Source organism: Malus sylvestris, chromosome 14 (assembly GCF_916048215.2).
Source record: "Malus sylvestris chromosome 14, drMalSylv7.2, whole genome shotgun sequence".
In the NCBI taxonomy this organism is placed as follows: domain Eukaryota; kingdom Viridiplantae; phylum Streptophyta; class Magnoliopsida; order Rosales; family Rosaceae; genus Malus; species Malus sylvestris.
Window position 1 is genome coordinate 22903160 of NC_062273.1, and position 71475 is coordinate 22974634.

General features: G+C 40.8%; 5 protein-coding genes, 1 long non-coding RNA gene and 1 pseudogene across 7 annotated transcripts; 3 read left to right on the plus strand and 4 right to left on the minus strand.

Moving 5' to 3' along the window:
- The first annotated feature begins 5088 nt into the window (after positions 1-5088).
- On the plus strand, positions 5089-5616 carry LOC126599123 (calcium-binding protein CP1-like; annotated as a pseudogene).
- A 753-nt stretch (positions 5617-6369) lies between these two features.
- On the minus strand, positions 6370-6896 carry LOC126599403 (uncharacterized). Its single transcript, XM_050265782.1, has one exon. It carries the CDS (start codon positions 6859-6861, stop codon positions 6508-6510), a length of 354 nt encoding a protein of 117 aa, XP_050121739.1. The 5' UTR covers positions 6862-6896; the 3' UTR covers positions 6370-6507.
- Positions 6897-19684: 12788 nt separating this feature from the next.
- On the minus strand, positions 19685-21200 carry LOC126599404 (uncharacterized). The gene is made up of 5 exons (XR_007615106.1): positions 20890-21200; positions 20709-20806; positions 20528-20625; positions 19794-20352; positions 19685-19751 (listed from the first exon to the last, which is right to left on the minus strand). It is a non-coding gene; the product is annotated as an uncharacterized LOC126599404 (long non-coding RNA).
- Positions 21201-25506: 4306 nt separating this feature from the next.
- Positions 25507-30119, plus strand: LOC126599401 (CBS domain-containing protein CBSCBSPB1-like). 2 transcript variants are annotated; one of them, XM_050265778.1, is made up of 15 exons: positions 25507-25886; positions 26106-26287; positions 26636-26804; positions 26929-27061; positions 27151-27321; positions 27493-27577; positions 27666-27779; positions 27926-27992; positions 28193-28298; positions 28389-28447; positions 28649-28758; positions 28860-28993; positions 29072-29157; positions 29264-29353; positions 29601-30119. In XM_050265778.1, exons 2-15 carry the CDS (start codon positions 26151-26153, stop codon positions 29784-29786), a joined length of 1647 nt encoding a protein of 548 aa, XP_050121735.1. In that variant the 5' UTR covers positions 25507-25886; positions 26106-26150; the 3' UTR covers positions 29787-30119. The 2 variants fall into 2 exon arrangements, with proteins under 2 accessions (XP_050121735.1, XP_050121736.1); XM_050265779.1 differs by having other exon boundaries at positions 25508-25886; positions 27499-27577.
- Positions 30120-30595: 476 nt separating this feature from the next.
- LOC126599124 (tabersonine-19-hydroxy-O-acetyltransferase-like) lies at positions 30596-31777 on the minus strand. Its single transcript, XM_050265463.1, has one exon. It carries the CDS (start codon positions 31775-31777, stop codon positions 30596-30598), a length of 1182 nt encoding a protein of 393 aa, XP_050121420.1.
- Positions 31778-47519: 15742 nt separating this feature from the next.
- LOC126599125 (uncharacterized) lies at positions 47520-48607 on the minus strand. Its single transcript, XM_050265464.1, has 3 exons — positions 48506-48607; positions 48014-48327; positions 47520-47919 (listed from the first exon to the last, which is right to left on the minus strand). The coding sequence occupies exons 1-3, from the start codon at positions 48605-48607 to the stop codon at positions 47577-47579; spliced, it is 759 nt and encodes a 252-aa protein (XP_050121421.1). The 3' UTR covers positions 47520-47576.
- A 12861-nt stretch (positions 48608-61468) lies between these two features.
- On the plus strand, positions 61469-64158 carry LOC126598542 (non-specific phospholipase C6-like). Its single transcript, XM_050264911.1, is given in 4 exon segments — positions 61469-62438; positions 62441-62584; positions 63259-63435; positions 63682-64158. Coding segments are annotated over 4 exon segments (1212 nt in total). The 5' UTR covers positions 61469-61849; the 3' UTR covers positions 63984-64158.
- The last annotated feature ends 7317 nt before the right edge of the window (positions 64159-71475 follow it).

Consider the following 71475-nt stretch of genomic DNA (forward strand, 5'->3'; position numbering starts at 1 on the left):
CGGCGGCAACTCCTTTTCTCTTTGCCGCTGAAAAAGTTATCTTCCTTTCTTTTTCTTCTCCTTTGTATGTTCCTCTCTATCCTTTTCTTTCTCCCTTCTACCAGATATGAATTTAAGATTCATATCTATATTTATTATCGAATTCCAATTTAGAATTAAGGGTTGAAAAGTAGGGAGAAAAGAAGAGGAAGAATTTTTGGGGGGGGGGGGGGGGTGAGTGGGGGTAGGGGACGAAAGAGAGAGAAGATGGAGGGGGACTAAAGAGTTGGAAAGAGCTAGGTGAATTAGAGACAAAATAGGAAGGTTTGATTCGTTTCTCATATTTAATTTTTTTCTTTGACCACAAAGAATATATAAGATGATTAATTTTTAACGGAGTTTTTAAAGTCTTCTTACATAATGTTAAATTTGATATTATAATTTTCATTAAAAAGTGAGAGGAAAAATAAGACTATGGAGTGAGGATACCAGCACTCTTTTTTATTTACATTTAGAGGTAAAATGTATACTTTTCATGTTTATTTTTTAGCCGTAGTATGTAGGGTGAAGGTTTTATAAATCATTTCCTTACGAGTCTCATGCAACTTTACACCAATTCTAACTTGCAAGGGCCCAAGGGATTGCAAACGGACCAACGCAGTCTGAAACAACTCAATAGCGACTGACCCAAATTCTTGTATCCCATGAATAATTTTCCACCCGGCACGCGTTAGACAACATTTACCTTTGGGTTTGACCAAAGGAATAAGATTCTATGTCCTCTTATTCTTCTTCTCTCCTCTCCTCTCCTCACACATTTTTCGTTTTGTGTCTCTCTTTATTAAAAAAAATTAATATAAGATGTTAAGGTGGTTTAATCGTGACCGTTCAAATAGAAAGAACGGAGAGAGGAAAAAAAAAGGAGACATAATCCTACTCCTTGCCGAAATGTTGTTTTACCCCCACCTGTCATGCGATTGTCAATTTGCCAATATGTGATAGTTTAGAGATAAAACGACAATTTGCTGTTCACATAACGTTACCTCCGAATTGTCACACGATTGTCAGTTTACCCTGCACTTATTTAGGGAGTGCACTTTTGCTCACCACCTTTAAGTGGTGATATTGCTCATCATCCTACTTATTACCATTATATAAATTTAAATTTTAAGATTTATGTCTATTCACCACACATATTTCGAAATTTAAACTCATCTAACGATGATAATAGAATGATGAGCATCACCGTCACTTGAGCGTGGTGAGCAAAAATATTCCCCTTATTTAGGTCTCGGACTGTACCAAAATATCCCACATGTGATGGGTCAGAGGTAAAATGACAATTTACACTTAGACTTATGTAAAATTCAAATTACTATCATAACATGATGTAAATGCGAACTAATATGTTGAAATAGACTAAGGATTTTCTTATGAACCCCAATAAAATGAAACTCTACAAGGAGCATTTTTGCTCATCACCTTCAATTGTGATGTACGCTCACCATACATCTCATTATTCACCATGTATCATTTCACCTAATCATGATTAACTTTCATATTACACGTTCCATTTTAAATTTTGAAAGAAAAAAAAAATCATAATTAGATAAAAAGATACGTGACGAATAATGAAGCGTATAATGAACATACATCAAAGTTATCGCAAGTGTCCCGTGTTATAAAATTACCCCAACAATCCACGGTATGTTTTCTTAGTCGCGTCAACGGTTATAACGAGAGTACCTCTCCAGATCCAGTGTGTATTGAACTCTCTCACAAATGTGGGTAAAGCCCCCCAAGTAAACGTCACTAGCAATTTATTAGAATTTAGAAGCATGAACATATCAAAATGCATCAAGTATCCAACCATTTCAACCCCGACAATGCTGCTAAGTTCTACTTCTATTTTCATCGACATTCGAACTTGAAACCTCTTTCAAACATTTCTTTTAGCAAACCCTCACTCAAAATATTTTGAAAGAGAAATTCCGCTAGACTAAGAGCCAGTTGGTTCAAAATGCGTATAAAACACACAAAGCTTCATGATTAAATATGTTGATGCACAAAACCGGGGTGGTCTTGGAACAACGTAAATCCGACCGTGAATCTGCACAAACGCTCAAGAACACGAAGAACACAAAGAACACAAGGATTTTATCGTGGTTCACCCCAATGTTTGGGCTACGTCCACACTGATTATGTATTTATTTGAGGGAATAGAGAGGGAGAGGGTGAGAGCTTCTGAGAGTTTCCGAGGGTGAGAGAGGGGATCTCAGGCCTATGAATTGGCCTCCGAGAGTGAGAGTGAGGCCTCTCCAATTGTGAGGGTGAGGGGTCCTTTTATAGAATAAGGACTCCTCACTTATTACATATTTGCCCCTTCCTTTATCCCATAATTACATTGAAGTCCCCTGAGTATTTGTACGAAATCTAAATACGAGGCCCTAAATATGGTATAAACAGTAGTCCCCCAAGTCTTCAGTCAAGAGAGTCTTTTGGCTGGAGACTTGAAATTCAGTCCATGTGTGGGCCGAAGTAACTGATGCTCGATATGAGGCGGTGCCCAATCTGAAATGATGCTCAACTAGAAGTAGCACATGTTGCGAGGCCGCTCTGCTTGTAGCTTATGTTGCCTTTGTTGGCTCGGCTTGTGGCGTTTGAAGGTGAGGGAGTCCCTTTTATAGAATAAGGGCTCACTCCTCAATACATGGATGATGGGCTAGAGTTGATGCTCTATAATAGTGGTGAGGGGAGTCCCTTTTGTAGAATAAGGGTTTGCTCCTTAATACATAAATAATGGGCTAGGTTCCCCAAGTATTTTTCATGAGGCCCAATATATGGTACATAATGTAGTCCCCCAAGTCTTCGGTCAATAGAGTCTGTTGGCTGGAGACTTCAAATTGAATCCATGTATGGGCCGAAGTGGCGGTTGTTCGGAGGCGGTATTTGTATACCCTGCACTGAAGCTTTGTAGGTGAAGCTTTGCAAGTGAAGCTTTGAAGCTAGAGCTCTGGAAATGAAGCTTTCGAAACTGGAGCTTTTGTAAATGAAGCTTTTGAAGCTGATTGACATGAGTGATGCTCATGAATGTTTATGTTGATTGACATGAGTGATGCTCATGGATGTTGTCATGAGTGATGCTCATGAATGTTAACATGAGTTATGCTCATGAATGTTGACATGAATGATGATCATGAATGTTTATGCATGATTGTCATGAGTGATGCTCATGAATGTTTATGTATGAATGACATGAGTAGTGCTCATGTATAATTTGGAGTACTAGGCGTACTTTTGATCACCTGGTTGGTGGTAATAACGGCGGGTTGCCGAATAATTGTGGATGACCTGGGAGTAATTTTGATCACCTGGTTGGTGCTATTTCAGGCTTATGGGCCTTCGCCCTCCACAACATGCCAGCCCATTTGTTTTGGGCTTTTCCTTTTTTTTTTTTTTTTTTTTTTTTTTGACCCTCTGATGGGGTTTATATATATTACCCTCTGATGGGGTTTATACAGATGTCTCCGAAAGATAAAAATAAATTACATCATTCGGATGGGGTGTTTATTCCTTACTTTTGCAGTGTTTTTCTGCTGCCCTCTCTCTGTATCTTCACCTGGTAAGAAATCATAATAATAGAAAAATCTTTTGCTTTTCTCTTTTGCTTTTGTTTTTTTTTTTTGCTTTCTCTTTTCTGCTTTGTTCCCCACTGCTTTTCTGTTTTTCTCTGCTTTCCCATTGCTTTGATTTTCGCTTTCTTTTTCTTTTTCTGCGTAGGCGCAACAATGTATTTTGATCTAAATCTGCCAATAGTATTGCTTTTGTCAGTGCTTTTGCTTTTCTTCTTTGTGAGCACAGGACCCCTCCATAACTGCACCACTTTTTTCTTTTTCTTTTGCATTGTCTCCCATGTGCTCTCGAGGAGGGCCTCCATTTTCTTTTTCTTTTTCTTTTGCACCTCCTGCATCTCTGTCTCTTGGCGAAACTAGAGGGCTACCTCTCCTTGCTTTTCTTGGACAGCAAGGTCGTGCCCATCACTTTTATTTTTTCTTTTTCTCCACTCCATTTCTTTGCCCATCCATGTTCCTCATCCCTGTCTGATGGGATCCTTTAGGCGCAATTTTTTGATAATCTTCAAATCCCTAAAGTAAAATCATCACTGCAGGTAATCATTTTGTTTGCCAAACCACTTGCTTTTCTTGGACAGGTTGTGCCCATCCATTCCCACTCCTCGTGCCCATCAACAAAGAAAAACTGAGTAAAGGGAACTTTTCCAGGTCTTTGGTACTACCACCTTTTGACTTGAGACTTTTTCTCTTCCTAACCTGGTAGACATAGAGAATCACCAATCATAGTGCAGCTATTTCGGCCAACGCATGACGTTGAGAAATTGGAGGCCCTCGAGGCCGGAGACCAACTGATCTGGCAGGTCGCCGGAGATCACCTTGCTGGAGAGACAGAGGACCTGAAGTTCTACGTATTGAAGGTCGCCAACCCAGATGGTCTGATCTCATCGTTGGGCCCCTGTTTTTGTGACGGCGGCTGCTGCTGCTGCAGCTGCTTCGGCGGTTGTTGATGATGAAAGTTGGTGGGCATCTTCTGCATTGTCATCGTGCCAAGTTGATTCCGAGCTTGGGCTGCTGTGCATTAGTGGGTAGCCATGCTTTCTGCTTTTTTTTTTTTCTTTTTGCTTTCGCTTTGTTTCTTGCATCTTCTTTTCTGTTTTTGCTTTTGCTCTTTTCTTTTTCTCTTTTTCGAGCAGACTTCATCACCCTAACCTGTAAGGGCACAGAAGAAACCCTTCAACTGCAAAGAGAAACAAACTAAAGGAAGCTAGCGAGCTCGTCTAGCTAATAGAGATCAGAACTTCTTGATGAAGTCGTAGACATGCTGACTGACTTCGTCTAGCTTTTCCTGGTTAATGAAGTGAGCCGCATCTTCCATCACAACCACCTCCTGCAGAAACGGCACATCTCTCTTGAACCCACCTTTATGTATGTAGTTCTGGATACCTGGAATATGATAGGTGATGTCCAGGTCCCCCACCATAAACTTAACCGGCACCTTTATCCGTAGGCCCGCCCATGGTCTAGTAAGCTCCCAGGTATGGTCCAGTAAGCTCTCAGGTTAAGTTCAAAGCTCGATAGTAGTTCAATCCTCCGGTAAAGGTCGACGACGGCGGCAAGGTGGGTGCCGAGGCTGGTGTCGACGAACACCGTGGCCTCCACTGCATCGGATGCCGACCACGACGGCAAGATCAGCAAAGACGACCTCCGGGCCTTCTACGCCGGCTTCTCCAGCTCCGTCGCGGACTAAAACCTCATCAGATCGATGATGTCTGCCGCTGATTCCGACAACGACGGGTTCGTCCAGTATGAGGAGTTCGAGCGCGTCTTGGCTTGCGGCGACAGGGCAAAAAGCTCGGGAGTGATGGATGACGTGTTTAAGGTGATGGACAAGGACGACGACGGGAAACTCAGCCACGAGGACATGAAGAATTACATGAGCAGCGCCGGCTTCGTCGTCACCGATGAAGATATCAAGGCCATGATTAAACTAGGCGGCGGCGATGAGAACCAAGGCGTGACGTATGCTGGCTTGCTTAAGATCCTGGCCGTCAGCGAAGCGTCCTGAGCCCTTGACCACCTTGCTCACCTCCTACAAAAACATGTTCACCTCCTCCATTCACTGTCTGCCATCTGCTAGCCAAATATTTTATTTTTTTATTTTTTTATTTCCCAAATCAGAAGGAACTTGGTTTTTTAAAGAAACCAAAGACGAAGAGAGGAATAAGAGATGAAACCAGAGACTGGTTTGGCTCAGATTTTAGAGTGCAGAAGCAAAAGAGAGAGTGGTGTTCTTGGTTTTTTGTGGGTTTTGCAGAATCACTGCGGAGGTGAAAAAAATGAAAAAGAACCGACACAACTTTTCGTATCGATTCCCACAGACGGCGCCAAATGTTGATGCACAAAACCGGGGTGGTCTTGGAACAACGTAAATCCGACCGTGAATCTGCACAAACGCTCAAGAACACGAAGAACACAAAGAACACAAGGATTTTATCGTGGTTCACCCCAATGTTTGGGCTACGTCCACACTGATTATGTATTTATTTGAGGGAATAGAGAGGGAGAGGGTGAGAGCTTCTGAGAGTTTCTGAGGGTGAGAGAGGGGATCTCAGGCCTATGAATTGGCCTCCGAGAGTGAGAGTGAGGCCTCTCCAATTGTGAGGGTGAGGGGTCCTTTTATAGAATAAGGACTCCTCACTTATTACATATTTGCCCCTTCCTTTATCCCATAATTACATTTAAGTCCCCTGAGTATTTGTACGAAATCTAAATACGAGGCCCTAAATATGGTATAAACAAAATATAAAGAAACAAGATCAATACCAAATCAACAATACATTATAATAGACAAGCTAATTACACAATTAATACAAGATTAAAATTTTAATTGAGTGCACACACTTTATTAATCTAATCACTCACTCATACAAATAAATAAATTAAAAAAAAAAACAGCTTAATCAGCATCTGTATAGATGTGAACTCCGATGGCAATAAGGAAGATGGTGATGAGGCCAAAGTAGATGACGGAGTGTACCAGAATGGAAGCGCCGCTGGTCTCCATGTTCCCGAACTCCACCAACCTCCCATGGCCGGGTATCTGAAACAGAAGCCCGGGTGTCAATAGCACAAACAGCATCACCGCTATCACCACCGGACCCCAGTCTGCCATTTTTGCCCCCTGCTCTCCTCTGCAAAACCAGAACAAAGACGAGGAGAAGAAGGAGAAAGTAAAAGATGGGTTTCGAAGATCAGAGAGGAAGGTGGGTGGGTTTTGGAAGTTTTCGAAGAAATTTGAGGTTGGGAACATAAATGCATTGGCACCATGTGTTTTTCTCGTGAAAATGGACGAGTCAGGATCTTGACTGTTGGATTTCGACGGCTGTGATCGTCTTGAGGAGGATGAGGATGAAAAAAGTTGGGGACCTTTTTGGTGGGACTAATAATTTGTTCTACCAAATTCACCCAAACACTTAATTCGTGTTCTTAAAATTTGATTAAGCAGCTAAAATTATTATAACTTTTAAAGGGATTCTCTGTTTGTAGCCGTTGGATTAAACTTTAAGAGTTCGAATTTATTAATTGGGTAAATTTAATAGAAGAGATCGGAAGATGATTCATTTCCTAATTTGTGCGTTTAAATTTTACAAAGTAAATTGCTTTTTCAGAATTTGTCGTCACACGGCATATTGGTACACATTTCTGGACAAAAGAAATTAATGTCAATCAATTTTAGGAGTGGGCATGTCCCCCAATTTTTGGGGAGGGGAGATTTTTTTTTATATTTTCGGTACATAAAGAAGTACGTTATATGTTATTATACAAGTAAATATAAGTATTTTTTTAAATATCTTTTCATTTATATAATAATATATAATGTATGTGTCTATGTACCGCACACACTAAAAGATATCTCGAGGTTTAGATCATAAAAAGTGTTTTTTAGTTTAAAAATTGGGTTAACCAAAGTAAAAGACTGTCCTGTTATTATTTTTGGATGTAAACAGAATTGTCCAATACAAAAACTTGAATCAAAATTGAAAATCTTTCATTTTTTCTAATTTAGCAAATTTATCGTTTGACCAACAAACACACACACAAAAAAAAAAAAAAAAACATATGCCGCAGTAGACTCGTATGTTCGGATTTACCCCTTGTTAGAAAAAAAAAACAAAAAAGTGTTTCGTTTTTGTTAAATTTACTTTTGAAATTGGGTATTTAGGCCTGCCTTGAAGTGTGGATACAAGTTGGGCCTTGACCTAATAACGGTTTATGATCCAACGATAGTTCTACTTTATGTTTAAAAATAAATAAATAAAACTTCTCATTCCTCTTCACTTTATGTTTAAAAATAAATAAATAAAACTTCTCATTCCTCTTCACTTGCAAATCAGAGATCTTAGGTTAGAATATCGTGAATAACGAATTTGATATCAAATTAGGTTGCCCATTGTATGGCTTAGTCTAATTCCCCATCTCCTTAATGTAAAATATATCGTTGTACTGAAAAAAATAAAAAATAAAAAAAATGTGCCCATTTGAAAGATTCTACTACAAAATCAATTAGCAATATCAAGAGTAACTCAACTACTTATAAATTCATGCACAGTCTCTTCTCTTATCGATGTGAGATGCATTCTCATCAGAGCATCACCATTGACTAAATAAAAATTCTATCATTTAGTAGAAAAATAAAGATTAATTAAGACTGGCCATTTTTCTATCACAAGAAGCTCACATAAAAATATTTACAATCTAATAATATTCTTCTACTCGTTTACTCCTTAGTCTAAAGGTCTAAATGTATCACCATATACAAATATATAACTTTGTTTTCTGCCTCATTTTCTTACCAATATTTCTTCTTAACTAATGGTGCTCTATGGAAAATCTAAGTTTATAACTTAATTTGAGCATTTGTGTCACATCCCAATCTCGATTCCGCCGTAGCACGATATTGTTTCTTTGGGACCAGACTACGTCGTCACAGTTTTGCTTTTGGGAACTCAGACGAGAACTTCCTAGTGTATCATCCATCCTAGGATTGCTCTCGCCCGAACTCGCTTAACTTGGGAGTTCCGATAGAACCCGAAGCCAGTGAATTCCCAAAAAGCCTCGTGCTATAGGGAGGGGAGCATGTACATATAAGGCACATCACCCCCTCTCCGTTGGTCGATGTGGGATGTTACAATCCACCCCCTTTAGGGGCCCGACGTCCTTGTCGGCACACTCGCACCACACGGCATAGTGGCTCTGATATCATTTTGTCACATCCCAGTCTCGACTCCGTCGTAACATGATATTGTCCGCTTTGGGCCTTGGCCATGCCCTCACGATTTTGTTTATAGGAACTCAAACGAGAACTTCTCAGTGGGTCACTCATCCTCGGATTGCTCTTGCCTAACTTCGGAGTTCCGATGGAACCCAAAGCCAGTGAGTTTCCAAAAGGCCTTGTGCTATAGGGATAGGAGCATGTACATATAAGGCAAATCACCCCCTCTACATTGGTCGATGTGGGATGTTACAATTTGCATCTCAAATATTGGCTTAAAATGCATAGTAAAAGAAAGGAAACAAAGGCTAACCAGTTCAACTCCAATCAGGACATGAAAAAGAAATTCCAAATCAAGAGAAAGTAAAATTTTGAAGATACACATTTACTGAGGAGGAAAAATGAAAGAAAAATATAACATGAAATGCTCTTGTTGATTTTGCATTAAAACTCAAAGCCAGCAGTTCTTGAGCTCAACTAGCACCCGGTTGAATCAGCCTGTGTGGATTTGGACTCCCACTGCCAAAATGAGGATGGTGAAGATGCCAAAGAAAATAAGAGTGTGAACCAAAATTGCTTTGCCATTTGTGGTGAAGCTTCCAAACTCTACATGCCTGGAATTTCCTGGTATCTGGAACAAGAGGCCTGGGGAGAGCAGTATGAACAACAACCACCCCATTAAAATTGGTGCCCAATCTAACATTTTTGTTACGTGCTTGTTGAAATAATTGGTAAAATGAAATTTGAATACTCTAATCCACAAGGAACATGAGTTTTATACAACACGTTTTAAAGAAAAGTGGATTCCTATGAACTATTTTAAGCTCCAATCATGCTAGCTTTAACCCTTTAATTCTCTTTTATTTTTTGTTGGAATTTCATTCATAAATGCTATCTATTCTCGACACTTTAAAATAAGCGCAACTATCCTGATTTGGCTTTTCAAGCCAACCATTTAAAGATGCCATTTTGTACTTTATATGTGTAAAAATACAAAACAAAACTTTTATAAGAATCAGTGCAGAGTGACATTTTTCAGGTGCGATAACATCCACTAATCCACGTAAATTTCGCTATTTCTTTTTGTAATGTTTGATTTGGTTTCCAGACCATGACAGGTTGCAGGATAGTATATAGCATGTCCAAATAACTCCAAAGCCTCCAGAGGTAACTAATTAGGGCAACTTTTGCTTTTATACATTTCAGTTTCTGAATTATAAATCCAACACCACTACATTCTTGTAGAGAAGTTATATATAGAATCTTGAATATTAAGGGCAAAATTCGCACGCAATGGGCCTTTTCTTTTCTACAAAGAAATGCATCGTTGATGCTTTGCACAAACCTTACTATTAGAATTTAGAATCTGAGTATCAAATCATAATTTGTTAATAGTTGTGCTATCCATACATCTATTTTAAATCTTTGAGACATTTCTCTTTCTTCGATCGATGAATTGAAAATGATCAAAGGACAAATATTAACAGGAGATGTGTGGATAGCATCATCATTCGCTAAAAGTCCTAACTTGTTTTTAGTCAATACAAAATTGCCTTCATAATCTAGTAAATAATGTCTTCAACTAACCACAATCACAAATAGCCAATATAAATCTTTTGCGTAAAATCAATAGACTTAGTTAAGAACATTATCGATGCAAATTTCCACCGTCTCTTGCTTTGACGAAAATGCACTTGCAAAATAATCAACACTTTCGATCAAAGACCTAAGCCTTACATGCCCACAATGTGGGGGATTCGGCCAATGGATCTTTGATGCCTAAGGTAGTTTCTCTAAAAAGAGTATTGTTTAGAGCTTTTATGAGTAGCAAAAGCTTACCGAAATTTGGTAGAATTTGAGATATATATATATAGGGGGAGAAAGCCGGCCATGGTGTTAGGGTTTTACCCTAGACATGGCGGCATCCTATTGCCCAATGTTTATGGAAATAATATTCTCAAGATATTAAATAGGAAATCATATTTTGAGATAATGATGTAAATATTCTCTAATATCTTGAGATATTGGCCGATGTTTATGGAGAGAATATTCTCAAGATATTAAATAGGAAAGAATATCTTGAGATAATCGTGTAATTATCTCTAATTGATTTAAATAGGGATTACTTACTTGAATGGAGTCAATCTTCTATTGGGAATGTATTACATATAGAATTTGGGTAATTAATTCTTATCTTTAATGTTTTTATTTTTAATTTTCCTTGCCATGGGCAGGTGAGCTGTGGGCAGTCGTATTTAGGGGTGGGTTCGGTACGGTTACCGTACCAAAATCCTTGTACCAATTACCGTACCAAACTTTCGGTTTGGTAAAATTTATTACCATTACCGTACCAAACTTTCGGTATACCGAAGTTCGGTATTGCCAAAAGTTTGGTTGGCATGGTATGGCAATGGTAATTGCCATTTTGTTTTGGGACAAAATATGTTTTTGTTTTTTTAACCCAATTCAAGGGCAAAACTTTTTTTTTGTACCTTTATCTCATACCTTATAGATTAAATTCATCTATTATTCATCATTCACAATTCACACACATAATAATTCAAATGAAGCATCAAGATTCATCATGAAAATTAATCTTACAATCCAAATAAAAGTTACGAACCAAAACAAATAGAAGTTAACAATCCAAATAGAAATTAAAGTTTCAAGCCAAATGAAAATTGGAAGTAAACTTCAAAAAGGAGAATTCATTGATCAGTTATTCAAGCTTGAGATGTCGAAACTTTTGGAGGAGGCATTGAACTTGTAGAAGATTGAGTTTGTGTCAAGCTTACATTACAAACAAAGAAAACATATTAATTAGTAGCAAAAAGAATTAAAGTTGAAAACCATTTAATAACAAATTTACTAAAAAAATTAAAGCATATCTTTCTTGTTTTCTCTTCTTCTATTTCCTTGTAAAATTGAAGCATATCTTCCGTTGGTCCTTGTAGAAGTTTATTTCACCTGCCCTAAGCCAATCACTAGTACACACTAGTGCCTCAATTATTTTAGGAGTCAAGGATACCCTAAAAGGGTTCACAACCCTCCTCCCTAGACTAAATGCATTTTCACTAGCAACAGTAGAAGTGGGGGTTACAAAGATATTTTGGCTATTTGTGAAAGAATTAGGAACTCTTTTGTGTTTGATTTCCACAATTTTAAGAGATCAAAGTCACCAACAACAATGCTAATATAAGTAGGGTTTTATTTTCAAATTATTGGAATATTATAAATATGTGTTATATAATTATGTATTATATAAATTATAAATTATAAATTATATTGTATTTTCGGTATGGTACGGTAATACCGTGGTAATGGTATCCATTACCAATACCGTACCATGAAATTTCGGTACGGTACAATACCGTACCATTACCGATTGGTACAAAAAATTTGGCACAAAATCGGTATGGCACGGTTGGCATGGCAATTTGGCAAAAAAATCCACCCTTCAGCTACTTGGATCTTCAGGGGTGCTAAGCTGTGGGCAGAGTATTTGAGAAGCTTGCCCATTTAATGAGGGCAATCGTGTCTTTTTTGAGTAAAAGTTCACGTGTCGCCTCTAGGATTTTTGAGATTATTTTAGACTCCACAAACATGCTTTATTGCTGAAGGAAGAGCAGCAAGTTATGATAAAAAAAAAAACTAATTAAAAATGGACACGTGTCCATTTGTTTTTAGTGATATTGATTTGAGTTTTCAATTTTTTACTTGTTTGACCATGTATTCATTTGTAATCGACGACTTGTATATTTCAGCACAATTTGCTGTTCTTCTTTCAACAACCAAACATTAGTCCTTTGTTAAACTAAACACCACAAACAAAAAAATAATGACTTGAAACAACAAACTCTCGGTGTAAAGGCATGACAAGGTGGCCTTGATCCCAAGCCTCAAGCGCGCATGTTTTCAATTCTTCTTAAACTTACAATAATTCATGTTTAATAGATTAGAAGATTTAAAAAAACGAGTTTAATGGCCCCCAATATTTTGCATCCCAACTTGTGTAACATATCCTATAAGATTATTAAGTATGACATGGTATTTAGTAAAAATGTAGGATCCATGTCATAGTTGAACATAACCCAACATACCAAGTAGTTAAGGGCGTGTTTATTCACTTTTTAGGCATGAGAATGATGCTTTGTTGTTTAGGTATGAGATAAACAACCATCTTAATATTGATACTTGGTTAAAATTAAGTACGACACATTAATTTTATGTGAGATCCACTTACATTTTCATTCCTTAATCCTTAGGCATTAATAAATTCATAATACGTCAAGATTGGGATGAAAACACATACTTCACGAGCCTAAACCGGAGGCTCGTAACTAAAGTACAAGTGCTTTCTAAATAACACAAGGTTTTTTTCATTACAAATAATATGACTATTCTATGCTACCAGACCACATTTAAACTTGACACTCAGTTAAAAAAGGCTTAATTGGATTAATAGTTCCTGTAGTGATATGATAATTGGAAGATAGCCCATGTGGTAAAAATAAAGAAAGACTAGGATTTAAGTCTCTGTCGTGAAGTCTGTCAGGATTTATGCCAAAAATTAAAAATTTCGTCAACTCTTTGTTAATTGTTAGCAAACAATGCTCACATATGAGACTAAAAAGATAAAGTTAACCTCACATGTAAGCCTCACGTGCTAACAATTAACGGAGAGTTCCGTTTTAGCCTAATATGTGTGGCTTACGTGCTAACAATCAACGGAAAGTTGAAGGAATTTTCAATTTTGAGCCTAAATCCTAACAGACTTCACCACAAAGCTTAAATTCTAGGTTTTTTTTTACCACATAGGTTACTTTCCAACTATCATATCACGATAGGAATAATAATCCAATTAGACCGTTAAAGAAACATAATCTGTGTGGTTAGATTGTAAGAGATTGGACAGATAACTAATTAACCAAATCTGGATTTTATAGTATGAACATTGTTTGTACCATACTTGACCAATCCCGAAACTACCGAGCACCGGCCAACGCTATACTGTCAAGGACCCAGAAGAGTTCCCCTCCGACCAGGAGGCCAATCACTACTCGACACGTGTCAAGATTAGAAGCCAATCAGAGCGCAGCACGTGTCAACATCAAGAACCAATCATAACATGACACATGTCAATGTGACAAAGCTACAAGTTTTTCTATAAATAGGGGTCATCCCCCCACAATATTGCCGAATGCCATTTTGTGTTAAATCATTCACAAGAACTCACTAAATTGAGAGCTTGATCCTTTGTATTTGTGTAAGCCATTCACTACTAATAAGAACTCCTCTACTCCGTGGACGTAGCCAATCTGGGTGAACCACGTACATCCTGTGTTTGCTTCTCTGTCTCTATTCATTTACGTACTTATCCTCACTAGTGACTGAAGCAACCAAGCAACCAAGCGAAGGTCACAAAACCTGACACTTTCTGTTGTACCAAAGTCTTCGCTGATTTTGTGCATCAACATTTGGCGCCGTCTGTGGGAAACGACACTTATTCCTACTCTCTTCAGCTGTGTCAAGCTGGTTTCTATCATTCGTACACTTTCTTTTGATCAGGCATCCCTCTCCAACATGGGAAGCGAAGGAAGCCACAGCACACAGAATGACACCCCCTTGCACATAGTGCGAAACAACGAAAGAAGGAAGGAAAACGAGTTCTTCTTCAAGCTAAAGTCGATGAGTTGGAAGCTCAGAACAACAAGATAGCAATGAGGAATGAGGTCCTCCAGGAGCAATATGAGAAGCTCTTCGAGACACTCCACGAAGCTAGGCAAGCTCAGACACGCGAGCTTGTTGCCCCCGTGGAAGTCAACCATCAACTGGGTGCCCTCCAACATGGAGGGTCACATGCATTCGACATAGATATCCCTGATAGGGAACAGATTACCCCTCGACTTGATAATCAACATGAGGCTTCTCTTAACCCAGTTGCTTCGACCCGAACCATGAGAAGTGGAGGGAGACACCTCTTTGCTGAAGGGGCAGAAGGATCGAAAGCCGTCTTTCGCGATTGTCGGGATTTCCTGAAGCAACGTCGAGAGAATTCCATCCATATAAGCTCAAAGATTAATGACCCAAGGATTTCTGAGAGACTCGGTCTCCTGCCACGGCCCAAGCCGGCCACCAATTTGGGGAAGGGGCAACAAGTCCTAGAGAGACATGAGGGTACAGGGGACTCAGAGGTGTTCCGACAGACATACCCTGGAAGCCAGTACAGCGAGTCCAGGGAAAAATCACATGCCCTTGATCAAACCTTCCTAATTCCAAGAGGAGATGGAGATTTACGAAAGAAAGCTCCAGTGGCACATAACTCCGCTCAGGACCCCCTTGTCCTACAACTTCTTGAGGAAGTAAACAAGTTGAAGGCTGAACGTCAGGCTGAAATACCTGACTGGAACCAACCCAGGCCTGGCCCTCTTACAAGGAGGATCCTCAACACCCCCCTTCAAGCAAAGACAAAGCAAAAGCTTGGCTTGCAACTTTATACTGGAAAAGAGGACCCGATTGAGCACCTTAACCTCTTTGAATCCACCATGGCATACCGGATGCACACCGACGAAGAGCGATGTCTTCTCTTCCCCTCCACCCTCTCTAGTGGAGCTCTAAATTGGTATTGTCGTCTTACACCTGATACGGTAGACTCATTTGAGGAATTGAGGAAACTATTTGTTTCCCAACACATTTTCCAAACCGATCGCTTGCACTCTGCAGATGACTTGTACACTATCCGCCAGAAGCCAGACGAGTCATTACGTATGTATGTTGGCCGCTTCAGCCATGAATACTCCCGGTGTGCCGAGGCAGACGACAAGACTGCCCTCAAAGCCTTCACGGCAGGCCTACGTGATTGTTTCTTTAAATACATGATCAATGCCAATACTTGGAAGACTTACTCTGAGGTGATGGCGCAGGCTTATAACCATGCCTCCGCCGAGGCAAAGACATATCAGGAGAAACCCCCTACAACCATCCTTTATCAACAAGTGGGAGGTGGAAGCCAGACTCACCTAAATGAGAAGACCTCGACTTTCCAAATAGCAGTGGCACCTCCCCATGCCTTGCATAATGCTTCACCGAATCAACAGACATATCAATTTCAGGGCAAGAGGAAGGATTTCCATCCTCACCACTCTCCTTTCAGTAAAAAGAGTAAGGGACACTATCCCGATAACCAAGGGTATCGCCACAATAGCGCTCGCCCCCAGGCAGTCAATGCAGTGGGTCAAACCCGCGTCAAGGGTATCGCCACAATAGCGAGGTTTTAGCCTGCCATACTTAAGGTGTCTTACGCCTGCCGAGGCGGAAATCGTCCTTCGGGAAATACATGAGGGAGTCTGTGGAGATCATGCTGGATCTCGGTCCCTAGCACACAAGACTTGTCGCCAAGGATATTACTGGCCAACACTCCACCAGGATGCCATCAAAGTATCCCGCTCATGTGACAAATGTCAACGATATGCAACTATTCCTCATTCCCCTCCAGAGCCTCTTACTCCTATGATCAGCCCTTGGCCCTTCGCCCAGTGGGGACTTGATTTGATCGGCCCAATGCCGGCAGGGAAGGGCAAAGTCTGTTACGCAGTCGTTGCAGTGGACTACTTCACAAAGTGGGCCGAAGTAGAACCCTTGGCAACCATTACTGAGGCAAAGATAGAAGACTTCGTGTGGAAGAACATCCTTTGTAGATTCGGCATTCCTAATGCGATAGTCACTGACAATGGGCGACAGTTTGACAACAAGAAGTTCAGGTTGTTCTGCTCTAAGTTCAACATCAACTTATGCTTTGCCTCTCCAGCTCATCCCCAGTCTAATGGACAAGTTGAGGCCATCAACAAAATAATCAAGCGCACTTTGAAAACCAGCTTGGACAAAGCTAAAGGCTGTTGGCCAGAATTTGTACCCCAAGTTCTTTGGTCATATCGCACTTCATATCGGACTTCAACAGGAGAAACTCCATTCTCACTTGCCTTTGGCACAGAGGCGGTTGTCCCTGTTGAGCTCGAGCAAGCAACATTCCGAGTCCAGAACTACATTCAAAGTGAAAATGACAAACAACTCACCCTCAACTTGGATTTAGTCGAGGAACACAGAAACCAAGCTCACTTGAGGAATGTCGCCTACAAGCAGCGCATCTCCAACTATTATGACTCTAGGGTCAAGCCTCGTTCTTTCAAAATAGGAGACTGGGTCTTAAAGAAAAGATTACTCTGCGACAGAGTCCCGAGTGAAGGCACACTTAGTCCAAACTGGGATGGACCGTATGAAGTCATTAGCATCAGTCGCCTGATAGGAGCATATTTATGCGCCTTAGTTAGCTAGTTCTTATGCATCTTTGTTATGTTTTCTTCGTTAAAGTAGTCTTTTAAGCTACTTTCTTGTGTTTTCAGGTTTAGCGGACGTATTACATGAAATGATGCAATTTGGAGCTTTTGGAGCAAAAAGTGAGCTTGAATTGAAAAGGACATGCTTGGAACGCAAGGTTGGGATGGAATTGAAGAGTTGATGATTTGAGGTTTCCTACTTGAAGTAGGAAAGCTAAGCCTAAAAGTTTCCATTTTGGGTCGATCTTTCCTAAATCGGAATTGGCAACCAAAGTTTCTAAAAGTTGGAAGTTTCTATTCTTGGAGGTTTCCATTTTCGAGAGTTTCTATTCTTGGCGTTGGGCTTTTAGATGACCTAAACCCAGATTTCCTTGTGGACCTTCAACCCATGCCGAACCCTAGGGCCTAATCATCTAAAATCTGCCATGTTAAACCCTAGTCCATTTCTCCTAAACCCAAGCCGCACCTAACCCTAGCCCATTGTTAAAAATCTGATTTCATTAGGGTTTCTAAGTGCCTATATATACCCCCCTTACGCCCTAGCCGCACACTCTCTCCCTCTCCATATTCAGAAATTCGTCAAAACCCTATTCCCCACTTTGCCGCAGCCTTCATCCATTCCAGCCACCATTCTCCACCTCTATACACCATCCTACACCTCCATACACCACACACACACCTTGCCGCACCCCCATACCATCCTAATTCCCTTCCTACATCAAAAATCACATCCAAAAACCCCCAAAACCATCTCTGCCGCAGCAAGGAGAAGAAGAAAGAGGAGCTTTCTGTGCAGATTTCAAAGTGGACTTCTTTGGCATTTTAGGTGTAATCTTTCTTATGTCTTCGATGTTTCAATTCAATAAACTTTGTGTTGTGAGTATGAGGAACTAAACCCCCTTAGTTGGGGGGTGATTCGAAACCATGTACATGCTTTCAATTTGATTCGATTACATTCAGTTGTTATTTCATGAGTTATGGATTCAATTCATTCATCTATTTGATTGATAACGTATTTGTGTATGTTGATTGAGAGTGCACGCTTAATTCTCATGCATGAATATGATGCTAGATTATGAGGGAGTTTCACCTAATAGTTACAATCTTATAATCACAAGTAGTGAAGATCGCTTGAAAACGATCGCGTTGAATGAATTCTTAGCATAAGTTTCATGCAATTCATAGTAACAAATGCTTCGTCAATGCTTATGTTTTTCATAAAACGTAATGATTCTTGCTTGTATCTCTATTATGCAATTCATGTAGGGAACTTGTAGGGAATGTTTTAAGTTGTCGTATGCAATCATCCAACTTGATAAATTCTGGAAAAACTGAGGGTTAATTAGTGCAATTCACGGTTAATTCGGGGCATTGAGTCTTTATAATTTATTGGAAGAACAACTGAAAATCGTTTTGTTTGCAAGTGTGACATGTGTGGAGAAGAACCTCCTAACTAGCCTTTTATCCATCTATTTCACCAAAATCGTTTTTACAATCTGTTTAGTTCAAGTTTCTGTTTTGTGTTAAATTTTCGTCCAAAACAAATCCCCCTTTAATTTGAAGTCTTAGATTAGTTAGAAAGCGTTTTGATTTGTGTTTCTAAGTATTTTGATTCGAGTTTTCATCAAATTTCGTCCAAATTAGTGTAGGTGCTCAAAACTGCCCAGAAAGTGGTTTTTAGGCAGTTTTGAGCCTTCTAGTTGCTGTTTTGAGTTTTAGGTTTGTTTAAGTGTTTTAACCTTTACTTTTGCATTCGTTGAGTCTAAGTTAGTGTTTTTAAACTTTGTTTTTGAGTTTTAAGTCAGTTTCCAAGTGTTTAGCAATCCCTCCTAATCCCCGGTTTAGAACGATCCCTACTTACATCTTTGCTACAATTTGACAAAAAGAGGGTTTAATTTGTGTGCTTATCTATTTCGCATCATCGCCCTGGCTCTTACACACTTAGAAGCTCCGATGGCAAGACCCTTGGCCATCCATGGAACGCTGATCACTTGAAGTACTACTACAAATAGACTCACGATGTACAAGTGTTGAGCTATAGCCGTTCGGCATCCTATGTAATGAAGGCCATTTGGCAATGAATTCAATAAAGAGGTAATTTAGCCAACTCAGCCCTCACTCTTTTACATTCATAGCAAGCGATGCCGGAACCCTTCTCAATCAGAAAGCAATCCGTCTTCCACAGTACTACAAAACAAGCAAATGAAGACCGTGTCAAGCGCCAAAAAAAAAAAAAAAAAAAAAAAAAGCTTCACCCACAAAGCTTCACCTAAAAAGCTTCACCCAAAAAGCTTCACCCGAAAAGCTTCACCTCCAAAGCTTCACCCACAAAGCTTCACCTAAAAAGCTTCACCCACAAAGCTTCACCCAAAAAAAACTTCACCCGAAAAGCTTCACTTAAAAAAGCTTCACCTACAAAGCTTCACCTAAAAAATCTTCACCTATAAAGCTCCCTCTACATACTTTCATCTACAAAGCTTCACCATCACAGCTTCACCTCGAAAGCTTCATCTACAAAGCTTCACCATCAAAGCTTCACCTAGAAAGCTTCATCTACATACTTTCATCTACAAAGCTTCACCATCAAAGCTTCACCTCGAAAGCTTCATCTACAAAGCTTCATCTACAAAGCTTCACCATCAAAGCTTCAACACCAAAGCTTCACCTACAAAGCTTCAACACAAAACCTTGCTCCAAATAAACAAATTTTGTTCACAAAACCCAAGATGCCCTTGAACTTGTACAAAAACACTTGGGTAAACATAAACATTTTTTGTTTTACACCCACAAGGGCCCAAAATTTTCCTTCTTATTTATTCACTTATATATGTTCCCAAACATATTATAATAGATCCAACAACAAGCCAAAGTCCCAAGTTTCATAATGGACAAAAGTACAAGCAATTCATCAATAATGAAGGTGCTACAAAAATTGGAATCTGCCCCAAAATAGAAATCCAACCCAAGAGACTTTTTCTCTCTCTCCCTCTTCCGCCTCCTTTCATCTATCAAATTTCTGCAACCTCTGCTCTTCTCCAATGGAGCTGAATTTTGGACACCCTATAGTTCTTGAGCATATGAACAACTTTCAAGAAGGAACCATTTCTGTTTGAGCGACGGAAATTAAAGTGTTGAAGCTCCAAACATGACAGTCGGATTCTTGCAGATTTCGAAGCTGCTGTGATGTTTCGAAGATCTGGAAATATTTAACCATTAGTTCATTCTGAATTTTTGATATGTTATGAAAGAGACGATGAGGAACAACTTCAATGAAGAAAGCATGCCGATCTGAACAATAGAAAATGGAGTTTCGAAGCTCACAACAAATCTGACGGGTTGACAGAAAAATAATAACCAGTCATTCATCATACCTGGATTTCTGGAGTTATACTGCTCCGAGGGATCTCAAATTTGGATATGTTGTAGTTCACGAGCTGAGGAACAACTTCAATGAAGAAAGCATGCCGATCTGAACAATATAAAATGGAGTTTCGAAGCTCACAACAAATCTGACGGGTTGACAGAAAAATAATAACCAGTCATTCATCATACCTGGATTTCTGGAGTTATACTGCTCCGAGGGATCTCAAATTTGGATATGTTGTAGTTCACGAGCTGAGGAACAACTTCAATGAAGAAAGCATACCAATCTGAACAAGAGAAAATGGAGTTTCGAAGCTCACAAAAAATCTGACGGGTTGACAGAAAAATAATAACCAGTCATTCATCATACCTGGATTTCTGGAGTTATACTGCTCCGAGGGATCTCAAATTTGGATATGTTGTAGTTCACAAGCTGAGGAACAACTTCGATGAAGAAAGTATGTTGATCTGAACAAGAGAAAATGGAGTTTCGAAGCTCACAACCAGTCTGACGGATTAACAGAACATTGATGAACAGTTACTCATCATACTTGAATTTCTGAAGTTGTACTACTCCGATGGATCTCAAATTTGGATATGTTGTAGTTCACAAGATAAGGAAAAACTTTCATGAAGACGACTTTGCAATCTGAGCTATAGAGAAAGGTGTTATCTTGCATCCACTCAGGCTGATTAGTGGAAACGAAAAGCAATTCCACCAAAGAAAAGATGAAAAAGAGAGAAAAGCTACTAATTGCACTTGATCTTGTCTAGTCAATAGCATGCAGCATCAAACACACAAAAGTTGGAAATATTTTTAGATAAAGCATATACGAATGTGTGACATCGAAACAAGGATTCGTTACTTTGACAAATTAGTAACACGCGAGACACCTCATTCGGCAACTCTCTTCGCCTGAAGACTTGGGGGACTCCCACCATATGCTACTGCACCTTGATACTCGGCAGTCTCACAACCACTCAGTGACTTGGATTTTTCAAGTCTCCAACCGAGAAGTTTTCCTCACTCGGGAAATTAAGGGAACACTACCTCAAACTACATGCTTCACTCACAAAGCTTCAACAATACAGGTTTCAACAAAAGCAAAAATTCAAAGAACTTTATGAAGAAGGCTTTGGTGTATTTAACACAATATGTTGAAATGAAGCAAAGCTTATTTATTAATATTTTCGATAAGCCACAAATATGTACATATACATGAGTCAAAATAAACAAACAAAAAGGAGCCTTCACAAAGGTTGCTTAGGGGAAGTCTCAGCAGTCGGTAGAGCCCCAGAAAGAGAAAGCACCGGAGGGTGGTTATCCGGAGCCTCAGTACTTGACAAAACCCCAGAAGGAGGAGGCATTGGAGGTTCATCATTTGAAGCTTCATTACCAGGTACAGCCCCAGAGGACGAAGGCAATAAATGCCTTTGGAACAAACCCACAAACCGCTGATGATCAAGTAAAACCTTACCATCAGATTCCTTCATCTGGTCAAGCTTCCTCTTCATGTTTGTAGCATAGTCATGGGCGAGCCGGTGCAACTGCTTATTCTCATGCTTGAGCCCTCTAATCTCCTGTTTGAGACTCATCACTTCAGCAGCCAATGATTCAACTTGGCGGGTTCTAGCAAATAGGCGTTGGGCCATATTAGACACAGAACCTGCACACTGAACACTAAGAGCCAGAGAGTCCTTAACAGCCAACTCATCAGACCGTTTGGAAAGTAATCTATTATCTTTGGGAGTGAGAAGGTTCCTGGCCACCACTGCAGCGGTCATATCATTCTTCATCACAGAATCCCCAACGGTAAGAGGACCAGTAAGGGATATAAAGGATGGGCGCCATATGTTGTCTGGAGAAGGCGTGGCTGTCTCTTCTCCAAGGTTCAAGTCAAAACGACGGTCGGAGGGTCCAGACATTTTCAAATGTGTTGAAGAAGGAAGAGGTCAGACAAATCAAGATCTTAGAAGTGCAAGAAATGAGCTTCTACTGGTAGAGATTCAAGTGTGCTGTGGAACTTAATGCCAGCCTCTATAAAAATCTGCACTCGACGGAGCTTCAGAAATCGAAGAGGCGTTTGCTTTCTCAAAAGCTGGGCTGCTCAGAGACCACGAGGGCCGATCTCAGAAATCGAAGAGGCGTTTGCTTTCTCAAAAGCTGGGCTGCTTAGAGACCACGAGGGCCGATCTCAGAAATCGAAGAGGCGTTTGCTTTCTCAAAAGCTGGGCTTCTCAGAGACCACGAGGGCCGATCTCAGAAATCGAAGAAGCACCTGCTTTTTCAGCCTCGTCAGCACCTGTCACATGCACACTCAGCTTTGCGGAAATTACGGGCAATCTGTCGAAGATTTCTGGTGAAGTAGAAAGCACGTGAATCTTACTGTTCAATCACCGCTCTCCATATGCACCATCAACTCCTCGGGTACCACATATAACTTTGTCAAAGATCTCTGACAAAGTTTAGGCACGAGAATTTCGAAGTTCCAGCTACCCTACTATTACCCATAAGGGTAAAGGAACAGCACCACTGCTTGACAACTGGAAAGTCCCTATGTGTGTCGACCTCCGGGTTTTGCGGCAAGACAGGTTGGCAAGAACGTCCAACCTTTACTCACATTCGAGAAAAGACTCCCAACATAATTACTTTCTAAAAAACCGGAGTAGCACCGCTTTCCGAATCTCGAGAGTCAGATCCTCGACGGGATTGCTTGTTCGAAAACCGAAGAGGCACAACTCTCAGAACTTCGAGAGCCAAATTTCCTTAGATAAAGCTTGTCTGTAATCTTCACACGTAACATCAGCTTTCCAGATACCACATACCACTTTTTCAAAGTGCTCTGACAAAATTAAAACACGTGAAGCTGGCAGCTCCCACTACATTGCTGTGACCAAGAAGGGTAAAGGAATAGCATTACTACTTGTTATTGGGAAATCCCTATATACATTGACCTCCATCCTCAACGGACAGAAAAACCTGCAAAAATGCTCAACCCTTTCTCGCATTCGAAAAGGCACCCTCAACATAACCTCTCGAAATACTCAGCTTTATTTCCCCCCGATAATACCTCAGCAAATAAGCCACACCAAGAACAAGAGTATCTCATATCATCAGGGTCGAAAGCAAGAGTATCCCATATCATGCTTTCTCCCTGTCTTTGTCTTTGTCCTTGTCCACACCTGCAGGACAAGGAGAAAGAGAGCAGTCAGTCGGAACCTGAAATCAAACCTCCAATTTGGAACTGACTGCCTGGAGCCTTTGCCTGGTTGCTTACTTAGCATTGCTCTCGAGTACTCATCCTCAACTGCTGTCAAGGTCACGAATTCCACCGGCAAATACCTCATGACAGTTGATCAGATATTGGCTCTTTACACTGAAGCTGCCAAGCGTGGATGAGTCACTATGAAGGAATGTTCTGAAGGACCATTTAAATGCAAAGGTTGCACACCACTTCTGCCATGCAAAAGATTGAAGCAGAAGGTTCAACGGTGAGCTGAAACAGATCACTACAGCACGACACCTTTCCATACCACATTCATTATTCCATCAACAGCAAAAGTATCCCATATCATCAAGGTCGAACGTACTCTAGATTTGATGGACTTGTTTTGACCCTCAAATTTTTGAGTCGGCCTTATACTCTGAAGGGCACCAGAAAACCCTCCAGCACAGTTCAAGAATAAGCCTGTGGAAAGTTACTTCTTCAAAAGCAAAAGTATCTCATATCATCTCTTATCCATTTGCTTCTCCTTATCCTCGCAGTTGAATGAGAGACAAGGAGAATGAGAACAATCAACCGGAAGCCGAAGTCAAACCTCTGATCCTGGGTTGCTTACTTGGAAGTTTGACTGCTTACCTTGTCTGTCACCTCTTTCGGCAGATCTCCTAGCTCGGCGACTTGGGGGACTCCTACTATAGGGTTTGTATCACACTTGACTAAGCCCGAAACTACAACTAAGCTTCAAGTGAAATTGATACATTACCTTGTGCGTCAACATCAGCTAAATACACCATTCCCGGATGGAGGAAAGGTACTTCCAGAGAAGGGCAGATGAAGATCAGACCACACTTCGGTACTTAGAAGTTTCGTGATTACTCAAGGGATTGGATCTTGCAAGTCCCCAACCGAGGAGTTTCCCTCACTCGGGAACTTAGGGGAGCACTGTTTGTACCATACTTGACCAATCCCGAAACTACCGAGCACCGGCCAACGCTATACTGTCAAGGACCCAGAAGAGTTCCCCTCCGACCAGGAGGCCAATCACTACTCGACACGTGTCAAGATTAGAAGCCAATCAGAGCGCAGCACGTGTCAACATCAAGAACCAATCATAACATGACACATGTCAATGTGACAAAGCTACAAGTTTTTCTATAAATAGGGGTCATCCCCCCACAATATTGCCGAATGCCATTTTGTGTTAAATCATTCACAAGAACTCACTAAATTGAGAGCTTGATCCTTTGTATTTGTGTAAGCCATTCACTACTAATAAGAACTCCTCTACTCCGTGGACGTAGCCAATCTGGGTGAACCACGTACATCCTGTGTTTGCTTCTCTGTCTCTATTCATTTACGTACTTATCCTCACTAGTGACTGAAGCAACCAAGCAACCAAGCGAAGGTCACAAAACCTGACACTTTCTGTTGTACCAAAGTCTTCGCTGATTTTGTACATCAACAAACATAAAATCGTTGCCATTTTTGGTCAACAAAAGATTTCCTCTATTAGTACAAGTAAGACCAACATTATTATAAGACCAAGAGTTGACTGTTTTTCATATGAAATACACATTTTGTCACATTTTGCCCAACCTCTTGATAAAAAGACTGGAAAGCCCTCCCACTACAGCGGCGGCAAAGGATACACTTCCTCAAGTTCGAAGGCCAAATCCGTAAATCAACATCAAACGAATTTCGAAGGGCCTGAAAAAAAAGCGCCAGTAAATTGGAGGTAATTGAAAATTTCTGTTAGAAAATCGTCGACGTGGGCGGTTTCGATTGGCCCGTCTTCTCATCTTTTTAGCTTATTGGAAACTCTCTCCCTCCCTCCCTCCCTCCCTCTCTGGGTCTCATTCACTCTCGCCGGTCGGTGTATTTTTCCCGGAAAATTTCACGGTTTTCGGACCAGATTCCCCGACCGCGAGCGTTTCAGTTTCCTGGGAAAATTCTCGAAGCACCGCCTCCAATTCCAATAGAGTCGCTCGTTAGCTTCGATTTCCTTGGCCTTGGACCTGGGATAAGATGTGACTCAATCAAATTCTGAATTTTCGTCGAGATTTTCGGATTCTGATTCTGAAGCAGTCTTGAATTTCGATTGTAGTAGAGGAGGAAGAGGAGGAGGAGGTTTTTTCTGGGTCCGGTGAGTTTATGTTTCTGTTTCTGTTTGGTTGCCGAGAAAATGGAAGAAAATTGAATAAAAGAATCCGATATTTTTCTCGTTTATTTGGTTGGGATGTTTGGAAATGGAGAAAACAAGCTGAAAATCGAAGATTGAGAAATTTCTATATTGGGAATGAATAAAATTTGGAAATTAAATTCGTGAATTGCTTTGAATTTTGAATAATTAATTTTGGCGCAGGGATTTGAAGAGGGAGAATATAAAGGTTTTTGATTGAAGGCGACGATGGCTAGTCAAGGCGGTTCTTCGAGGAGAAGTCTGTCATTGACGAACACATCGTTGCAGGACAAGAAGAAACCCTCTGATGCTAGTAACGGAGGCCCTGATTCTGCCCGAAAATCTTTCACAGCTTCTCGTTCAATGTGAGTATTCGACTTTCGATATATATATATATATATATATATATATATGTATATATGTATGTATATATTCAATGAAATGAAATGTTTATTATTTGAAAGAATTGAGGTTTTACATGAATGTGAGTTGGGTGGAAAACCCCATGATTGTGTATATGTAAAACAGTAAAATTTTATGATGGTTGATTTCGATGTTCTGATTAGAAGTTGGGTATCGGTAGATATTGAGGTTGAATCGATTTATGCTGTAGAGGACAGCTAAATCAATAGGCATAGGCATGTTCTGTTTGAAATTTTGTGCATTGGAATGAAAGTGACAATAGTATCCTATCTCTTTGCATTTGGTGGCAGGGGGCTAACTGGAGAGCGCACGGTGAAACGGTTGCGGCTATCAAAGGCTCTGACGGTACCTGAAAATACCAGTGTTCAAGAAGCTTGTCGTCGGATGGCTGCTCGTAGAGTCGATGCTTTGTTGTTAACGGACTCTAATGCATTGCTCTGTGGAATACTTACTGACAAGGTATGACTTTGAACTCAGTGTCGCATTTTTCAAGAAAATACCATCACAGAAAAACAAAGAACCCGATATTTGAACTCAATGTTGCATTGTTTTCTTATGCATCTATTCCTTTATTTGGTTCAAGGATATAGCGACAAGGGTTATTTCTCGTGAGCTTGATCTTGAAGAAACCCTTGTTTCTAAAGTTATGACAAGGAACCCGATATTTGTTCTTTCAGACACTCTTGCTGTTGAGGCCCTTCAGAAAATGGTGCAAGGTTAGTATTAAATGAGAGGCAAATTTACTTCTTGGCATACGATCTTATTGTGGCTTGCTCTTTCTACATGATGATTTCTGCATTTATAGGGAAATTCAGACATTTGCCTGTTGTGGAGAATGGAGAGGTCATTGCTTTACTTGATATAGCAAAGTGTTTATATGATGCCATTGCTCGAATGGAAAGAGCAGCTGAAAAGGGAAAGGCTATTGCTGCTGCTGTGGAAGGTGTTGAAAAACATTGGGGCACATCTGGTTCTGGTTAGTAGAGAGTTCAGTGTTTTCTTTAGAACTTTATGTCAGAGTCTTAAGATATTTTTGCAGTTTTGGAGGAATATCTGTGTTTTTTTTTTGGTAGACTTGCGTGATGACGAGTAGTCAGTTTTCTGAAAAAAACAATATTAACTTAATGCTATTTTTTCTTTTTTGGAGATGCAGGTTCCAATACATTCGTTGAGACACTTCGAGAGCGGTTGTTTAGACCATCCTTGTCAACAATCATTCCGGAGAGTACAAAGTAGGTAATATTTTTATGTCTGTTGTTTTATGTGGCCACACGCTTATAAAATTTACCAGTTTTGATTTATTAGAGGTTTGTCTTTCAGGGTTTTAATAGTTTCACCAACAGATACAGTTTTGATGACAACAAAGAAGATGCAGGAAATGCGAGTAAGCTCGGCAGTTGTGACGATTGACAACAAGCCACGAGGAATTCTTACGTAAGTTTATTGTCTTAAGTTTTTTAAAGTAACAAAATTACAGTTTTAACTTTTTCACAGTAATTCCATCCTTTTTTGGTCGCTGTGATAATCTTTTTGTTTCATAGATAAGTTGGATTCTAATCTGCGCTTTTGGTTCTTGTCAGCTCAAAAGATATCTTAATGCGCGTGATATCACAAAATCTTCCTCCGAAGACCACTCTTGTAGAGAAGGTACACGTCTTTATCAGTTTGGAAATCTTGTCCTTAGGGCCATTTTAATGAAAACTGCAAATGTATCCCTCTGTCCTTGTCTTATCTGTCCAGAAGTTGTAACATCTGCTAATTCCAAGAAGCTCTTCATTTTATGCTTGTATAATGGAATGAATACAAATAATCCAACCATCTCTGCATTCTTTTGATTTGATTAATAGGTCATGACTCCAAATCCCGAATGTGCTACAGTTGATACACCAATCGTTGATGCGTTGCATACCATGCATGATGGAAAGTTTTTACACATTCCTGTTCTCGACAGAGGTAAGATGCTGATAGTAAGAGTAATGTGTTTTGCTTTGTCAAGTAACATAAGACTATAGTTTATGATAATTATTGATTACCGGGATGCAGATGGAGCTGTAGTTGCCGTTGTTGATGTAATTCATATCACTCATGCTGCTGTGGCCACTGTAAGTCTAGTCCTTACCTACTGTTGGTTATTACAATTTTTTGTTAGCTATTGTACATTTTTGTCGTTCCTGCTGTGGCCGCTGTTTGCTTTCACAATCATCTTCACATTTCTGTTTTGCTTTTTTTGTTTAATAATCTTTTAATTGTTTCTTAACCTTGAGCAAGAAGAAATATCTTACATAATATTCGTTGCTAACCAGGTTGGAAATACTGCTGGAGCGAGTAATGAGGCTGCAACCAATATGATGCAAAAGTTTTGGGACTCTGCCATGGCCTTGAGTCCCAATGATGATGACGATGAGTCTCGGAGGTTATATATCTATATATGCATATGTTAGGGATATTAAACATCAAAAGTTTTGACCGTTTTTTCTGTTTGCATGTACTTATGCATTATAATTGCCATCTCAGTGAAGGTTCTTTGAAACTGGCTTCTGAGAGTGCAGTGACAGGGAGATCGCTTCCCTTTCCACCGTCCAATTTTCCAAATACGTTTGCTTTCAAACTTCAAGATAAAAGGGGCCGAATGCATAGATTCACTTGCAGTATGCTCCTTGTTCTAATTACTCATCAAATTAGTGTGACTAAATTTAGCTCTTAACTGAGTTTTCTTTCCTCTTCAGACATTCAGAATTTGACAGAACTTATAACCTCCATCATTCAGAGAATGGGAGATGACATTGACCGCAACAACCTTCCTCAAATTTTGGTATTTCATAGATTATAATCGTAAACATTTTTTATCTGTTTTTCAGTTGGGCGCTAGAGTTCCCTCATCCTAATCGTATTATTTTAATTGGTGTTGCATTCTGCAGTATGAAGATGAGGACCGTGATAAAGTTATATTGGCATCAGATAGTGATCTTGTAGCGGCTGTGGATCATGCAAAGCAAGTTGGTTGGAAGGTATGATATGTCTGTCCACATTTGCTAGATGCTTATAGAGGAGAAATATAGCTAAGTTTCCAACAGAATTTGATCTTAGTTTTTGGCTATAGATTTTCCTGTACTCTACTTATTCCTCCCCGAGACTCAAAATCTAGGCTGTGATCCCGAAATTATGTCATCTGGGACGATAATATACGTTTGTGATTAGTCATAGCAGGAAGTATGTGATGAGCTCAGTCTGACGTTGAAATGATCAACTCTGCAGGGTTTGAGACTGCATTTGGATTATTCAGGAACACGCAGTCGCCGGCGAAGGGGTTCAGCTGCAGGAAATGTGGATTATGCATATGCAGATTCTGCATGGGCATCAGCATACAATGCTGCGGCAGCTGGGGCTGCTCTTGCTGTTGGCTTAGGCGTTTTAGCGTACCTGAAGAGATCCGGTAACTGAGTGATTCATTTTTCTGTTTTGAAGCCTAGAGAGATTTTCCTAGAGCAGCAGAAACTCTCTTCCTGGGACCTCATTGAAATTGGCTGGGAGGGCAAAATCTGTGCTTCATACGTGCTTTTTATAGAAACTATACAACAACATACACAGGTGAAATTCACTTCTTCCTTTGCTGATTATTGATCGATGACATGTGTGACGTTTTTTTTCTCCTACGCGTATTCGCGCAGATTCATGAACTTGTGTTAAAAAAAAACAAAGAAGTAAACACTGCCACATGAAATGTACAAGTTTTCGGATTCGGGGAATTTGGATTCTTGATTTTCTCCTGTCAAACAGCTCGAAGTGCCATGTTGTTGTGAAGACTGTCATTTTAGGAACTTTTGTTTTGGTTGTCTATGATTGACATGATACATAACACGAGAGCTGTTATTGCCACTAAGAGCCGTCAAGAGCTCTCATAAATAGAAGAATAAAAGAAGAGTGCATGATGAATAGTTTGGTCTGTGGCGTGCTGATAGCAATTTCTTGTGATATTTAAGAAGACATTATTTAACTTCACTTAGGAACATTATCCAATACAAACTTAAAACTCAACGTCGTCTTCTACATAAACTCGAAATCTTAAGACGCCGTTCCCATAACTTGTTCACATTATTTTCCACGCATCATTTCTTGATTTTGCCAAACACAGAGCTAGAGTTTTCTACAAAGCCTAAATATATGGCCTGCCGGCATTGTAATCCGGTTGTGTGCAAGAGAAAAGAAAGTGAAACAATTTGTAGTGATTGAGAGTTAGTCAATCAAAGAGCTCACGAGAGTTCCTCAATGGGATTTGGGTTAAAAGTAGCAAATGCTAGTAACTCCTCATTACGCTCAAACTTTGCCATGTCTTGCTCTTCCAACGTCACAAAGGCCTCAATCCCATCCCCACTTCTTGTATCCATTAGAATACTGACATTCTTCCCCGCACGGCTGCCGATCCTCGCCCACACCGGCTTTCCCCACCCAAAGTCCACTTCGTATATTCGAAGCCTACACCAGCTGCTACATATATATTTAGCTGTGTTGCTCCCAAACAATTCCTTAGCCTTCTCCATGTGTTGCTTAATGCTCAAGCGCCATTCTTTGCCTCTAAACTTGCTCGCATATGTATTGCAGAATTCAGCCAAAGCCTCTTTCATTTGTCCCACGAAGCCAGGCAACTCTATCTCACCATCCTCCTCTAGTTTTGGTACTGGAAAGAACCAAGCCAAATTTCCTACAAAATTTTCCGGCAACGGAGGGACGAGCCTCGAACGCAAGTTGATATTTTGGCAAAGGACTGCTCGTCCACCAGAGGTTGAGCTTGCACACTTAAATAGTAGTGCAGTCACAACCTCTACCCTTGTAGGGTTTTGCACTTTCTGAGCAACAATGGCCTTGAGGGCGGCAATTTTTAGGGCATCAAATACAAACCTTCTTGTGGCAAGCTTCCCTTTATCATTAACATGTTCCTTACCAATCGGTAGGTCGTCCTGTGGGAACATTGAGGTTAAATCGAATAGAGGGATCACATGTTCACCTGAGTTTGAAGCCATGGCGGACCAGTCTTTGATGAACGTGATCAGGGTGGCCGCATCGCCAAGTTTGTGTGACATGCACATGCTTATTGCCATTCCTCCACACTCAAAGTTGCTAACCTGAACGGCAAGTAAAGTGCTCAGATTTGTGTCCTCCCATTGCAAATTGTCTGCAAATAAAAGGTCTAATGTTTCATTGTCAGGATTTCGGAGAACTTCTGACAACTTGGCATGGATTTTCGCTTCCAAATATGTCACTCCCTCATCAGTACAGTCAATATATTCTGCATCTACGATCCTTCCAGCAAATGGGTAGTACAAGGCTAGTGTTTCCGAGAGAGACTTCTTGAGCAGATTGGATTTTTCAACAGCACATGCGCCACCCGCAGGGTTGTAGAAAAGAACCACCGGCACGTACATACGACCAGCCATCTTATTAAAGTAGCAGAAGTTGAAAGTTCTTAGGTGAGATGGAGTTGGAGAGGAGGGTTTGATGATTTCTCTAGATACTATTTCGAGTTCCATGTCTTGGAATTTCGACAAGGAGGAGGAAGAAGAAGAAGAAACCCTAAAGATTCCGAAACTCAGAGGTGAATTCCAATGAATTCATCGCACCGCATATTTTGATGTTGGTGTTTTTCTACACGACCCAACCGCGTTTCCTGGTGGCAAGCTCTCTTTATCTTTTTTTTTTTTTTTTGGCGAACTGGAATCAATATCAACCGGGCAAAGATGCCAAAGATACAAAGAAGCCTACCCGAGGCAAAAGCAAGCAGCAACAACTAAGGAAAAGCAACAACTAAGCTCTCTTTATCTTTTCATATATATATTCATATCTTAAGCTTTTGCTATTGGCTGAAGCCACCCATCAATCTTGACTAACTTATAATTAATTATTTTCTCCTGTTCTCTTGTGGAAAAGTTCGCAGTCAGTGTTGTATACACCAGTCAAGCTAGTTGAATTTTCAAATGTGCTGCACTGGCAGAGATAGTTAAGGCCTAGGAGGGTTTTTTGACCCTTCTCTCCCAATTTGCTCAGAGGGTTGAACATTTAATTTTGTAATTTCATTCTTTGCCTCTTAATCAAATAAAATATATTTAACTTCATGTTTTCATACTCATATTCAATTATTTTTATTCGAATTCGTATCAAGGTATATAGGCATGATTGTTTTTCGCTATTGTTGAAAAACGTCACCTGCTATAGTGTAATTAATTAAAACATAATAATATCAATGTTGTAAACTAAGAATATATTTTATGCTAAATAAGTTGATACTTATGATTATTTCTTAAGTAAATTTTATATGAAACTCAAGTTATCATTATTTTATAGTTACTTAAAGTTGACCCTCAACAAAATTTATGGCTCTTCCATGTGCAAGTCTTATATCAACTCTTCTTGCTGAACTCTACTTGTATCCTTCCCGAATCTGGTCTATACATGCGGAATTATCATCAAATATTATTGTTGGGACGTCCCGAATCTGGTCTAAGCCATGTACACTCACGTGCGGCCTCATAGAGGGTGAGTTTCTTGGCATGGTTCGAAGATGTAGCAACTAAAATCCTTTTAGTAGACCTCCAAGAAATTGTAGTCCCACTAATGGTACATAACTCATCTAAGATTTGCTCTGTATGGGTCGGATAAGTATCAGTATCAGTATCAGCATAACCAACAAGACAAAAATCAACTCGAGGACCAAGAAGAGTGGCAGCAACACTCAAAGTTGAATGGCAATAAAACAAGCCCAAAAACTATTTATGTTCAATTTTGAATAAAATAATTTTTAACTGCACAATTGTTTGGGCCCAAAATATCAGTTTGGGCCGAGTATAGAATTATTCTCGGCCCGGAAGGCCCTACGACAAAGTTACCATGGATCGTTTGGTTTGTGGGCTTCCGAACCTGGGTCGGTTAAGTCATGCTGCAAGACGAATCGAATCTTGGTGCAATGAGGAGTTTCAGCGAGATTAACAACCCGTAAGTGAATCCGGTTCGATATAGGACTGGGTTCAAAAGTATAGTGAAAAAGGACTGGTCGAGTTGGAGTTTGATTGGGAGAAGAAGTCCTAATCCGGGTAGGTTTTTAACTCGACCTTGAAGGTATCCGGTGCTATAAATAGAGGAGGCTGTGCATCGTTCGAAGCCCATTCGAATTCAACACACAACTGCCCTGCGCAAACTCTCTCAACAACTTTGAGATTTTTATTTTCTCTTTTCGCTGACACATTTTCCGTTGGCATCAACAACATTGTGAAAGCAACCGGTGATATCTTCAGTCGGCATAGATAGCTCTGTCGCCGTAGAATCAGCCGATCTCGCAGTATCTTACGTTGGCATCAATAGCATTGCGGCGAGGACGGTTGGTTACCTATCCAAGTCTCGGTCGAGAAGGATTTCCGAATCCTTATTGATTGAGGTCATCTCGTTAGCCTTCTCGTCGAAGCGAGGTGTTACAGCCTACTGAGCTCGGCGCATTGTACGCCGAGTTATTTTATGATTGGATACTCTCAAGTAGGATTTAGAGTTCGGCATTCAGACGGCCGAACCACGTTCACTATTAAGACTCATATCTGCTTTGAGTATTTGTGCCCTTACACTTTGGTGTCGATTCGGCGTGAGTTTACTCTGACGAATACCATCACTGTGACCGAATCCAACGACGACGATTCGTGAACTTCGTAAGAATAGTAGCCTTGTCTTCAGGTTCGAGAACCCAAGAGGCCGAGACGTGTTCCTTCCTCGGTCGCAATCGCAAGACGCAGAAGTCAGCCGCGCACCCAACGCAACATCAACAAATTTACTCCTCGGTCGATGAGTTGGCATGCCCCGCATTCATCGAATGACGTAGTTAGCTTATAGATTACTTGGCCAGCGTGCCACGTACGCTTGGTAGTTTTTAGGGTCAACATTTTGGCAAGCCCAGTGGGACCCAATGCTAAACTACGAAGTTCATGCCAATTGAAACGCGATCGGTAAAAAAGAAAACAGCTATGGGAAAATCAACAGCCGATTTGCCAATTCAGAACATAGGACAAAGTGTGCCGCAGGCACAGAATCCCATTAGCGCCGTGACACCTGAGTCCACGAGCGTGACTCGTCGAGAAAGGGAAGTTAATCTCGGCGGTCAGTTTCGCAGTCTTGAAATCCTTAACAGGAACACCTGCGTTCTCAATGAAGGGATAATGGAGGATTGTGACGAGGATGGTGGTGAGGCATCTGATCCACCAACAAGATCGTTTCTTCGAAAATGACTTGACGAGCAATCTCGGACGGTTGAACAGACATTTAGTCGAGGAATAGATAAACTTCATGACGTGATACGCAATACCAGTGAGGCACAAACCAGATTACTCGAAATACTGGTTAGTAAGGTCAGCGACGGTAGGTCTTTTGATCTTGGCCAGCACTTGCCACCAAGAAATAATCTATTACCAATTGCATCGGTCGAGTCAACCCCTGCTCGGCTCAAACCAATTAACTTGGAAAAAAGAGAAGGATCAAATAGTAGGTCAGACGGATCCGACCAGAGAGTGGAATCAACACCCGTCGATATGATCGAGGTCCAACGAATGATTGATTCGGCCATGAAGAAAGGGCCGAAGTTCCCTAAATTTATACATCCGTATCCAGCTTATGTGGAACAATTCGAATACCCTAGAGGTTTCAAAATCCCAGATTTTAGCCTTTTCGCCGGAGAATCATCTTTATCCTCGTTGGAACATGTGGCTCGTTTCACCGCGCAATGCAGAGATGTCAATGGCGACTTTCATAAGCTGCAACTGTTTAACTTTTCGCTGACCGGTTCAACATTTGCTTGGTATATCAACCTCCCACCGAATTCTGTCCAAAGCTGGGAGGAGTTGGTAGAGAAATTTCATGAGCAGTTTTATTGGCCAGAGATGGAAATGTCAGTATCCTCGTTAGCAAGGATGGCTCAAGCATCCGACGAGTCACCAATGGATTATCTTACCAGATTTAAATCAGCCAGGAATTGGTGCTGAGTACCTTTTCCCGAAGTCGAATTCGTCAGACTCGCTCTGAATGGTCTTGACGTAGAATACAAAAAGAAATTCTTGGGGGCAAACTTTCGGGATATGTATGAACTAGCCCAGCATGTCGAGCAATATGATTATTTGCTCCGTGAAGAGAAGATCTCGAAAGCTCCATCCAGAGGGACGGTCTAAAAAAATCCCACTGTTAGTTATGCATCGGCCGAAGGTGAATGCGTTAGCGTGGACGCAAATGAGATAGTCATAGATAAGCCATACATTTGCAAGGCACTGACTCAAATTGACGCTAAGGAAGTCAAAACCCGCTCGGCCCCTGAAGAAACAATGAAAACGTCAAAAGTCTATACTTTTGATATTACAAAGGCCGATGCAATTTTTGATCAATTGTTATCAGCGAAGATCATTAAACTTCGGCCTGGGCATACCATTCCCAAGGCCGACGAGCTTAAAGGAAAGATATATTGCAAATACCATAATTCAAGCAAACATACGACAAATAATTGCGTCGTGTTTCAAGACAACATCCAAAGCTGGATTGGTAAAGGCAAACTCAGATTTCCGGAGAAGAAGATGAGTGTTGATATCGACCCATTTCCCACGACAACAATAAATATGGTAGATGCTCACCTACCTAGGGACAAAGGAAAAGGGAAAGTAGAGGTCGCTACACAGCAACATTCTCTGAATAAGAATTCTCGGCCACGTTTCAATGCTGATTTTTGTTCAAACAAACCACCTACAGCTCTAACGGGACCCGCTATTGTCAAGCCCATGACAGGTTACAACACTGATGAAGACAGTGGGTCGTCAGTTTTATGCAGCAAATGTAAAGCAAATGTCAATACCGAGCCAAAGGAAAAGTCCTCTCCACCTATAATGGAACAACATACAGCTGCAACACAGCAAAATGTGCTCAACGTAGGCCAACATCAAGGGGTTTTTGATAGGCTCGGTCCTAAAGTACGGGTGGAAGAGACACCTTTAGTCAGATGGCGCCTCAATTTTGATGCTCCGTTTTATGACGAAGATTATTACATACGTAATTCTAGCAGCTTGGAATCATCGCAGAGCCAAAAAACTTTCAAACCTCCCAAACCTCGAGACCAACGTTGGTATACATATCACTCTTCGAAAGGTGTCTACATTGCACTGTCCAAATCCCAGATACGTTAGCACCAAAGAATAGATTGCATGGCCCGCCGACGGGCAGCCCAAGAAACTTCGGTCCCTAAATGGCGGTCGAAGGAAACAGTTGCCAATAACGATGAACGACCATCTCCAACGATTATGACAGAGCTGGTTCAAGGGAAACGGCTGGTCAATCGAGATGTCGAAACCACGTTTGAGGAGGCTGATAAACGGATCAAACTTCTTCTTCAGCCTGGGGAGATGAAGGCACGCTTCGAGCATTTCAAGCAAGAAGCTGAAAGCAAACTGCCATCGCCAACCACACAAGCACCTTTGATAAAAATTCGGTGGAATTTACATCCACTATTCCTCGGGAAGGCCTTGGAATATATGAGAGAGTTTCATAAAAAACATTCGGCCAATGATCTATATGGTTTGCCGAAAGCATGTCAAGATACAATCGATCTTGTCCTAACTTGCCCGGATGCCGAGCGAATTATTCAGAAGACCTCAGATCCAAGATTGAAAGCTAGGTTCCAGCACATACAAGAAGCTCGAGTCCTTGGTTTTGAAGTCAACCCATACACTGATATCGATGCAATCGACCTTCATTTCGCAATGGAGGACCTTCAGTATTTACGATACCATTTCGAATTCTTTTCGGCTGTTTCTCTCTTCGGCCTTACGGCCGATGAAATAACACGAGTCGCACAGTTGGATGCCTATCTCGACACCAGGGATGCCCGTATAATGTACCAAGAGCAAGCTCGTATCCTGGTACCAATCCCAGGCACACTTCCGATCTCAGACCCATCTGAGGCACTTACGTAGAACCAACAGGCTACCGAAGAGACATCGCGGGAACAAACCATTGAAGAAGAAGCAGATGAGTCTCTTGGTACAACTCTGACGGAAGTGGATGTTGCAGTCGGTGACCAGGAAAGAGAAGAGGCTGAAGAAGATGATCGTAACCTGATGGGCCTGTCAGTCCTGGATAACATGGAAATCAGTATGGTCCATGTTTTGCCTGCTGATTTTCAGTCGAGCACAGCTCAACCGAATTTCCTCGATGGCGACGTTGTTACCGAGGAAGCCGGTCATATTGATTTTGTAACTATTGCTGAAGTCGAGTCGACAACAAAAGATGACAATCTCAAGGCAGCTTTGGCTGAATTGTTTCCTCGCTCCTCATTGGCTAAACTTCATCATTTGAAGCCATTGTATGTAACGGCCCATATCGAAGGGTATCCAGTATCCAAAGTTTTTGTCGACTGCGGAGCCACCGTCAATACCATGCCTGTAAACGTCATGAAGGCATTACGTCGCTCCAATGACGAACTTATTCCTTCTGGGATCACAATGAGCAGTTTCGTCGGAGATAAATCCCAAACCAAAGGGGTGCTTCCTTTAGCGGTAAACATTGCCGGCCGTAATCACATGACCGTCTTTTTCATTGTCGACTCCAAGACCGAGTATAATGCACTGCTCGGTCGAGACTGGATTCATCAAACCAGCTGTATTCCTTCATCATTATATCAAGTGCTCGTCTTTTAGGACGGAAAATCGGTCATTGTTCACCTAGTCGATAGCCAACCCTTCAAAGCTAACATGATCCAAGCACGGTATTATGATGACCACGTCGGCTACATCACCCTACAAGGTTTCAATGATGAAGGACGGCCGACTTGGATTTCTGTTCAGAAAGCTATCGAGGTTGGCACCGAGACTGTTTACTAGGATTCGACGAGACTCGGGTTAGCTAACTTCATCCCTGACCCCGATGTTTGACACCGATCGGGAAAAACATCGAGCCGCGGTTTCATCTACTATAGAACGGCTGCTGGCTCATTGGTATACTATATCTAAGCAATCAAATTTAGACGTCAACCTCGTAGAGTTCCTCGCCGAAGGAGATAATGGTCCTGTCTTATCTCTTGACAAAGTTCAAGCTGCCCCGGCCGAGCTCGAAGACAATAGGCCCCAAGTCAAGGACCCATTGGAAGAAATTAATGTTGGGACAGCCGATGACCCACGGCCTTTATTTATTAGTGCTTTGCTTCCCCAACCTATGAAAGCCGAACTTCGTGCCCTACTTGAAGAATTCAAAGATTGTTTTGCTTGGAGCTACCACGAGATGCCTGGCTTAGATCGCACTCTCGTCGAGCATGAGTTACGTATTAAACCTGGGTGTAAACCTTTCCGTTAACCACCTCGACGATTCTCGACCGAAGTGCAACTCGGTATCAAGGATGAACTGGTTCGGCTTTTGAAAGCAGGGTTCATTCGGACAGCTCGATACGTTGAATGGTTGGCCAATATCGTTCCTGTTTTAAAGAAAAGTGGTGCATTGCGCATTTGCATCAACTTCAGAAATCTGAATTTGGCAACTCCCAAAGATGAGTATACAATGCCGATTTCGGATTTATTAATCGATGCCGCGGTGAATTACGCAATCTTATCTTTTATGGATGGACATGCCGGGTACAACCAAATTTTCATTGCCGCAGCCGATGTGCACAAGACTGCTTTTCGCTGCCCGGGGGCATTCGATACTTACGAATGAGTTGTCATGCCATTCGGCCTCAAGAACGCCGGCGCCACATACCAACGAGCAATGAACACCATATTTCATGATTTAATTGGAACCATCATTGAAGTCTACATCGACGATGTTGTAATTAAATCTAAACGTCGGCAGACACATCTGGATGATCTCCGACAGGCTTTCCTCCGTATGCGTCAACACAACCTCAAAATGAATCCTGCCAAATGTGCCTTCGGTGTGTCGGTCGGTAATTTTCTCGGCTTCCTCGTGCATCACCGTGAGATTGAAGTGGATGAAAATAAAGCACGCGCAATCATCAATGCTCCACCTCCAATGACGAAGAAACAACTACAGTCCTTACTCGGTAAGATAAATTTTCTCCGCCGACTTATAGCTAACTTGGTGGGTAAAATGAAAGCGTTATCTACGCTTTTGAAACTTAAGGACTCATATAAATTTGAGTGGAAAGACGAACATCAGGCGGCGTTTACGCAAATCAAAGTCTCCCTCACGACACCACCTGTCCTTGTCCCACCCCGGCATGGTAAGCCTCTCAAGCTATATATCTCGGTGGCCGAAGAGTCAATTGGCTGCCTCATCGCGCAAGACAAAGATGTCGGACAAGAGCAAGCTATTTTCTACCTCAGTCGAAATCTTAATCAACCGGAGATCAATTATTCCATCATCGAGAAGCTCTGTCTCGCCATATTTTTCATCGCCTCCAAGCTTCGACATTACATGCTCCCGTCGGTCACACAAGTCATTGCCCAAACCGACGTCATCCGCTACATGCTCACCCGACCAATCGTAAAAGGCTGAATTGGGAAGTGGACAATGACATTGTCCGAGTTTAGCTTGCAATACGTGCCCTAGAAAGCTGTCAAAGACCAGGCACTGGCTGATTTCCTTGCTCAACACCCTTCCCCCTATGGTTTTGGGGGCACCGACGTCGAAATCGGCATGGTTGAAACGCGTGATAACTACTGGACGATGTACTTTAACGGGTCAAGTACTTCATCATTCGCTGGCGTCGGAATTGTCATTCAATCCCCAAACCACGATCGTTGGTATTTTTTGCTCAAGCTGGATTTTGAATGCACAAATAATCAGGCTGAATACGAAGCCTTTATCATCGGCCTTGGCATCCTTTATAACTTGCGGGCAACCCGTGCCCTCATCCTCGGCGACTCCGAACTTATGATTAACCAACGTAATGGATCTTTTCGATGCATGAGTTGTACCCTGGCACCCTACCACATGGTCGCCAGCTATTTGGCCGAATCCTTCGATGGTATTACATTTGAACATATTTCCCGGATCCATAATACCAACGCAGACGAATTGGCTCAAATCGCTTCTGGTGCACAACTCCTGGGGGGCAAGTTAGGCCGAGAAATACCCGTGTTACGACAGCTATACCTGGCCTTGGTTAACCAGTAAGTCCTCCGACGCGACAACGTGATACGCACCAGAGTCATGTCCTTACCTTCGTTGTTAGACCGACAAGACCTTATAGATGTTTGCGCCGTCGAGGCAACACCAGATGATTGGAGAAAGCCCATTATGTAGTATCTTGACAATCCCAATGGCAAACATAGTCGCAAGACAAGAGTTCACGCTGCAAACTATGTCACGTATCAAAACGAGTTATACCGAAAGGGTGATGATGGTCTAATACTGCTATGCCTCGGCCCCCAAGAGGGTGCTCAAGCAATCACAGAAGTCCATGAAGAGGTTTGCGGAGCTCATCAGTCCGGACGTAAAATGCGGTGGTTGCTTTGACGACACGGTTATTTTTGGCCAAGAATATTAAAGGATTGTATCGAGTTTGCACGAGGGTGCATACAGTGTCAGATTTATGGTCCTATACAACGGGTCCCGGCCGAGTCATTACATTCGGTCACTAAACCATGTCTGTTTAGAGGATAGGTCATGAACGTAATCGGCAAAATCAGACCATCTTCCGGGGCTGCCAAGCACGCATGGATACTAGTAGCAACCGATTACTTCACTAAGTGGGTCGAAGCAAAATCGTATGCCAAGCTAACGTCTAAAGAAGTTTGCGACTTTGTGGAAGAACACATTGTGACCATATTCGACATACCAGAAACGATTATCACTGACAATGGCACAATCTTTACAGCCGAGAGGTTTAAAGAATACACGGCAAGTTTAAAAATTTAGCTTGAACAGTCTACACCATATTATCCATAAGCAAATGGGCAAGCCGAAGCAAGTAACAAAGTGTTGATCGGCACTCTCGAGAAAATAATAAAAGAGAGGCCTGGCATGTGGCATTTAAAGTTAAATGAGGCTTTATGGGCATATCGAACATCGCTCCAATCGGCGACTGGGACAACCCCGTATGCACTAACCTACGGACACGACGCAATGTTACCAGTCGAGCTAAGCATAAATTCGTTACAAATAATTGAACAAAGTAGGTTGTTCAGTGCCGAATATAATCAGTCCATGAGACAGGAGTTAGAAGACTTGGAAGAAGCGCGACTCGATGCTTATAACTTGCTGATGGCACAAAAACAAATTGCCGAGTGAGCATACAATCAAAAGGTCCGACAGAAAACATTTGGCGAAAGAGAATTAGTTTGGCAAACGGTGTTGCCCGTAGGAATTAAAGACCCTAGGTTCGCCAAATGGTCGCCAACTTGGGAAGGGCCTTTCGTCATACATAAGGTTCTCGGCAAAGACGCATATCATCTTAAAGACCGGATTGGTTTAGTTCACAAATTGCCAATCAATGGGAAGTTTTTAAAGAAGTACTATCCGGTCACATGGGAAATGCGGGAATAGAAATTCATTTCATTAAGGTCGATAGAAGAATACACAAATTGAGTTGGTCGATCAGTTTACAGTTAAATAAATTCAGGGCGAAGAAGGAAAAAGAGTGCCGAGAAGAGCCTTAAGCTCCAGCCACCGCACCTCGCCCATTATGACTTCGGTCTGCCAGTTCTTCTTGTCCATCTTCAACTGCTCGATTCATTTCGTGCTAGCTGCATACTCGGTTAGACAATCTTTACCGCCCGACTCGAAGTCTTTCGCAAGCTCAGAAGCAATAGCCGACCTTCTTTTTGCCAGTTCGCCTATTTGACGGTTGAGGTCGGCCAAGGCTTCCTCTTTCGCCTTTAAAGCATCGATCTTCGGACGAAGAGCGTCTTGGACGGCCATGGCAGCTTTTAGATCTTGTTCAGCCCGAAGAGCGTTTTCAAGGACACTAAAAGTCTCCCGAACTCGCTCTAAGGCAGACGACGCCTGAGCGATGGCCTCGACGTTCATTTGACCATCTGTGCCGATGTTGTTTAGGCAGGCACCCAATAAATCTAGGCCTTTGCGTTCAAGGACTTGCGACGCAGAGAGAGACAAAACTTCTTGCACCCGAACCAGAGCAGTTGAATCGGTGGGGTCAGTTGTAGGGGCCGAAGAGCCAGCCGCTCCAGTAGTACTTGACAGGAGGTATTTAAACTCGACTTCCCATGAAGGCTGCACATGAAACTCAGCTTAAGCTCAAATATATCACAAAAGAACATAACAAGAAGGTTTTGTTTTAAACCTGCCGAGAGGAAACTTCTCAGGTTCATTGCTCGAACCTAAAGAACTTAATGGCCGAGCCCAGTGCCTTAGACTGTTCCTCAATTCACGCGGCCGATGAAGGTTATCTACATTCGATGGTCATGGATGCGGCCAATAAATATAGATAACACCCTTCGGCGCATAGAATTTTTGATGAAAAGAGTGGGCAGGCACCTGACATTTAATATTTTCTTGGTTTAGAGCTCTAAGAGAAAAATAACTAAGGAAAGCAGTAGGGGTACTTACGAAGGCCGACGTGGCTTCTTGGGGAGGAATGGTGAAGTCCTGGTTCTGCAGATGAACGGATGTTACCGCCGTCACTTCTGGCTCTACGGCAGGTCGTTTACCACGATCGACCGCAGAAGGGCCGATTGCGACAGCTGCCTCGGACGCAGGGAGAGGTTGACTGTGGGGTTGAGGGCGACCCGCCAGCAAAATCTCGTCGCTCCCATCACTTTCCTCTGGTTCGACGGCAGGTCGTTTACCACGATCGACCGCAGAAAGGCCTACTTGGACAGCTGTCTCAGACGCAGGAGGAGGTTGATTACGTGGTTGGAGGTGACCCGCCAGCGGAATCTCGTCGCTCCCGTCGCTCTCTTCTAGAACGACTGTCGCATGTTTTAGATTTTTGGGAGGAGTTTTCTCGGCCAGGGGGGCCGTCTCTTCCATGACAGGTGTAGCGGCCAATCGTGGCAAACGACCAATGGAGCAGTCCTTGGCCCGGTCACGACTGGAGGGTCAGGATGAGCCTTGGGAGCTTGACTCATCGGGGTCGGTTTCATAGCCGTTGAGATACGTACAGCTGGGGCGGAAAGAGAAATGTCGGGAGTGGCCGTTCCCGACGTTTGGCTGGAAATGACATGAATTTCTCGTTGCCTTTTGTTTGCCAATTTCTTGACGTGTTTGGTAAGACGAGAGACTGCGGCGGCCATCTCAGTCTCCTGTTGGGGTCGTTTGCTCGGCTGGGAATAGGGGATTACTTTTTGCTTGGCTGCAATTGCAGCCACCGCTGTTTCCTTTTTCGACGCTCGACCGCCTGAGAATTGAAAACCGAGTCAATAACAATAAGGATATAGATATATCCAAATATATAGAGCAAGCTATATACCTTGGGTAGCCTCTTTGGGTCGGGGAGCAGGAGCCTTATGGGGACGATCACCGAAAATCTTGTTAATGACATATTCGACCGGTGCGCTGCTCTGAGTATATTCTTCCCACCAATCACCGAAGGTATCGGTACTAAGGGATTCTGGAGTGACCGGTCAAAGACGGAATTTTCGGCATTGCTCTTAGAATTCTTTTTTGGCGTTGTGGCATTCCTTCTCTGAAGAATCGGGTTCACGTCCGCGACTTAAGATGGACCGTGAAGAAAGAAGAGGGACCGGGCAGCCTTGGAGGTAGCCAAGCTACCGAGTGAGGAAGTTGGGATGATACACTTCCCAACCCACTCGGCGACCCTCGTAGACGAGGGGTAGGTCGCGGGTAAGCACGAAGGACCCCCAGGATTGACGAAGGTCAGCATCTTCATCCGCACCCCACGTTGATGTAGGAAGCTTGATCGACGAAGGGTATTCTCGACGACGACAGATAAGGAACTCGTCATTAGAAAGATCGTCGAGAGCGAAAAGGTATCTGAATACCTCTTCAGCTTGGTGAGGGGGTGTTGGCCGAGAACCCAGCTGAGGGCCGAACGCTCCCGTAGGTGAGAAATCGGTAATCTTTGGCCGAAGAGATGCAAAGTAAACTTGAAGCCAGAGTTGAAATACCCAGAGGGGACCACTCTGGTACGGGTCGATCTTATGTTGGGTTGTCTCGGCCAAGCATCGTAGGAGATGGGTAAGAATGGCCGGGCTGAGTGCCAGAATGTGACCGCTAGCTAGGGCTTCGGCCACTGACATGTTCTCGACCAGACACTTATTGGATTTGGTACAACAAATACCAATAGAAGAGGAAGGCCTCGTGTTCTCCTTCTCACAGAGCCTCATCTTCTCAACCGACAAAATGGAGATAAATGGTGGTATAGTTGAAGAAGTTCTTATGAATTTTGTGAACCTCTTCTTTCGACGGTGCTTGGCCTTCACCACTCAGCGTCTCAAGGGCCTGCTTGTTGAAAAGCGCCTTCAGGTCAAGGTTCGATGGGTACCCAGAGAGGGTAGCATCAACTGGGATTCCAGTCGGGGAAGTCCCCAGGATGGTAGTAATGTCAAGGATGGTGTGACCTATGGGGCCGAGAAGGAGGACCATGGTGTTGGTGGCCGAACACCAGAAGCATAAGACCGCTAGGAGGAGCTCCTTGTCCATAATAACTTCCATGGATGAGAGGTGAATGGCGTCGTAGATGCCTAGGGCTTTCCATTGCTCACCAAAGAGTTTTTCTATTCGTGCGACCCAAACTGCCCAGGCTGTAGTGGTCGAAGGCCATGAACTTTGTGGCCTTGCCAGGTCCCACTTCGACCATTCAAACCCTTGCAGCAAGGGTGATAGGCAATGCTCATTGAGAAGTCCGATGATGGTTGGTGGTACTGCCGCTTTGAAGAGAGGGCCCAAGATTTGGTAAGGGGTGCTCATGTCACGGATGGTTTTGATCGAACTTCGATCAATAATTTTCTGGCATTGGTCACATTCCTTGGAAAGCTTGGAGATGAAATAGGCCATTGTATGAGGGTTGAGGATGAGACGAAAGGAATTTTTCTGGGTTGGGGGGTTTTGAGACAAAGATCTGGAAGAAAGGGATTCACCGGAGAATGAGGGCAAGAGATTTCAGAGAATTTGAAAGTGTAAGGTGTAAATGAGGGAATTTTGGTATTTATAGGAATATGGAGGGAAGGCCAATCGTTTGAATTAAAAAAGAAGGGTAAAATCGACCAAAGAATCCTCTAATCATTATGAACATTCAGAGAATCCAGTTGAGAAGACCGAGGGTTTCGTGGCTTGGGGGGCGCACGATTGCGTGTGGCGGCGAGATTTATGATGAAAGATGTTTGGCGTCTACACTATGGTGAATGGTTCGCGGATCAAGGCGGCATGGTGGTGCTCAGCAATAAGGTCATGATGGTATGACGGTTCAGAGGGCTGCACGTTTTAAAAGTCATCATTAGGGATTAACCGTGTTAAAAGATGCCACGTGGTGTATTGGTCAGCAGGATCAAGATCGTGCAATCGTGCTCAATAAATACGCCTTGGAAATAGAGTATGTGGATTCTAAGTATTAGTTTCGCTTCTTCAAGGTCGGAGCTCGACTAGAGAATTCAGGCCGAGGACCTCAGAAGCGAGGGGGCAATGTTTGGGCCCAAAATATCAGTTTGGGCCGAGTATAGAATTATTCTCGACCCGGAAGGCCCTACGACAAAGTTACCATGGATCGTTTGGTTCGTGGGCTTCCAAACCTGGGTCGGTTAAGTCATGCTGCAAGATGAGTCGAATCCTGGTGCAATGAGGAGTCTCGGCGAGATTAACAACCCGGAAGTGAATCCGGCTCGATATAGGACTGGGTTCAAAAGTATAGTGAAAAAGGACTGGTCGAGTTGGAGTTTGATTGGGAGAAGAAGTCCTAATCCGGGTAGGTTTTTAACTCGACCTTGAAGGTATCCGGTGCTATAAATAGAGGAGGCTGTGCATCGTTCGAAGCCCTTTCGAATTCAACACACAACTGCCTTGCGTAAACTCTCTCAACAACTTTGAGATTTTTATTTTCTCTTTTCGCTGACACATCTTTCGTTGGCATCAACAACACTGTGAAAGCAATTGGTGATATCTTCAGTCGGCATAGATAGCTCTGTCGCCGTAGAATCAGCCGATCTCACAGTATCTTTCGTTGGCATTAACAGCACTGCGGCGAGGACGGTTGGTTACCTATCCAAGTCTCGGTCGAGAAGGATTTCTGAATCCTTATTGATTGAGGTCATCTCGTTAGCCTTCTCGGCGAAGCGAGGTGTTACAGCTTACTGAGCTCGGTGCATTGTACGCCGAGTTATTTTATGATTGGATACTCTCAAGTAGGATTTAGAGTTCGGCATTCAGATTGCCGAACCACGTTCACTATTAAGACTCATATCTGCTTTGAGTATTTGTGCCCTTACACTTTGGTGTCGATTTAGCGTGAGTTTACTCTGACGAATACCATCACTGTGATCGAATCCAACGACGACGATTCGTGAACTTCGTAAGAATAGTAGACTTGTCTTCAGGTTCGAGAACCCAAGAGGCCGAGACGTGTTCCTTCCTCGGTCGCAATCGCAAGACGCAGAAGTTAGCCGCGCACCCAACGCAACATCAACAAATTTACTCATCGGCCGATGAGTTGGCACGCCCCGCATTCATCGAAGAACGTAGTTAGCTTGTAGATTACTCGGCCTGCGCGCCACGTAGGCTTGGTAGTTTTTAGGGTCAACAACAATATACGATGAATGGACATGATTGAAGAATCTCTACAAAGAGGATCCAGAGAGTATCCTCATTCTTGAATTAGTAACCAATGCAAACCAACAGCCAATCATAGTGGAGGTCTTACAAGTAAATTGTAGATCTCCTCCTTCGTATTTTCATCGTCTTCCAACGTAGCAAAGTGTAGAACACTTTTGATCAAAAGACAAAAAAAAGTAATGAATCAGCAACAAAGGCTAAAATATTATAAGAGATATTGTGGGATTAAAGAATAAATAATTAATATTATCAGTGCAAAAGTTTTAGCAAGAAATATAGACAACATAATAGGGCTGGGTTCGGTTCTGATCGGTTCGGTTTTTTGCCAAAACCGAAACCAAACCGAAATTTTGGTTCGGTTCGGTTCGGCCCAAATTTTTTTCGATTTTTTTCGGTTCGGTTTTTTTTCGGTTCGGTTTTTTCGGTTCGGTTTCGGTTTTTTTTCGGTTTTTTTTTTTTTTTTCCTCCAAAAAATGCAAAACAACCACAACATAAGATAGACCCATCAAGAATGCAAATAGAAGTGCATAATCATTCAAGCCACGAGAAAGGCTCTTTTGTTTCCTTGATCACTCTCACAAACTCTGGAAGCCACATTTTCTCTGCTTCTTTGTGCATACTCTGGATCATGTTGCTGGTCGCTTTCATGGTCATCGAGTTATGCTTCAGATCAGGCTCCGGTTGGTGGACATACCAAATCCAATTCAGCCTTCGGTTCAGAAGCTCGTATAGCACGGTGTGCGTCCCAGAACCTAAGCCAAAGTACAAGCATTTCCCAAGCTCAGGGTATTCCCTTCGGATGCCGGTTAAGGTTTCTGAACTCTCATTTCCTGTAAAATCAAGCACCCCTCTCCATGCGCAGTAACCCAAATACCTAACAAAACACACACAATATCATGAATCACAACACACTACAAGCTCCAAATATGAAAATTTTCATGAAAAAGTTGACACTTGACATAACAAACCTCAGTTTATGGTCAGGGACAAAACTTTGGCGGATCGAAGAGAGACATCCATCCGCTGCAACGAGCAAATCACCGACAATTTCGATGATTTCATTAGTCTGATGGGATGAAGCCTTCACTATAACTGAAGACTTGTCACTGGAAATGGAGAAAGATAGGAAATGGTGACCCCAAAGAAACAGGTTTGGTGGTAATGCATTGTACAGAAGGGCATGCAGGTCAGCCCAATGTGCTGCTCTGCAGTTGAAATCCTCATCTCTAGTTAGCGTCCATTTCACATTATTTGTCAACCAAAATTCTTTGAAATTACTATTTTAATCCTCTCATCAAAGCTAAACAAAATAAAAAACACTGCAACTTAATAATTACATACCACTCAAATTTTCTATTTTTACAAAAACCTCACAACCAAGTAAATGTAACATATCCTATATTGGAAGTTTGATTTATAAACTTCACATAAAATGCAGAAATTGTTGACAGTTGATTTACCTGCCCCTTACTAACAACAGGGCCAAGCCTGCAACCTTCTTCCATAGGATCCGAAATCTTGATGAGTTTGGTCCAGTCCTCAAGCCTGTTCACAAACTCCATAGCAATGCTTTCCTAAAGTCGAAATGCAAGGGATTAATTAATGCTCTAGTAAATATCTATGTTTGAAACAACCATAACAAAAAGAACCCTAAGTTCCAAAGCAAAGTGCAGCTCCCAGCCGCCGCCACATCTATAAACTTTGAGAAAAACCTTCTAGAGGAGCATTCTCTGGAATTGCAGGTTGTACACCTTCTATAGCAAGCCAGTGACAAACAATTCCAGTATCAAGCGGTGCTTTTGGTAAAGGAGCTTCAATCACCTACAGTCAAACATAAATATGGAAAATGAAAAGGAAACATACAAAATCGAATAGAAAGTTAAATCAGATTGCTCAGTAAGATAGACCCAAAAAATTGCTCAGTAAGATAGACCCAAAAAATACAAAATACAAAATCGATGTGAAGGAAGAAGACGAAGCGGAAGAGCGGCGGAGTTGGGAAGGAAGGAGAGAGGGTCCAGAGTACAGAGGAGAGGGATAAGGGAAAAGGGTCGCGGCGTCGTGGGTCGCCTGAGAGATTGAGAGAGACAGAGCGATTGAAGTTGAAGACCCAGCGAGGGAGAGAGGAGGCTCGGCTGCGCTGGGTTAGGGTTACACTGGAGGAGAGAGGAGGCAGGGAACGAGAGAGAAAGGAAGGGAATGAAAAAAAATAAAAGGTATCGGTATGGCTGCTAGGGTTAAAGGGTTTTGTTAAGTATAAGTTCTCCAAAAAAATTAAAAAACATCTACATCCTGGAGGTTCGAACCCGTGCCTTGGGGCTTGAAAAGGTTCACCGAAACCAACTTAGCAACAAGGTATGTTTTGTTATGATTGTATGACTAAACTATTTATAATATTTACAAAAATAATTAAATATATATATATCGGTTCGGTTCGGTTTGGTTCGGTTTCCGAACCTCAAAAACCGAAACCGAACCGGTCAGATTCGGTTCGGTTCGGTTTGACAGTTTTGGTTCGGTGTTTTTTCGGTTCGGTTTTTTTCGGCCTCGGTTCGGTTTGGTTTTCGGTTTTTTTCGGTTTTCGGTTTTTTGAACCCACCCCTACAACATAATCCTCCAAATAGTTTTTCTACACTTCTTTGATCTCGTAGTTTTGTGCCATTCTTTTATGTTTACATTCTCCTAAAACAAAAATTAAGAGCAAATTTGTGCTGATAATGCGTTGAAAATAAAATATAGATAAAGAGAGAGTAAAGAGAAACATAGAGAGCTAAGAGAAATTAGGAGGAGAATTCAAAGTGTCATTTTTTCTCATTAAAAATTTATTTATAGGTGTAAAATTTACATAAAAAATGTCTTAACTACTTAAATAGTACATAATAACCTCAAACACGATTAATAATATTTGGCTTCTTAGCAGGAGAATTCAAAGTGTCATTTTTTTTCTCATTAAAATTTTATTTATAGGTGTAAAATTTACATAAAAAATGTCTTAACTACTTAAATAGTACATAATAACCTCAAACACGATTAATAATATTTGGCTTCTTAGCAAAATGGTTATTAAGATTGGCATAATTTTTCACTTTGGTCTTTGAGATTTGAAATCGATAGAACTGGTCCCAGAGTTTGTGTACCATCAATCATTTTAGTGCTTTTGTGAAACTCTCCATTAAATAAAGATTAAATGACAAAAATACTCTTAATTTTTGTCTAATCATTTAGACCCATTATTTATTAAATTGAGAGTATTTTTGTTATTTTGATTCTTATTTAATAAAAATTTCACATAATAGCCAAAATGATTGATAGTGGACAAATTCCGAGACCACTTATATTGATTTAAATCTAAGGGACCAAAGTAAGGAGTTATTCTAATTTAAAAAAACCATTTTAGCTAAAAAGCTATAATATTTACACCACCATTTGCTTTAATCATTATTAAATTGTAATCATTATTAATTTTTAATTCCACATGAACCACATCTTGATTACCTTAAATCATGGTCCGTCAACATGATTAAGGCAAATTTTAAAATGATGAACATGTCGCGTAAAGTCACGCATTCACATTAACATGTTAAATATTTTATATGCTATTTCCCCCCACCACCTACGACAGTGAAAAAACAAAAACGAGAAAAAGAATAAAAAAATCAAATCTCACCTCACAGACTCACAGTGGCATGCTATCACATGCATAGCATTATGCCATTATCACAATCTTAGCCAATTTAGCACCCACCAACTTTTGTACAGTGGAAATAATGGAATCTGAATGTTTTGAACGTGTATTTTTAATACAACGAATTAAGGACTTACGAGTTCGAGTTAAGTCACTAATTATAATAAATTAGTTTTGAACTCATTATTTATAGAAATCAATTCTAAAACTACTCACTTATAAATAAAGAAAAATATCAATGGATAGTAATATTAAGAGGTCCAAATGTGTACCAAAATTACTTTGATATTTTATTGCACTTAGGTCATTTCCAGCCAAATATTACATGCCACTTTTAGCTCCAATTTTTGCAAAACCTGTCACCAACCAGGAGCCAAGATGAATCTGCTAATCAAGGCTAAATTTAGCTAGGGTTTGTTGCATATAACAAGCCCTCAAGCTTCTCGGCAGACCTTAACATGTGCATTACAAGTTAAGATGGAAAAATCTGACGGTGCATGGCTAGATATGCATAAATTTAGCTCTATAATTGTTTCTCTCTTTTCAGTCGGGTTGGGCCGATTGAGAGAAGGATTTTTGGTTCTATTTGGGTGCGTAGGCGTGTCCACCAAATCACGGAGTGGTCTGGATGGAATATGTGAATGTTGTGCGTCGTGAACTAATTTCTAACCGAATGATTGAACGGCCAAGGAAGAAATCTCTTCTTGACCTAGGTCATTTTACTCCGTTAGGATCAAGGGTGGTTAGAGCGGATTTGAATAGTTTGTAATTTTGGGTTTATAGATGCAAAGGAATTTAAAGGTGCGGGGAATTAAGGTGCAAGAACGTAAAGTGAGATAACATAAAGAACAATAACATAAAAGGATAGGAAGGTAAGCGCGTAAAGTAAACGACGTGAAGTAAAATGCGATTGAATAAAAGAAACTAAATTAAAATGACACTGAAATACCAAGATAACTAGAAGTACTTAAAACATTAAAGCCTAAAGCAATAAACTTACATGAAAAGTAAATGGCCCGTAGCTGAAAATAAAAACCTAGACTATAATAGTAAAGGATAACAAGAATATGAAGTTTTGTGTGTTGATCGAGGGATCTCCTTCTTTCTTTCAAACTTTATATTTATAGGGCAACACTAGCCCTATATAGAGGTGCAACTTGGGTTGGGTCAATTTGAACCCGTTCATGTCCAACTCGACTTTAAACTCGAACAAGTGGATTTTTTTTAGTTATAACATGCCCGAACCCAACCCAATTTCAACCTGTTCATTGATTGGTTTGAGTTTGGTTGATCATTTGCCCGTTCATCCTCAACCCAATCCAACACGACTAACCATACCCAATCTAACTAGATTGTAACCCATATTAATTAAAGTGAGCCAAATTCAAAAGCCAATGTGCTTTCTAATATTTTTTTTTAATAAATTACCCTTTATAATTACTTAAGTTTTTAGGGAATAAGAGGCTTTGATTAGTCAGCCCATATTTGTAGTCTCTAAATCCTAAAGCTTTATAGTAGATGGATTTATAAAATTAAAGTTAGCTAGCTTTGGTGCTACTTGGCTTAAACTTTTTAGGAATTCTTGGACACTAAGTTATTACAAGATTAAACTTGAAAAAGTTTGGGCAACCCAAACCCAACCCAATTAAACCTGAGCCCAAATGAACCCGAATGAAATCCAACCCGAACCTGAGCCTGTATTGTAAAAGTTGGCTTAGGATTAGGTTGACCTTCCAACCCGTCCGAGTTGCACCCCTAGCCCTATATAGGCCACTTATTTGGCCCATAAATCTTGTCCATTTGAATAACCTTTCCTTCCGCAACTTCTCCAATCCTGTAATTTGATGTTTGCGAAATCAACTCATCCTGGAGTATTCATGCCTTTATTTATTTTTCTTTAAAAATGGGGATAACTGGTGGCAAGCCAGGGTTATCACCCCTTCCGGGGACCGGGAAGACTCACAGAAGCATTTCAGCCTCCCCTTAGCCACAAGTTTGACTTTCACACCAACAGCGGATTTCGAATATGAGACCTCTAATTTTTAGTTTTAAAAAAGTGCCGTAATTCATCATTTACTATTAAGTCACCAGCTCGTGATTAAGCATTCATGCCTTTATGCGTTGATTAACTTTGTTTCTTGCCTTTTTGAGTTTCTTATGTGCTAATCTCCTCTGGATATCTCTAGGAGAAATTAGACCTTTTTCTTTCGTGGATCATGAACCATGATTACCTCATATTGACCATCAATTACTCCGTTTTCATCCAGACTTTGATCGTTGCTACTCTTAGATATTTCCTCGTGTGGGATTTCTTTAGACCACCATAACATTCTTTGTTTCCGGGCCTTGACGGATATTTTAACTTCAATATCTTGGGTTTTGCTTGATTTCTTAGACGAACGAATCATGTATCATGGCCGAAGTTGTGACTTTCAGGCTCCAATAAATTGTTCTACCCTTGCTATAGACGGGTTCGACCGAACTTTTAGATTGACCGCAAGCACGATCAACCTGTGCTATCAATATTGACATAAATAATGGCTGCAACGATATCGACTCATTCTAGCCTAAATCATTTCGACCTAGACTAGAATTTGGTCGAGAATCTTGGCCTAAACCTTACGATGACCGTATACTCCCGTATTGAGATAATTGGACTGTTAGATTAATGTACATAACTAATTAGACTAGATCGTGTAAAATCAGGTACAAACAATAATATTCTTTAAATTTTGAAGAAAGTAATTTACAACAATTCGATGACATAGTTTAATTCACAGGGGTTCATTTCATTGGGTTTCTGCCGATAGTTACGAACCCAATGACATATTGCCCCTTCTTCCTCAAGGAAATAACGTCAGTCCTTTAATGCCAGCACACAATGAATCCAGTCTCTCTCTCTAGGGATACTAATATGTATCAAATCAGTTCATCGCCATATGACATCTCAGTTTGACAATATTATGTTATGTGAAAATAACTTTACATGAAACATAATATTATTAGATCGGAACAACAGATAGCAGTGAATATGTTTCATAAAAGTTTTTATCTTCTCCGGGAGAAGGTAAAATATGTTTAATTTTCAAAATTAACTCCCCCGGCAAAGGGGAAAAAAAAAACTAAAAATGGATCATAAGAAATGTTCACATATTTCAATAAAAAAGTTTGACTTTCTATCATCATGCAAAAACTTAATTTGTGTAGATGGTGTAAGGATATGAAGGCTCCAGATGATGACATGCGTTAAGAAGTTAAGCAATAAGTCGTTAGGTTGTTAAAAATAGTTAGTGGAATATACTTAGCGTGTAATAAGAAAAGCTATGACTATATATATATATATATATACTTCTATTGCTATCGTAAAGATCATTCATTCAATACAATTGAGATATTATTCAGTGATAGTTTTCTTCTCTTCGAAGCTTTCCTCTTCTCTCTCTCTATATGCTTTGTCTCTCTGATAACACCATTGCAGAAGCTTCATCTTCTACATCTTAACATGGTATCTTCACAGGTTGAGGATTAATTTCTTCGATCCTAAGATCTTTTCTGCTTCCGCACACTCCATCTGAAGATCGGTACATGTTTTCCTTCTCTGATTTGATGTTGCCAGTTTCTACTTTTGTGAAATTGCGACATGTGATTTGTTTCTGCTGATTGATCGCCATGTATTTAAAGAAATGTCTGACTAGAAATTCTCTCTCTCTACTCTAAAATTCTTTGTTCTTTCTCTCTTGATTCTAATCTCTGTTTCTGTATATTCAAGATTATGAAGTTTGAAACCCTAATTTTTTCAAAGATTTTCAAGAAATTCGTCAATTCTTTGAAATTGTGCTAGAACTATGGTGACTTCTACACAGTTGCAAATTGTGCAATCTCCGATTACGAATCTCATTCCGAATGTGACCACATCAGTTACTGTGAAGTTAGATGATACGAATTATCTTGTTTGGCACTATTTGTTACAATTGTTACTTGAAAGTCATGAGATTCTTGGATTTGTGGATGGATCTCGTCGATGTCCTACTCGATTTGAGAAAGATTATGAGCTTGAAGAAGTTGAAACTGATGACTTTCAAATCTGGAAGATGCATGATCGTGCACTCATGCAACTCATCATTGCAACATTGTCTCCCATGTATCATTGGATGTGTGACTTTATATGATATGTGGACCAATTTGAAGGATAGATTCTCTACTGTCACCAAGGCTAGTATTTTCCAGATGAAAACTGAGTTGCAGAATATTAAGAAAGGTGCTGATTCTGTTTCTCAATATCTTCAACGAATCAAAGATGCTAGAGATCATTTATCAGCTGCTGGTGTTACTTTTGAAGATGATGACGTGATGACTTTAGCCCTCAAGGATTTACCAGCTAAATACAACACTTTTAGGACTGTTATTTGAGGTAGAGATAATGTCATCTCCCTAAAAGAGTTTGTTTGTACCATACTTGACCAATCCCGAAACTACTGAGCACCGGTCAACGTTATACCGTCAAGGACCCAGAAGAGTTTCCCTCCAACCAGGAGACCAATTACAGCACGACACGTGTTGACATCAGAAGCCAATCATAGCGCGACACGTGTCAACACCAGAAGCCAATCACAACATGACACGTGTCAATGTCAAAACAAAGCTAAAAACTCTCTTCTATAAAAGGAGATCATTCTCCCACAATATTTCCTCATGTCATTTGTACCAAATCATTCACTTGTACTCACTAAATGAGAGCTTGAACCTATGTACTTGTGTAAACCTTTCACAATTAATGAGAACTCCTCTACTCCGTGGACGTAGCCAATCTGGGTGAACCACGTACATCTTGTGTTTGCTTCCCTATCTCTATCCATTTACATACTTATCCATACTAGTGACCGGAGCAATTTAGCAAAGGTCACAAACTTAACACTTTCTGTTGTACCAAAGTCCTCACTGATTTTGTGCATCAACAGAATTTAGAGCACAACTATTGGCAGAAGAAGCAACTATTGAAAATAGTACAATTTCTGAGACTTTTGCAATTGCTATGATTGCTCAAAGCAATAATGGGAAAGGAAAAGCCTTAATGTTTGGAGATAATGTTTCTGGTAGTTCTTCTAGAGGATCATCTCAGTCTTAAGCATACAATTCTGGCCCTTCTAATGGTTCTCACTCTGGAAGTTTGTCCAATCACACTGGAGGCTTTACTGGTTCATCTGGTTCTTAAGCATCATGTTTCTACCTGTCCCGAGCGTGGATTTGATATTCCTGTATGTCAAATCTGTAACAAAAAGGGTCACCTAGCTTCATATTGTTTTCAAAGGCACTCTAGCTTCATTTCTTCATCCTCCAGAGTTCAATGTCAAATTTGTTAGAAGTTTGGTCATATTGTTATTTAGTGCTATCACATGGCCAATTTCTCTTATCAAGGGAGACCATCTTCCTCAAATCTCACTGTCATGCACACAACATATCAGCCTTCTGCACCTCATGAGTCTTTTTGGGTGGCTGACACAAATGCTACTTCACACATGACCTCAGATCTTGCTACTTTCAGTTTGGCATAACCATTTCCTGGCAATGAGACAATCACCACAGCTAGTGGTACAGGTTTGAAAATCTCTCATATTGGTTCTACTACCTTGAAAACTCCTCATTATGCATTTGAGTTGAAGAAAATATTGCATGTGCCTCATTTGTCTCAACATCTATTATCCATATATAGATTGTGTAAAGACAAAAACTGCATATTCATTTGTGATGAATTTTGTTTTTGGATTCAGGACAAGTTCACAAGGACAATCTTCCTCCAAGGACTGTGTAGAGATGGTCTTTACCCTATACCTTTCCATGTTCCACACCATCTATTTTCTCAAGCACAAAAGTACACTGCATCATTCAAGCAACAAGCATGCTATCTTGGACATCAAGTCAAATAAATTTGTGGCATAAACGATTAGGGCATCCATCCAACATTGTTGTTTCTACAATGTTAAGTCAATCTAAAATCCCTACATCTGTTGATAATGTGTCTTCTGTTTGTACATATTGTCTCGAAGGCAAGTTATCCAAACTGCCATTCATTTTTCCTGCAAATAAAGTTGTTAAACCCTTAGAAGTGATACATAGTGATGTTTGGGGGTCTTCTTCTATTGTCTCAGTTGAAGGTTACAAATATTATGTAAGCTTTGTCGATGAATGTGCCAGGTTTACCTTGATCTTCCTATTAATAATTGAAAGTGAAGTTTGCAGTGTGTTTGTTCACTTTTATAACTTCTTAGTTACCCTATTTTCTACCAATATTAAAGTTTTTCAAAGTGATGGTGGTGGTGAGTATACAAGACACAAATTTACACAGTTTTTACTTGATAAAGGTGTCATCCATCATAAGTCGTGTTCCTATACCCCAGAGCAGAATGGTCTAGCTGAAAGAAAGCATAGACACATCATTGAGATAGTCATTACTGTTAGATCCCTCATCACCCAGGGGAGTGGATCCCCTATGCCTTATATGTGCATGCTCACCTCCTTTAGTACGAGGTCTTTTGGGAAATCACTAGCTTCGGATTCCATCGGAACTCCGAAGTTAAGCGAGTTCGGGTGAGAGTAATCATAGGATGGGTGACCCACTAGGAAGTTCTCACGTGAGTTCCTAAAAACAAAATCGTAAAGGCGTGGTCAGGGCCCAAAGCGAACAATATCATGTTACGGCAGAGTCGAGCCTGGGATGTGGTGGAGCCCGGGTTAAGATGTGACAATTTGGTATCAGAGTCACTCTGCCGTTCGGTGTGGATGTGCCAGCGAAGACGTCGGGTTCCCCTTAAGTGGGGTGGATTATAAGATCCCACATTGACCAACGGAAAGGAGGTGATGTGCCTTATATGTATATGATCCCCTCCCTATAGCACGAGGCCTTTTGGGAGCTCGCTGGCTTCAGATTCTCGCATGAGTTCCCAGAAACAAAACCGTGAGGGTGTGGTTAGGGTCCAAAACGGACAATATTGTGCTACGGCGGAGGCGGAGCCGGGCTGTGACAATTTGGTATCAGAGCCAATCCTTGGCCGGAAGTGTGCCGACGAGGACGTTGGGCCCCTAAGGGGGGTGGATTGTTAGATCCCACATCGCCTAGGATAGTGGATCATTATGCCTTATATGTGCATGCTCACCTCATTTAGCACGAGGCCCTTTGGGAACTCACTGGCTTTGGATTCCATCGGAACTCTGAAGTTAAGTGAGTTTGGGCGAGAGCAATCCTAGGATGGGTGACCCACTGGGAAGTTCTTGCATGAGTTCCCAAAAACAAAACCATGAGGGCATAGTCAGTGCCCAAAATGGACAATATCGTGCTATGACGTAGTCGAGCTCGGGATATGGTGGAGCCCGAGGGTATGCATGTCAATATAAGGATTACTTATGTCTTAATCCAGTTTATGGAAAAATCCTTGTTTCAAGGCATATATTGTTTGATGAGGAGAGTTTTCCTTATTCTTCTCGCATTCAATCTATTGGTGCATCTTCATCATATGCATCTTCATCATCCTCTGCATTACACACTCCACATTTGGTCATTTCACAAAATGTCACAGTTTCATCACTTCCCATTCAATCTTTTTCTTTACCCTTTCGAGCTATAGAGTCCTCCTTTATTGCAACCTCTAATGCCTCAGAGTGTTCCAATACACACATTCCTAGAGCTCCAAAGTCTTTTCCTACCACATTATCAACCTCTGCATCCTCTACACAGTCTGTTGTCCCTAGTGATCCAGACTTTCTGAAAATCTGCAAGTTGTCTTTCCTGTTCCTACTGTGAATGTGCACCCTATGCAAACTAGGTCCAAAAGTGGGATAAGTAAAAAGAAGGCTTTCTCTGCAAGTGTTTAGTCCTCTGTTGATGTTATAGAACCTACAACCTTTAAGGTAGCTAATAAAGTTCCTAAATGGAAAGTTGTTATGCAAGAAGAAGTAGATGCTTTGCATGCTCAAAATACCTGGACATTGGTTTCAATGCCTCCAGATAAGAATTTAGTGGGATGCAAGTGGGTTTATAGGCTCAAGAGGCATCCAGATGGTTCCATAGCCAGATACAAGGCTCGATTAGTAGCTAAAGGCTACAGTTAAGAAGAGGGTATTGATTATACTAAGACCTTCAGTCCAGTTGTCAAACCCACTACAGTTAGGTTAATCTTAGCCTTGGCTGTACAGTTCAAATGGTCATTAAGGTAGTTGGATTTTAAAAATGCATTTTTGCATGGCGATCTTCATAAAGAAGTCTATATGTCTCAGCCACAGGGGTTTCAAAGTGCAAATCATCCTTCTTATTATGTTTGAAAGCTTAACAACTCTTTGTATGGTTTGAAACAAGCTCCTTAAGCTTGGAATGAGAAATTCACTAGCTATTTGCCTGGATTGAGTTTTAAATCTTCCCTTGCAGATCTTTCCTTATTTGTTCAACATTCTTCTCTTGGCACTGTGGTTCTTTTGTTATATGTGGATGATATCATCCTTACTGGGAGTTCTTCTGAGTTAATTGATGCAGTTATTACAGACTTGACAAAGGATTTTGATATGAAGGATCTAGGGCAATTGCACTATTTTTTGGGTTTGGAAATAAATTATTTGTCTACAGGTCTATTTGTTTCACAAACCAAGTATCTCAGGGATCTCCTTCACAAGGTTGATTTACAGGATTCTAAACCATGTGCTACTCCTTGTTTACCCTATCACAGGTTACTTAAATATAAAGGTACTCCTTATCACAGCCCTGAACAATACAGAAGTATAGTAGGTGCTTTGCATTATTTAACATTCACTAGGCCTGATATTGCTTTCTCAGTGAATCAGTGTTGTCAGTTTATGCATACTCCTATAGATTCTCATGTTGTGGCTGTCAAGATGATCTTAAGGTATCTCAGTGGTATTTTGGAGCTCTTGCCATTGCAGCAGCTGAGTTGGCATGGATTAGGCAGCTGCTATGTGATTTGCATATCCCTTTTGGTGTTGCCCCAGTGATATATTGTGATAATATATCGGCTATTGCTCTTTCCTCTAATCATGTGTTCCATTCCAGAGTGAAGCATATAGAAATAGACTATCATTTTGTCAGAGAGAGGGTTATTCGAGGATACCTCAATGTTCAACATGTTTCTTCCAATGAGCAGTTTGAAGACATCTTAACCAAGGGCTTGTCTAATTCTTTGTTTCATCAACATTGTTCCAATCTTATGCTTGGATGATCCAAGCATATGATTGAGGGGAAATGTAAGAATATGAAGGTTCCAGATGATGACAGGTGTCAAGAAGTTAAGCAGTAAGTTGTTAGGTTGTTAAAAACAGTTAGTGGAATATACTTAGTGTGTGAGAAAAGCTATGACTATATATATACTTGTATTGCTACTGTAAAGATCATTCATTCAATACAATTGAGATATTATTCAGTGATAATTTTCTTCTCTTCGAAGCTTTCCTCTTCTCTCTCTATATGCTTTATCTCTCTGATAACACCATTGCAGAAGTTTCATCTTCTGCATCTTAACAGATGGAACCACGAACAATCTTAATTACCATGTTTATCACAAATTACAGAAACAAAAATGGCCGAAATAAATTTTAAAAATATATATAAACAGAAAGTATTTAATTTTGGAATATTCAACTGATTTATGCATCCCATTACCTTTTGCAAAAGAAATAAGAGTAAACTGTCATTTAACCCCCTAAACTATCATGTGAGTGTTAATTTCCCCCTTGAACTATTTTTTTCAGCCAATTGACCCCCTAAACTATGTTAAAGTGGCCAATTCACCCCCTACCGTTAAGTATCTTTAACTCCATCTAATTTTCTGATAGAAAGTGTCATGTGCTTGGCACATGACCACCTTTTTACATTTTCTGTCTAAATCTTTACAAAGAAAACATATAAAACAAATATTAAAAAAAAAAACAAACAAACCCTAAACTTAATCATTCAAAATAATAGAAAAAGTAAGGCTTTTTATATTAACACCCCACAAAATGTTGAATGCACCCTATATTAAAATTTAATATTAAATGACTTATTTACTCCACTATGCAATAACAATTTTGACCTTATTAGGTTGTAAAAAAAAAAATTATAAATACACCCGAAATCACTTTTATATTAGGTCGTATTTTTAATTTTTTTTTAAAACCTAATAAGGTCAAAATTGTCATTGTATAGTGAAGTAAATAAGTCATTTAATATTAAATTTTAATATGGAGTGCATTCAACATTTTGTGGGGTGTTAATATAAAAAGCCTTACTTTTTCTATTATTTTGAATGATTAAGTTTATGGTTTGTATGTATTTTTTTTTTTAATATTTGTTTTATATGTTTTCTTTGTAAAGATTTAAACAGAAAATGTAAAAATGTGGTCATGTGCCAAGCACATGACACTTTCTAATAGAAAATTAGATGGAGTTAAAGATACTTAACGGTAGAGGGTGAATTGGCCACTTTGACATAGTTTAAAGGGTCAATTGGCTGAAAAAACAATTCAAGAGGAATTGACTCTCATGTGATAGTTTAGAAGGTTAAATGACAGTTTACTCAAGAAATAAAGCAAAATAAAGCAAACTAAAGCGAGAACGACTTACCTACACTCCCTCAGGCTATCGTGGCACTGGCACCTGAACCGAATAACGTGACATTGAGTTTTTGTGTTTTCTTGAGTAATCGGATTAATATCTCGATAGCATAAAATCCCTCTCCTTTTTTTTTGGGACAAAAAATCCCTCTCATTTTGCACCAGTACAAACCAGAAGCTTCTCCTCTGCCGTTTTATACTCTGTACCCCAAAAATCCATTGCTCCTGGATCTCTCTCTATCTCACTCTGTTTTTTTTTTTTTTTTTTAAGAAATAATTTGAATAAAAAATCTAGGTACAGATGAAGTAATTATTTAATTACTTTATTTATTCAGATTTCCTCCACAATCATTGCTTCCTTCTTCTTCATCACCCAGAACCAGAAGAAAGAAAGAAACCCATTTAGCTGAAGAACTCTCTCTCTCTCTCTCTCTCTCTCTCTCAGCAATGGGAGCTTCAAAGACCAAAACTTTACCACATTTTCCAAGCGGTTGAGCAGCAGGTTTTCGGGTCGGGTCCCCTCCCGTCAATGACCGGGTTCGTCGAACAAGCATTGTCAATGTCCCAAAACCTCTCCGAAACCGTCATGAAAGGCTTCAGACCGGAATCCGTCCCGGTCTACGCGGCCCTGGTCCGCGAATTCGCGGTGTTCGATCGATGGTTCTCTTCAATTCCAGGTCCGACCCAACCGAACCGGTTGTTTGTCTACTCCGCAACTTCCCACGGATCAACCAGCCACGTCAAGAAACAATTAGCTTCCGGGTACCCACAAAAAACAATCTTCGATTCGGTCCATGACAACGGGTTGGATTTCGGGGTGTACTTCCAGACCACCCCGACAACGATGTTCAACCGAAACATGCGAAAACTGAAGTACACTTTAAAGTTCCACCAGTACGATTTGAAGTTTAAGAAAGATGCTCGGAAGGGGAAGCTCCCGAGCTTGACGGTAATCGAACCGCGTTACTTCGACCTCAAGGGGATGCCGGCGAACGACGACCACCCGTCGCATGATGTCGCCAATGGTCAGAGGTTGGTTAAGGATGTTTATGAGACATTGAGGGCGAGTCCTCAGTGGAATGAGACGCTGTTGGTGATTACGTACGACGAGCATGGCGGGTTTTTGATCACGTCCAGACTCCGTATGTTAATGTTCCGAACCCGGATGGGAATAGCGGTCCGGCTCCTTATTTTTTTAAGTTTGATCGGCTCGGAGTTCGGGTGCCGACGATTATGGTGTCGCCGTGGATTAAGAAGGGGACTGGTAAGATTGTATTGGCATTGTTTTCGAATGTGTTTGCATAACTACATTGAATGTTGGATGTGTTTAACTTTTATGGTAGCAATATTAGGTGGATATTTCATTAGCTTGTTCTGCATGATCGTTTAGTATCATTTGGTTTGATTCTGTTGCGGCACGTTTGAACTGCTATTGTAGGAAGTACTTATGCTCATAAGCGCTCTACTAGAAGAGCTTTCGATAGAAATTCAAGTGCTTTCTGAAAAAATAGTTGGAAGCGCTTTCTGAAGAAGCATATGATGGGTGCTTACCAGAAAGAGCTTGTAAGACCCAAAACCCCCTATAATATTTCCATCAAAACCCAGTCATAACCGTTTTTGTCCCCTCCAGAAGCAATCCCAAACAGACGCTTAAATTGTCTTCAAGTATCGAAATTAAATTGGATTAGTTGGTTTTTTTCTCAGTGAAAAATTTCTTGTACACACTGTTTCTGTGGATTAAGTAGAAGTAGAATTTGGTTGGTGGGCCGTTGAGTTCAATTTGCTAAGTTGTGCTCCCGGTCTTTTTGCTGTTATTTGCAAGGGGTTTGGTTGGTGCCTATTTAACATAGGTGCAAATTGTTGAGCATCTTAGATCAATAAGGGTTTTTCTGTTTGACTTCCATTTTTCATTGCACTGATGTTTGTTTGGTTTTGCAGTGATGAGCGGTCCTCAAGGACCTACACCGAACTCTGAGTTCGAGCACTCCTCGATCCCGGCCACCATAAAGAAAATCTTCAACCTCAACTCTAACTTCTTGACTCACAGAGACGCATGGGCGGGGACGTTCGAGCAAGTTGTTGGGCAATTATCTTCTCCCAGGACTGACTGCCCAGGTATCTATCATATTCTATACCCCCAATTACATAATGAATTTTATGCAACATTCATTATAAAAGTCGTTTATAGAAGTTTTACGAAGTAACCGAATTTTGAAGCGTCTGTAGTTGTCAGAAAGCGCTTTTGCCCCTTTCATTAGCAATCCCAAATAGACAAGAAGATACATTTGTTATTGTGGGTATATTTGAAGCTGACAGTGGAAGAAAACTGACTCTGTATCCTATCCCGCTGAATTCTTGCAGTGACCTTGCCGGACGTAGTGCCTTTGAGGAAAACTGAGGCCAAGGAAGACGGTAATTTATCGGAGTTTCAGGGCGAGGTAGTGCAGTTAGCGGCTGTACTCAACGGCGACCACTACTTGAGCAGCTACCCGGACGAAATGAGCAAGAAGATGAGTGTGAGGGAAGCTCATGAGTATGTGAAAGGTGCAGTTTCAAGGTTCATTAGAGCAAGCAAAGAGGCTATAAAATTGGGAGCAGATGAGTCAGCAATTGTAGATATGAGATCTTCCCTCACAACTAGGTCATCAAATATTAAAAATTAAATTGGATCCTCCTCCTCCTCCTCCTCCTCCTCCTGCTGGGGTTGGGTCTCTCTATAAATACGTCATGTTTGTGTTCATGTCCCATATAAACAAAGTTCAGGAATTTTTCATATTTATTTGATTGGGTTTGTAGTCGTAGAAATGCAACAACAACAAAGGAAGTACCATTTGATAAGAGTTATTTTTGCTTTCTTTTCCTTTCATACAACCGATAATTACATTTGAATTACAGAAAGGGAGATTCAAATTTGGATGCAGACTGAGATTCAAACCTGCATTATTCGGTTTTCTATAACTAAAATCCATGGGCGTGTTTGTGCAAACAGAAAGGAAACTGCAATTAATTCTAATACTTTGGGCCTCCCTGCATTTACTAAATTACTAATGCATGAGTATTAGTATTAGGGTAGTGCTATTCATACATCCATTTTTACTTCTCACATATTTTTCAAATTTGGACCGTCGGATCAAATGAATTTAAGGAGATCAATGACAAAAAATTAACAAGAGTATGGAAGGTAAAAATGGGTATGTGAACAACACTTTCCTAGAATTATTACAACTATCGACTTTAACCATGTTTAGTAAGACATGAATAAAAACGGTGCATTTTGTTCACTAACCTTAACTGGTGGTAATGCAAATCATCATATTTACTACCAAGGAAATTCACAAGAACAATAAGAGAGGATGAAGAAAGTAAATAGGAAATTCACAGGGACAATAAGAGAGGATGAAGAAAATCACTGACCAGTTGGGTTGATATGCTCCAAAGTTTTGAATCCATGGTCTAGAGGTTTCTTACTTTTTTTATTTGTTAATAATTAATTTGTTCATGCTTCTTATTTTTGTTAAGGATCTTTAGTTTAAATACCAATTATAAGAGGCTGAGCTACTCTCTTTATTGCCAATTGATTTTGTGGTAAAACCTCAACTTTCTTCACATATTAGATACCAATGGAAAGTCAACTAAAACAATTCTATAAGTACTACTATAATTCAAAATAACTACATGATTGTCAATCAATCCTACCACGTTTCTCGACCGGTCAACTTTTTCCTGCGACTGATTGATCAAATTTTCGATGATCAGCCATTCAAATTTTTCGGTCTCAATGTCATTGTCTAACATTGACCTTTAAAAAAACAAGTTAAGTGATGAATTTCTCTTCAATTCTCTAATTTTATTGTGTATACATATAATAAAAAACAATAAAATCATATAGCAAAACATAATTGAAGGTGAAAAGTTGCACATATATTTTTGGGTAAATCTGAGTTTACTACCCTCATGTTTCGTGATTTTCAACATTTAGTACATCAAGTTTTTTTCGTCCCAGAGTCATATCTAAAGTGTAAATTTTGGGACAGTCTCATACATCTGTTGGTCAAACTATTAAGTCTCCCGTTAAGTGATGTCGTGACGCCCATGTGGACAATGAATGGGCGCTACGTGTCATTAAGGGGTCTACGTGGATTTTTTTTTCTTCTTCCTTCTTTCTTCTCGTCAGATGAGGGGTTCAGTTTAAAAAAAAAATCAAAATTCAAAATTCAGAGAAGGGGGACAGTTAAAAGTGAAAAAGTGAAAAGTGAAAACCACTTTTCACTCCCCTAGAAATTGCGATCCCCCATCTCTCTTCGAAACCCTACCAACGCACCGTCGCTCGACCTCGCACGCCGTCTTACGTTGCGCAAACTTTTGCACATCAAAGAAGGGAAAATGCATGACAAGGCATTGATGCAGTTGATCACGGCAACTTTATCTCCTGCTGCAATTTCTTATGCAATTAGCAGTACCAGCTCCAAAGATTTATGGTTCAGGCTTAAAGACCAGTTTTCTACAGTCACAAAAGCAAGTATCTTTCAACTTAAGTCTGAGCTTCAGACTATAAAGAAGGGTAATGATTCTATCACATTATATCTGCAGAAAATTAAAGAAGCAAAGGATTTATTAACTGCTGCTGTTGTGATATTTGAGGATGATGATGTTGTGATTCTTACACTTAATGGGTTGCCTGCTGAATATAATACCATTAGGTCCGTGATTAGGGGTCGTGAAACTGTTATATCTTTGAAAGATCTTCGCTCCCAATTACTTGCTGAAGAAACTTTACTTGAAAGTGTATCTGCATTACCTGTGTTATCTGCACTTATGGCACAGAACACTGGCTTTCCTTCCAAACATCAATCACTTTCCAGTTCTGATGCGAATTATAACAGTCCTAATTCTAATGCTTACACGTCATTCAACAACAATAATAAGGGTCGAAATCGGTTTAATTCCAACTTTAACCCCAAGTTTGGCAACAAAAAGGTCTTTCATTCGAGTCCTACTCCTGGCATTCTTGGTACATCTCCACCAAGGGCTCAAAACTATGGGTTTCAGACTCAACCTTGTCAGATTTGTGGAAAGAATAATCATTTGGCTTCTACCTACCGATTCATCATTATTTGTCAAGACTGTGGATAACTCTGTAGTGATTTTGCTTTTATATGTTGATGATATCATCATCACAGGAAGTGTAACACATGCTATTCATGCAGTGATTCAATCTTTAACTCAGGAATTTGATATCAAAGACTTGGGACCTCTTCACTACTTTCTGGGAATCCAAATTGTGCATAAAGAGGATGGTTTGTTCTTATCTTAGGATAAATATGTCACAGATTTATTAACAAAATCTGAAATGTTGCTATCTAAACCATGTGCTACACCATGTTTGCCCTACAATCGACTGCTCAAAGATGATGGCAAGCCTTATAATAATCATGCTCTATACAGAAGCTTGGTTGGTGCTATCCAGTATTTGACATTTACTAGACCTAATATCTCTTTTGCAGTACATCAGGTTTGTCAGTTTATGCAGTGTCCAATGGAGTTGCATTTTATGGCTGTTAAGCGAATTCTCATATACTTAAAAGCTACACAGGGATGTGTATTCATTATATCCAAGGTTCATTAGAGATTACTGCTTATAATGATGCAGACTGGGCTGGAGACCCTAATGATAGACGGTCACCTACTGGACTGGTTGTTTTTCTGGGGTCTAATCCAATTTCATGGTCCTCTAAGAAGCAAAACACGGTCTCCCGGTCATCTACTGAAGCCGAGTATCGGGCTTTATCTACAACTGCAACAGAACTTGATTGGATTAAACAATTGTTAGTATTTCTTCACGTTCCAATATCTGTGCAACCTGTTTTGTTCTGTGACAATTTATCAGCAATTGCTCTTACCTGTAATCCAGTTCAGCATCAAAGAACTAAGCACATTGAGATTGACGTGCACTTTGTTCGAGAAAGGGTTGCTAAACAAGAACTTCAAGTTCATTTTGTATCTTCAAATAAGCAATTCGCTGACATCCTTACAAAAGGTCTATCTGCACCTTTTTTTCAAACCCATTGTGCCAATCTCAGGCTCAGTTTTACTGCCCCTGAGCTTGTGGGGGGATGTTAGAAGTATTCAGATCAAATGGCTACAAAAGAGACATGTGTCAAGAGATCAAGATTGGAGTTAGTTTGTTAAAGATTGTAGCTTAGAGAGCAAGCTATGATTACTGATATATAATGTTAGTTGTAAACTGTTGTAACTAGAAAGAATATTCAGATACGAAAATATAATCTTTCTCTCTCATTTCTCTCTCATATCTTCTTCTTCTTTCTTGATGTATTTCTGCTTCTCTGTTCTTAAGAAACCTTCTGTTGGCTTATATAGTTTACAGAATATGCCCTTTGATTTTTTGGAAACAACTTTCCGATAGATGTTTAGTGTTTTGGACAGATTTTTGGTGTTTTGAACAGATCTTTGGTGTTTTTGGTACTCTTATTTTGGTTTTTAGAAGAACACATTGACCCATTAGTTGTTAAAATTGTGGTCTTTTGATACTTTCATGTGAATTGGAGGGTGTATATTGAACTTTGTTGTGAACCCTTGAAACTTTGTTGGTAGTTAGTAGTTTAAATGATGAATTTGCAGATTTAGAATTCAAAGTTTGTTTGGAATTGAATTTGCAGATTTGGAATAGAAAGTTGTGGTTTTTTTCCCTATTTAATATGATTTTTTTTCTTTCAAAACTGAACCCCTCCTCTGAACAGAAGAAAGGAAAGAAGAAGAAGAAAAAGAAAAAAAAAAATCCATGTGAACCCCTTATCTAAAGAGAAGAAAGAAAGGAGAAGAAGAAGAAATAAAATATATAAAAAAAAATCCACATGAACCCTTCCTCTAGAGAGAATAAAGAAAGGAGAAGAAGAAGGAAAACAATAATAAAAAATAAAAAATAAAATCCACATGAACCCCTCATCTGAAGAAAAGAAAGAAAGAAAGGAGGAGAAGAAGAAAAAAAAAATTCCACGTGAACCCCTCTTCTGAAGAAGAAGAAGAAGAAAAAATAAATAAAATCTACATGGACCCTTAATGACACGTGGCGCCCAGTCATTGTCTACATGGGCGCCATGTCATCACTTAACGGGAGACTTAACAATTTGACTAACGGATATATGAGACTATCCCAAAATTTACACTTTAGGCATGACTCTAGGACAAAAAAAACTTGATGTACTAAATGTTGAAAACCACGAAACATGAGGGTAGTAAACTGAGATTTACCCTATTTTTTTAAGTCATTGTTGAACAATGATATTGTTTGTACCATACTTGACCAATCCCGAAACTACCGAGCACTGGTTAACGTTATACCGTCAAGGACCCAGAAGAGTTTCCCTCAAACAAGAAGGCCAATTACAGCTTGACACGTGTCGACATCAGAAGCCAATCATAGCGTGACAAGTGTAAACATCAGAAGCTAATCACAACACGATACGTGTCAATGTCAGAACTAAGCTAGAAACTCTCTTCTATAAAAGGAGATCATTCTCCCACAATATTTCCTAATGTCATTTGTACTAAATCATTCACTAGTACTCACTAAAGGAGAGCTTGAACCTATGTACTTGTGTAAACCCTTCACAATTAATGAGAACTCATCTACTTCGTTGACGTAGCCAATCTGGATGAACCACGTACATCTTGTGTTTGCTTCCATGTCTCTATCCATTTACATACTTATCCACACCAGTGACCGGAGCAATCTAGCAAAGGTCACAAACTTGACATTTTCTGTTGTACCAAAGTCCTCATTGATTTTGTACATCAACATTTGGCGTCGTCTGTGGGAACGACACTTATTCCCACTCTCTTCAGCTTTGTCAAGCTGGTTTCCACCATTTGTACACTCTCTTTTGACCAGGCATCCCTCTTTAACATGGGGAGCGAAGGAAGCCACAGCACACAGAATGACACCCATTTTACACTTAGTGTGAATCAATGAAAGAATGAAGGAAAGAGGGTTGCTCTTCAAGCTAAAGTCGATGAGCTAGAAGTTTATAACAACAAGATAGTGATGAAGAATGAGGTCTTCCAGGAGCAATATGAGAAGCTCTTTGAAACGCTCCACGAAACTAGGCGTACTCAAACATGCGAGCTCGTTACCTCTGTGGACACCAACCATCATCTAGGTGCCCCCAACACGGAGGCTCACTTTCCTTCGACATAGGTATCCCTGATGATGAGCGAGCGAATCATCAAAACATGATCAACATGAGACTTCTCTCAACACAGCTGCTTTGACTCGAAGTAGGAGAAGTGGAGGAAGACACCTCCTTGCAGCAGGGTTTGAAGGATCGAAAACTGTTTATCATGACTGCCGAGACTTCCTAAAGCAACGTCGAGAGAATCCCCTCCACATATGCTCGAAGATCAATGACCCAAGGGTTTCTGAAAGACTCGGTGCCCTCCCACGACCCAGGCCAGCTGCCAATCTAGGGAAGGAACGACAGGTCCTAGAGGAACATGAAGGTACAGGGGACTCGGAGGTATTTCGACAGACTCGCCCTAGAAGTCAGTATAGCCAGTCCAAGGAAAAACCACACGCTCTTGCTCAAACTTTCCTACTTTTAAGAGGCGATAGAGACTTACGAAAGAAAATTGCAGTGGTACATGACTCCACTCAAGACCCCCTTATCCTACAGCTCCTTGAGGAAGTAAACAAGTTGAAGGCCGAACGTCAGGCCGAGATACCTGACTGGAACCAGCCCAGGCCTGGCCCTCTCACAAGGAGGATCATCGACACCTCCCTTCAAGTAAAGACAAAACAAAAGCTTGGTTTACAACTCTATACTGGAAGGGAGGAGCCGGACGAGTCACTACGAGAGTATGCTGGTCGCTTCAACCATGAGTATTTTTGCTGTGCGGAGGTAGATGACAAGACCGCCCTTAAGGCCTACGTGATTGTTTCTTCAAGTACATGATCAATGCCAACACTTGGAAGACGTACTCTAAGGTGATGGCACATGCTTACAACCATGCCTCCGCTGAGGCAAAGACATATCAAGGGAAACCCCCCACAGCCACCCCTTATCAGCAAGTAGAGAGTGGAAGCCAGATCCAACCAAATGAGAATACCTCGACCTTCTAAACGGCAGCGGTGCCTCCCTCTACCTTACTTAATACTTCGCCAAGTCAACAGACATATCAATCTCAGGGCAAAAGGAAAGATTTTCATCCTTACCAGTCTCATTTTAGTAAAAGAAGTAAGGGACACTATCGCGATAACCAAGGGAATCGCCACGATAACGACCGCCCCTAGGCAGTCAACACAGTGGGCCAAGCACGTGTCAAGACAAGCCCTACCCTGAGGTATAAGACATACACACCTTTGAACGCCATATGCATGGTCATTTACCCCAGCATAACACACCGATATGGAAGCCAAAGCTGAGGCACCCGGATTACAAGCCCACGAAGAACACGGGCACGTTTTGCTGCAACCACGAGCATAACAGCCATGACGGCGAGAAGTGTATAACCCTTTGTGATCATATTGAAGTTTTGGCGCGTGAAGGAAAAATTGATCAATTCCTCCTTCACCCTTCAAGGGATAACCGTAACCAACGCCAAGTGAATGTGATATATTCCATAAGTGACGGTACACCCATATTTGAATCTTTTAACAGAGCCATGAAAATCAGCGAACGAGCTTTAAGGCCTGGTCACCAAGTGTTTCACGTGGAAGACATCAGGGGAGGCAAGTATTAAAAGCCTAACTAGGATCTAATATGTTTCTACCCTGAGGAATAAAGAGGTATCATTTACCCTTACCCACTGATCGTGGAAGCTCACATAGCCAACTTTGAAGTATGACGAATCCTGGTAGACACGGGGGCTTCGGTCAATATAATGTTTACTGAAGCTTTTAGGACACTTAATGTAGCTGAACACTTGCTCGATCGCTCAATTCTCCTCTGATAAGCTTCTCCGGTGATATCGTGCAACCTTTAGGGAGCATACACATACCTTTCACCGTTGGTACAGGCTCTTACACAACTACCATTACTACTAACTTCCTGGTGGTTGATTGCCCAACGGCATACAATATCATCTTTAGACACACAGGCATCAATGAGGCCATAGTATCCACACATATGTTTTGATGAA

What these genes read in the sequence shown, in the direction of transcription:
- LOC126599403 (XM_050265782.1), bottom strand. Translation starts at nt 6,861, where the DNA reads ATGTTCCCAACCTCAAATTTCTTCGAAAACTTCCAAAACCCACCCACC.
- LOC126599401 (XM_050265778.1), top strand. Translation starts at nt 26,151, where the DNA reads ATGGCTAGTCAAGGCGGTTCTTCGAGGAGAAGTCTGTCATTGACGAAC. An exon ending in CCTTCAGAAAATGGTGCAAG is followed by an intron (nt 27,062 to 27,150) that starts GTTAGTATTAAA and finishes CTGCATTTATAG; the next exon opens with GGAAATTCAGACATTTGCCT. An exon ending in TTGGGGCACATCTGGTTCTG is followed by an intron (nt 27,322 to 27,492) that starts GTTAGTAGAGAG and finishes TCTTTTTTGGAG; the next exon opens with ATGCAGGTTCCAATACATTC.
- LOC126599124 (XM_050265463.1), bottom strand. Translation starts at nt 31,777, where the DNA reads ATGGCTGGTCGTATGTACGTGCCGGTGGTTCTTTTCTACAACCCTGCG.
- LOC126599125 (XM_050265464.1), bottom strand. Translation starts at nt 48,607, where the DNA reads ATGGAGTTTGTGAACAGGCTTGAGGACTGGACCAAACTCATCAAGATT. An exon ending in CTGTTGTTAGTAAGGGGCAG is followed by an intron (nt 48,328 to 48,505) that starts GTAAATCAACTG and finishes TGAGAGGATTAA; the next exon opens with AATAGTAATTTCAAAGAATT. An exon ending in GTCCCTGACCATAAACTGAG is followed by an intron (nt 47,920 to 48,013) that starts GTTTGTTATGTC and finishes GTGTTTTGTTAG; the next exon opens with GTATTTGGGTTACTGCGCAT.